Source organism: Zingiber officinale, chromosome 7B, assembly GCF_018446385.1.
Source record: "Zingiber officinale cultivar Zhangliang chromosome 7B, Zo_v1.1, whole genome shotgun sequence".
In the NCBI taxonomy this organism is placed as follows: domain Eukaryota; kingdom Viridiplantae; phylum Streptophyta; class Magnoliopsida; order Zingiberales; family Zingiberaceae; genus Zingiber; species Zingiber officinale.
In genome coordinates, this window is record NC_055999.1 from 3,175,639 (window position 1) to 3,246,475 (window position 70,837).

The following is a 70,837-nucleotide window of genomic DNA, read 5'->3' on the forward strand; positions in this document are numbered from 1 at the left end:
ATAATGACATGACATTGTCCACTTTGGGCCTAGACTCTCATAATTTTGCTCTTGGGTTCTACCCAAAAGGTCTCATACTAATGAATATATCATACATCCTTTTAAACCCATGATCTTTTCTATATCTTTCGAGTATGAGACTTTGATTGAATCCCCAACAATCCTACCCTCAAACATATATAGGACCATCATTACTCTCATGGTCTGGACTTCCCCATGAGTATCCGGTCACTCTTGACCTGCTTCGGGCCTCCCTACGAGCATCTGGTCACCTTGACCTATTCCGGGCCTTCCCTTGAGCAATTGGTCACCCTGACCTTCTCCAGCCTCCCCTCAAGCATATGGATCAGGTCAATCCTGATTTATTTCGGGTCTCCCTGTGAGCATCCGATCACCTTGAGCTGCTTCGGGCCTTCCCCGTAAGCATTCGGTCATCCTGACATGCTCCGGGGCTCTCCACGAGCATCTGATCATTTTAACCTGCTCGAGCCTTCCCGTGAGCATTTGATCATCCTGACCTACTCCAGGCCCACTCTCAACTTCATTCAAGATCACCCCATATGACATCTGGTCTGAATCATAACTCTGATGTCATTTGTTATGTTTAAAGGATATTCACATATCTCTACAATGACATGATATTGATCACTTTGAGCCTAAGTTCTCATGGCTTTGCTCTTAAACTTTACCTAAAAAGTTTCTTGTCAATGGAGATATCTTGCATCGTTTTAAATCCATGATCTTTCTCAAATATTTCCAATATGAAACTTTAATTGTACCCCAACATTCCTCCTTCCACGGTGACTGACTTAAATGTCGGAGGTGTTGTGTCAGTATGTCGGCCTAAGATCTAATCTGTGTTACATTTTAGGATGCTAGATCTCACAAGTTGAAAGGTGAATCTAAGCTTATGGAGAGGAAGAGTCTGAGCGAGCGGAAAAAGAAGTCATCATGAACCAACCTCTTTTTTTTCTCTTTCCTTTTTCTTATTTCCTTGGACGATTATATAGGAAGAGGAGTGAGAGTTACTTTCCCACTCTCTCGGTAACGTGTGCAGTAACTACACACGCCCAACATGGTATCCTACACTTACTAACGAATAACATGCTACATGGATAATAATACTACACAAGCTACTTTAAGCATATTCTATAAGAGATCTTTTGATATGAGATGGGCATAATCATCTTTTGTTATAGTACAAGAGATCTTTTGAGGCTCGTAGATACGATGCAGTGGAAAGAGGCACTCGACAGTGATAGTTTGATTTTCACACTAGGCACTTTGGAATGTCCATTGAGCTCAAACTTGTCGTGTAGTCATGCGCAGAGTTGTCAGACGGGTCAACCCATAGCGGGGTGATTCAAACCGTGGTGAGCTAGCCATTTGGCAGGGTGGGGTACAGCAGGTCGACCCGTCATCTTGGCGGGTTGGGAAATCCCCAGTCCAATTCAATCCAAGCGGGTTGTGGTTTTGGCAGTCCAACTCACGGGCCCATTAAAATTTAAAAAAAAAATTAAAAAAAAATCATATCTTCCACGTTTTACTTCGAAAAGATTTCATCAATCAAATATTTCCAGAAATATATTTTTTAAATTAAATAGACACAAACAAAAAATATAGATCCGCTACATTAACAGTCTCTCTAGTGTTGGCCCCATAAATATGGAGAGTGGTAAATACAAGTATACAAGTGTTAGGCGTATGGTGGAATAAATTTTAAGTTGTCAGTTTCTAAGAATTGACCTCTGACCATTACGCCATAAATATCATGTGTCCACCGTTTGTACTACCAATGGCACTTAAATGGATACAAACAAATACACATGTTTGATAAAAAATATTATTTTTATTTTAAAATTATAATAAAAAATAATAAATTAACATAAAATTTAACTTACACATATTTCTTAACCCGTGGGTAAATCCAAACCTATTGCGGGTTACCTACATGGGTCACGGGCTGTCCGTGCAGATCGTGGACCTAGATAGGCCAACTTATAATGGGCTTCAATGGATAAAATTTTAACTTAATTTATTTAAATTATTTAGTAGGATGAATTTATCTGACGGATCCAATTGAAATTTACGGTTCTAACACTACAGCATATCAGGACCCGCTCATACGTCTCGGATTTACAAAATGATGTTTCCATGGGCCGGGCATCCACACAAGGATTAACTGGATAATGTTTCTATGCAAAATCAACCGAAGCAAAAGATCTATATATTGGAAAACACATAAAAAGTCAGAATTACTCTTCCTCCCTCAGAATTAAATGACATTATAGGTTGACGTCAGTCACATATATGGCTCTAACCGGTGGCAAAAAGGTGCGGGCATCATCTTAACTAGCGATCTCTCAAGGAGGATCTATACACAGTAAATCACGAGTGTATTTATATAGATGGAGGGAGAGGGGCTATATATGATACTTTAATTTTATTAGGAGTTTTAAGACGCATCGATTAAGTTATATTATTTATAAATATTATAATTATGAATAAATATATAAAAAGAGATTTTCTTTTACGTGTATAGGTACGAAAGAGATATAAATTCACGATTTACATTTATACTAAATTCAGTTGACTCATATGTGAATATGATTTACGCACATCGAATGTCAGACTGATTGAGATAAAATTTATCCAAACAAACGTTTGAACTAGATGAGTTAATAGGCAATAAAAACCAGTGCTAGTAGTAAAATATTTTCTTCCACTTTCATTTCTTTCAAATTTTCTTTTCATCATGGTGGCAAAAGACGAATAAGCTCATCCCCAGTGCCCCAGTCAATTCGTCCCAGAGCCAATAAAGAGGAGGTAAATCACAGGCGGCTACTAACTTTTGAAATAATGATTAGCACACAAGAGAAGTATTTACCTCAGCTTTATCAAAATTCAAATCCCAAATCTTATAGTGGCAACATCTTATGTGTTACAGTGCTAGTCACTAGATCGTCCCGAAAGGACCAAATTTACTTATGATAATAATAAAATATTTTTTTAATTTATCATGAATAATCAATATTTAGTTGCGTATACAATTCTATCGTTATATCCTAAGAAGTAGTACAATCAAAATAGATCAATCTATTTAAAAAAAAAAATTGTATCATATATGTCTTGATAACTCTTACTTCTATCTCGGCCTCGTGTCTCAGTATCTAAGTCTCAACTGGAACATTTCAGTTTCGACGGGATATCTAGCGGATGAATATGAATGATGATAAATAAGGTTTTCCTAATATTGGCTTTGGTAAAAAAAGAAAAGAAAAAAAGCGACCAACGGGCTTTCAAATCTTTATCCCGTGGAGCATCCGGACTCCAACTCCAATCCAAACAATTAACATTTAATTAACCGGGTCCTCGTGGTTAGGTGAAGCCGACACATCAAGCAAGCATCGCATCAACATTATGACTTCACGAGCTCCTACGGACTGGTACGTTGTTTTACATAAGAACGTCATTGTAAATATATTTGGATGGATTGTCAATTGGTGTGAAATATCCGATTGATTGTTTTAATTTTTTCTTATATGTGTTGTTATTGCTGTTGTTGAATGAAGTCCTCATAATTTTATCTATCTTCCTTTGCCTTTGAAATAATAAGAGCAGTGATCTGCTGAGATGAGATTTTTTTTTTTTTTTTTTTTGTTGCGCCGACGTTACGACTTCACGAGCTCGTAAGCGTGGACATTAATCTCTAGTTACTCGGTCGTTGTGGTTAGGTGAAGCCAAGTCATCAAAGATCACATCAGCATCAAGACTTCAGAGCTGAGTGGAGGGCATTAATGGCAAGGCCGGGGGCTCGCATAAGAAAGAGTGAAAGAGGATGAGGAATAGAATGGTCAACCCAGCGATGAAGCCTCCCTTCTTCCTCCTCTTCCTCCTTTGCTCCTCCCACCTCGTCTCCTCCCAGCGCTACAATGCCCTGTTCAACTTTGGCGATTCCCTCTCCGACACCGGCAACGTCGTCCTCGGCGGTCTCCCCTACGGCATGACCTACTTCGGCCACCACACCGGACGATGCTCCGACGGCCGTCTCGTCATTGATTTCATCGGTAAAAATTAAAAACCTCGCCTTTAATTACCCTTTTATCTTTCAGTTAATTTCTGCGCTGATATGGCTCTGCCGTTGAAAAAATCTGGTTGCTGTAGCTGAGGGAATCGGTCTGCCGCACCTCCCGCCCAATACCGCCAAGAACGCGAATTTTAACAAGGGCGCAAACTTCGCCTTCATCGCCGCACCGGCGCTTCCCTTCGACTTCTACCACGAGCGCGGCCTCAGCAAGGGGCTCTGGGTGAATGCTTCGGTTCACGAGCAGGTGGATCGGTTCGAGAAGTTGCTTCCTTCCATATGCGGCTCGCCCCAAGGTCGCGATTTCGTTCCATATTCTTATCCCCCGATCGAATTGCTCGACGAACTCTCTTTAATTTTGAATCTGCGAAACTCTGCAGATTGCAAGGATTTCTTGAGCAAATCCCTTGTGGTGGTCGGTGAGTTCGGGGGGAACGACTACAGCACCGGGATCTTCGGCGGGTGGCCGTTGACTAAAGTGAGCTCCTTCGCGCCCCACGTCGCCCGAGCTGTGGCAGAGGGCATCGAGGTAGGCAGAATTTTGAGTTTTAGCTCGATCGAATTGGCGGATCTAATTAAATTAAAGCTCCCTCTGTTAATTAACTACTTCAGAGATTGATCGGCCTAGGCGCGGTCGATCTCATCGTTCCTTCTGTGTTACCGACGGGATGCTTGCCTCTCTACCTCACTCTCTACAGCGCCAAAGACGCGGCCGAGTACGGCTCCCGGAGCGGCTGCCTGAGGAGGCTCAACACCTTATCCTGGTACCACAACGCGGGGCTCCGGCGGCAGATCGATCGGCTCCAGAAGAAGTATCCTTCCGTCGCGATCCGATACGCTGACATGTACGCCCAGATCTTCGACTTCGCCATAGATCCTCTCAAATACGGTGACTACCCTACTCCAATTTACTCATTTATTATCATTGCGTTTGATAATAGTATCGATTATTTCCACCAGCCATAAATATTATTATTATTATTATTATTATTATTATCTATCAAAAGAATTCTTTAATAATCAACAATTCTCATTTAATTGCGTTCTTTTGGCTTCAGAATATAATCAAACTTTGCCGGCCTCTTGACGGTTTTGAATTCCACAGGATTTAAAGCTGGAGCCCTGAGGACATGTTGTGGAGCTCCAGGGATGCATAGCTACAACTTCAATCTGCATGCCAAATGCGACCAAAATGGTTCGACGGTGTGCTCAGACATATCGGCCCATGTGAGCTGGGATGGTCTTCACATGACTGAGGCCGCCCATCGGATCATTGCCCAGGGCTGGCTCAATGGCCCCTACGTCAATCCTCCCATTTTGAGCTCCTCCTCCAGCTAAACCACAAGCCAAATCTATCAAAATGAATACAAATCTAAAGAGATTATTGTGCTAATTAAAGCTTATATATAGTTGTATAATTCATGGCCACAGCTTGCTTTCAGAAATGTTGCCAATTTTTAGTTGATTGCTTCCTCTCAATGTGCTTGGCTAGTGGGGGGAGATTCATTAAATATTGATCATATTTGGAATATAAGTCAGATTCGGAATATGAGTCAGATGAAGGTCAACTGAGATATCGTTGATGTTGATGGAGAGGCGACTTGGACACTCTTATTGTATGTGCACAGGAAAATGGCCCCCCACGTGGAACTGAAGGATGGTAATGACGAAATCGGTTGTACTTAGGCTCTGCGCACACTCAGACAAGCACCCGAAATATTAGAGACAAAAAATCAAGGAAAAAATCCCCTGCGCAGGCCTTCCGATGCTCAAGTCATGTACTTTTTCCCCAGAAGAACAGTGTACGAAGAAAAAAGAACGGTAGAAAACGAGTGCAAATGCGCGCGTACCTGACTAAAGGAGAGGACCTCTCTTTTTATATGACATGACAATGTGTACCTCTGGAACTTGACCGATGTCAGAGAATGTCAAGTGTCAGAGCTTGTCGGGTGATGGAGGACACGAAGGGCCCTCTCATTGGTTGAAAGAATGTTCCATTCGCAGATGATAGCAGACCATTGGAATATTCCATGACGGATGACAGGTACTCCCTGACAGGAGGTTATAATTCCCTAACATTATTATCGTCTATTGCTTTCTGTCCCGCCTAGGTTTAGCTACGAACAACTCGGGATGACTGTTCGGGTGTGGCACCTGGCTCGAATCTTGATGAGGGAGACGAGCTGCATGCAACGAGGGAACTATCTTTCATGCTTAGATCGTTGAAGGGTTGACCAAGAGTTGTCTTACTAAAAATATCAGGCCTGGCTACGCGGCCCGAGCCTCAAACCTGACTAGTCGGGGCAGGTTAGGCACTATTCTAGGTTGCGTCTTATGTCTCAGATCTGGGACCCTGACCAGTCTATACTCGATCGAGAATTATACAGTCGATGATGTCATACGATCTAACTCCTTTTCCCTCATAACTGCTGCCTGCTGTAGAAATTAAGAGAAGGAAAAAATTAACCATCTTATTGGATCTTAAAATTGATACAAAGTATAAGGTCTTATATAGTTAAGTTAAGAAACCCTAAACTCTATAAAAAAAAGGAAAAAAAAAAATCCAAATTTCCCTAAAAGCTATAAACAAATAAATATATAATCTAACATCCCTCCTCAAACTCACGATGCTACAGTTAGAAGCATTGAGAGTTTGTCAGATAAGAAACGAAAACGTGAAGCAAAATGTGCCTTCGTAAATATATCAACAATCTATAGCTTTGAAGGAACAAAAGGTAATGTGATGGTGTCAATCTGAAGATGGTGACGAGTAATGTGATAATCAATTTCAATATGTTTCGTCCGCTCATGAAAAATTGAATTGCGTGTAATTTGCAGAGCACTATGATTATTACAATATAACAGAATAGGTTGATGAAGAGAGACATCTATATCCGCAAGCAACCAACGCAACCAAACTATCTCACAAGTAGTTGAGACCATGACATGATACTCAGCTTCTATGGAAGATCTAGAAATAACATCTTGCTTTTTACTCTTCCAAGAAATGAGGGAATCATTAAGAAAAATATAGAAGCCAGTGGTAGATTTGTGATCTGTAAGATCGCCAGCCCAATCCGCATCAGAGTATGCACGCATCTCAAGAGATGAAGTAGAAGGAAATAAAAGGCTTTGAAATTGAGTGCCCCGAAGATATCTGAGAATATGAAGAATAACAGCCTAATGAACTATAGTTGGTGCAGTGACAAATTGACTAACCACATGAACGAGTCACGGTGAGATAAACCAAGTTTCCAACAATAGTTCTGTACAAACTAGGATACGACAAAGATGAGCCATCATATGGAGAATATCGAGCATTAGTCTCAATAGGAGTATCGACAACACTATTATCAGTAAGACGAGCACGCTCAAACAGATTAGATATATACTTTGACTAAGATAAAAGATAACCTTTCAGGGAATAATCAACCTCAATGCCCAGAAAGTAGCGTAGTATACCCAAGTCTTTTATAGCAAAATAATGAGCCAACTCAGACTTCAAGGAACAATTCCATCAGAATCATCACCAGTAATAATCATGTCATCAACATATAATGATAAAAGAATAAGACCTGCACTCGTACATCTGATAAACAATGTTGAATCATGATTACTAGGATGAAAACTAAACGAAGTAATCACTGTAGAGAATTTCTCAAACCAAGCACGAGGTCCTTATTTGAGACCATAAAGCGTTTTACGAAGCCTGCAAACTTCACCAGGTTTGTATGAAATACCAAGAGGAGGTATCATATAAACTTCTTCATGAAGATCATCATTTAGAAATTCATTCTTGACATCTATCTGAGATATTCTGCATCAACAAATAGAAACAACAGCAATAAGAGTACGAACAGTTATCATTTTTGCAACAGGAGCAAACGTTTCTTCATAATCCATGTCATACTCCTGAGAATAACCTTTAGCAATAAGACAAGCTTTGTATCGTTCGATAGATCCATCAGATTTAGTCTTGATCTTATATATCCAACGAGAACCAATAGTATGTTTTCCTGGTGGCAATGGAACCAAATCTCATGTATGACTCTGATGCAAAGCAGTTAGTTCCTCAGCCATAACACTCTGCCAAAGTGGGTTAGAAACAACTTCTCTATAGGATTCAAGCTTAGAAAGACAATGAATAGATGCAACAAATGAAGCAAAAGAACAAGAATAACAAGAGTAAGCAAAATCTGATAGTTTAGTAGACTTACGAACACGAGTGGATTGACAACAGTGGAAAGAAGGATCATCCGTAACCTCAGGAGATTATTGGGTAGTGGCAGAAAGAGGAACATGTGGAGCAGATATCTCGGGAACTAAAGTACCAGATTCAATTGAACTACCAGTAGGATTTATGGGTGAATCTTCCTCAGTATCAGTATTGAAAGGATCAATGCAAAGCAGATCTGACTTTGTCATATTATGCGAACTAGCCGAAATAGAAAAGAATGTAATATGCTCAAGAAACACAACATAACGAGAGACATAAAATTTTTGACTAACAAGATCAAATCAACGATACCCTTTTTTACTAACACCATAATTCAGAAAGACACAAAGAGCATACCGAGAGGCTAACTTATTATGGATTGCATGTGAACGAAGGACAAAGTAAGTACAAGCAAAAACACGCAAAGAGGAATAGACAGGAGCATACCCATACAATTTTTTAAAAGGTGACAAATCTGAATTGTGTGAGGTTGGAATTCTATTAATGACATGAGCAGCAGTAAGGATTGCTTCCCCCTAAAAAGGCACTAAGAACACCGGCAGACAATAAAAATAAACGGGATGTTTCAACAAGATGTCTATGTTTTCGTTCGGCCACGCCATTTTATTCAAGAGTATCTATGCACGAGGTTTGATGAATAGTACCATCAGAAGCAAATAAATGTAAAAATTGATTCGAAGTGTTTCACCCCCTAAATCACAACGAAAATACTTTATGACACTAGAATGTTGAGTTCTCACAAGAGCTCTAAAGTTGTGGAAAATTATAAGATAATCAGACCTGTGTTCCATAAGATAGAGCCAAGAGTAACGAGTGCAATCATCAATAAATGAAACATAATACCTTGACCCCCCCCCCTTTTGTAGGAATAGGAGAGGGTCCCCACACATCATAATGGATAAAATCAAATAGAGCAGAAGAAAAAGAAAGACTTTTAGAAAATGATAAGACAGAAAATTTGGCCAATTTACTACCACTACAATCAGAAATATTAGAACTTTTTAAAGGCCCTAATGCTCCTGTTGAGGCTAAAAACTACAAACGAGACGCTGAAACATGACCTAAGCGAGAGTACCACAAATAAAAGTCAGAATATGAATGACTCAGATGAAAAGACGATAAATCCACACTCGAAGCTACAACTTTTGGTAATTTAAGTTGATCTAAAACATAGAATCCTCCTTGCTTATAGTCTGTCCCAATCATCCTCTGAAATTGCGGGTCCTGAACATAATAATTGGATGAAGAAAAAGAAACTAGGTATCCAGACTCACATAATTGACTAACTGAAATAAGATTTAAAGTAAGACTCGAAATATAATAAACATTAGTAAGAGATAAAGAAGATGTAACAATTGAACCAACACCTATTAATGATATAGGAGTACCATCAGCAGTCACAATAGATATAGATGAACTGGGAGAAAAAGAAACAAAAGATGACAAATTGGATGACATATGATGGGAGGCACCAGAGTCCAAAATCTACAAGAATGAAGATATACCTGAAATATCAGACGACGACAAACCTATATGAGAGGAAGCTGACATGGCAGAGGGCTGTGAAGCAAGGAACTGTTGAAACTACTCAAACATATATGAATTAGATTTCCATGAAGCATCTGCACGACCAAGCATGATGACAGAATGAATAATTCTCATAATAACTAAACTGTAAAGATACATATTTGTATGATCCACAAAAAACTGATGTTAGGATGACCCGTGGTCACACAAAGAATCTGAGGCAGAAAAGGATATCAAATGTAGAAATCAATAGCACAGAGCGTTGGTGTCAAAATCAATAGAAAAGGACGTCGGTGCCGAAATCGACAACTTAGGGCTTTGGCATCGAAATCAGTAGAAAAGAGCGTTGACACCGAAATTGACAGCACAGGACATTGGTGCCAAAATCGGCAAAAAATAGTGTCGACGCCAATCGGCAGAAAATAATGTCGACGCCGAAATTAATAGCAGCAGGACAGAAAATAGATGCCGATGCCGAAATCAATAGCAGCAGTAGGAGACGGCAGCGGCAACAGGAAGGAATAACAGAGGGCGGTAAAAAAAATTAGGTTAGAGAAGGAGAATCACTCTGATACCATGTAGAAATTAAGAGAAGAAAATAACTAACCATCTTATTAGATCTTAAAATTGATACAAATTATAAGGTCTTATATAGTTAAGTTAAGAAACCCTAAACTCTGTAAAAAAAAAAAAAGCCCAAATTTCCTTAAAAGTTATAAACAAATAAATATATAATCTAACATCTGTCATGCCCCTTTAACTTTTGACTGTCACATCCCCTTGACTTCTGACAGTCACATTTCCTTGACTTTGGACTATCATTGACTGTTACATCCCCTTGACTTCTGACTGCAACGTGTCTTTGATTTTGTACTATCATTGACTGTCACGTCTTCTTGACTTCTGACTGTCACATCCTTTGACTTATGATTACTTGACCTCATCACGCCCCCTTTATGCATCGTATCATGAATTAAGCACATAAATATTGTACATTAATTCTAATTGTGACTCACCTCCAATACGATGCATTAGTGACTGACTGAGGAATTTGAGTTTAAGTTGATGGGCAGTCTTTTCTTTTTCGTGAATAAAAAGGATTAAAAAAATAATTTGAGGAAGGGGAAGTTGATGAGTAAATGCAAATCTATCCACGCATGAAATTTCGATTTGCCACTGGCATGGTCCAAAGGCTAGCTAGGGAACCAACCTTTCATCCATTAATGATTGTTTTACCGTGCCAAGGCCTCCATAATTCCCTCCATATATCCTTCAGTTCCTCTCCTCTCATGATCTCCATAATGACTCCATTTCCCTCGATCCTTCACTGCAGTACGCTGCTTTTGCTATCTTGATGCATACTTCATAATAATTAATGTCATCTTCTTCAACAAGTAAAGTTCAACTCCAAATCGGAGACCTCATTAGCTCTGCTTCAATGTGCATGAATTAATGCAGGTGGCATTGTGGTGCCGACAATTCAAATGAAAACTTCTCCATCATCAGCTAGCTAGAATTGTAGCCCTCAAGTAGAATAATGCTGGGGAGCAAGTTTCTTGGATTAAAAGATTTCTCTAGTGAGAAAAAGGCCAGCTCGTTTAACATAAACTGATTAATGTGGTCGTGATTCGAGGTGGCGCAGGCAAAATAATAATTGTACGATTTCAGAGTTTGCAGATCCCTGCTCCGTTGATTAATTTCATTTAAATTCATAAAATAATAATTTTATAACGTCTCCATTTCGGTCTCGGCGAGTGGAGGAAACATGTTAATGAGGGTAAACGACCCGGTTCTACCTGCTGTGTTCCTCCCAAAACCGGCAACAGAGTTTCTCTCGATTCACAAATGTTTATTTGTTGCGGGCCCTCTTTTGCGGCTGGCTAATAAACCTGAGTCTGTGCGTGCTGTTTGGACCAACACAGGCGATTGAAGTTATCTGCATCGTGGCGGTGGCAGGCGATGAATAATGGACATGTAAATCAAGAAGGGAATTGAATGGGATTCCTCCTGATTCGCCTGCCTCTGCAGGTCTTCGTTTACTTGCTGTTTTCAAATTTGTTTGTTGGTTTTGGGTCAAGTAACATTTTTTTTTATGTTTAACATAAACAAATTTTTTTATTTCAAACTTAATATACACTATTTTTTTTGTAAAAAAATATATTATATAAAAATTTAAAATTATACAAATTGAAATGATGCTTAAATATTATCCAGAATTAGTTAATTAATCAAGATGCAAGATTGTATTAAATTAATTAATTTATTTATGTATCAAGATACAAATTGAGCTGAAATTAAAATAAAAGTGTAATTATCAATTTTTCTAATCAAAATACTTGACGCTTAGTAAATTAGATGTTATTTTAATAGATTAATTATTATGAAAAAAAATTAGTTAAAAGTGTTTGATGATCATAAATCCTTTTAATTTATGTCAATTTGTTATTATTGCATTTAAGAGTGTTTTTCAATTTGTTATTGTTAGTTTCCATATTTTAACCACTAAACACTTTATTGTGCTTTTATTTTTATTTTTAAGTATAACTTTATTCCGCTTCTACAGTCGTCGAACAGCAGACGACCACCACCTCCTCCTCTTCACTCTCTCTCACTTTTTTTAAACTTTGGACGCAGAAATCGACCGTTCCTCGTCCGCCGTGCGTTAAAAACCCAAACATCACCGACTCACTTCTCTCTTTCCTTCCGCCTCCCACTGCCATTCCAATCCAATCTAATCCAAGCTTTGGATTGAAGAGAAGCACGCAGCACAAGGGCAAGATGGTCGCCGGGAAGGTCAAGGCCGCAATGGGCTTCCAGCGGAGCCCTGCTACACCCAAGGCCGAGACACCCCGCCGCTCCACCTCCTCCCCTGCTTTTCTTAAGCCGCCACCGCCGACGGCACCGAGCCACCCGACGCCCCCTTCCTCCAACGGCAAGAACGTCTTCGTTCGCTCCTTCGGCACCTACTTCCCCCGATCCTCTTCCCAGGTTCAGCCTCGACCGCCCGATGTCGCCGAGATGGTCCGGCTCTTGGAGGAACTCCAAGAGAGGGAGTCCCGCCTCCGCACTCAGCTCGTGGAGCAGAAGCTCCTCCAGGAGACCGTCGCCATTGTGCCGTTTCTCGAGAAGGAGATTGCCGCTAAAGGCGATGATCTCGCCCGGGCAAGCCAGAAGATCGAACGGCTGGAGGCGGAGAACCAGCTGCTGAGGGATGAAATCGAGGCGTTGAGATCGAAGATTTGGAGCTGGGAAGAGGTCGACCAGCGGAAGGAGAAAAGGATCAGGGACCTCGAAATCGAGTTGGAGGAGGCGAAGAAGAGGGCATATGAGAGGGGCAACGGGGGCACGCAGAGGCACTCCGTGCGCACGTTGGACGGCGATGAGTGCTCCTCATCGCAGAGGTTCCATGGCCTAAACGATTCTTCCATGAGATTAACACTTTCACGGTGCTTCAGGAAAGTCTCAAAATCCGTCGAGCTTGGTTCAAATCAAGACGATGCAAAACCGAATGCAATAAATCTGAAAGCGGAAACAGGGGAAGCCGAAGCGGCGCATCAACCACTCCGAGGCGGCGAAAAAGAAGAAGTTTCGAGACACCGCACTCCTAGGGTTCCAAGACCACCTCCCACGCCTTTATCATCCGGCAACTCTTCCACTTCATCTTCTTCAACCTCGTCGGCTTCCTACTCTGAGACTGCATCCAGCGTTATGAAAAGCAAAGGCCCAAACTCAGAAACCATACCGCCGATCCCACCGCTACCAGCACCGATCGGATCGCGTCCTCCTCCACCCCCTCCTCCTCCTCCTCCTCCTCCTCCACCGTCCTCGAAGGGGTCGAGGACGTCGACAGCCACCGTCAGACGAGTGCCGGAAGTAGTGGAGTTCTACCACTCATTAATGAGGAGGGACTCCAAGAAGGAATCCGTCAGCGGAATATCGGATGCATCCCCTGCAGCCTCCGCCGCTTCCAATGCCCGCGACATGATCGGCGAAATCGAGAACCGCTCCTCTCATCTTCTCGCGGTGAGTCTCCTCGTCCTTCCTTCTCGTTTCGTCAACTTACCAAATTACCCCTCTAAATGTAACCGTTGGCATCTATTATTTCTGAGCTGATACGCTTTTTGATTCTTCTGAAAATCGCCGACCGCTACTGCTACTGTCATTATGACTATTTTTTTTTGTAACTTCAATTTCATTCTTAACTCTTGATCTCTTCGTTAACACAGATAAAGATGGATGTGGAGACGCAGGGCGATTTCATAAGGTTCTTAATTAAGGCGGTGCAGCATGCGACCTTCACCAACATCGAAGATGTCGTTGCCTTCGTCAAATGGCTCGACGACGAGCTCTCCTACCTGGTATTCTTTCCTTAATCTCTCCGGTTTCCGAAACCCGACCTCCCGAGCTATTAAAATTTGGCGTTGTCCGTTCTGTGGAACTCAGGTAGATGAGAGAGCTGTGTTGAAGCACTTCGAGTGGCCAGAGAAGAAGGCCGATGCCATGCGTGAGGCGGCCTTCGGGTATTGCGACCTAAAGAAGCTGGAGGCCGAGGCCTCGTCATTCCGTGATGATCCTCGCCAGCCATGCTCGTCCGCTCTCAAGAAGTTGAAGGCGCTACTTGAGAAGTACGCACCTTTTCCCTCTTTCCCTCTGTTTCACTAGCAAGCAAGGGTGTTTGATCCAATGTTGTTCTCAGATTGGAGCAGGTGGTTTACAATTTGTCGCGAGCGAGAGAGAGCGCGATGAAGAGGTACAGGGGCTTCGGCATTCCTTGGGAGTGGATGCAGGAGAGTGGATACGCTGCCAAGGTACCCTCTCATTTCATTTTCTTTTTGTTTTGGAGCTTAGTAGAAGCCATGATACTATTTCTTCCAGTAAAGATTTAAGAGAAGCTCTGTGATGAATACTATCATAGATCTTCGATCAATCGATGATATCTTTCATGGCTATTTTTACGTGGAATCAGAATCAAGTTAGTCATCCTTCTCATTCCCGAGTCCCTAGTGTTTCATCAGTGATTGCCTTTATTACTAGTCTCTACATCAGCGTGATTTTGCTACTTTTATATCCTTCTTCACTATGAGAAATTGTCACAACACATGTATATATAAAAGTTCCAAGGATTTGATTTGTAAACGACATAAAACTTGAATTCAGAATTGGTCTTCTAAGATTTATCTGTTAGCACATCTTTAGCTTATTTCTCTTTTTATTGAGAAGATGGCTACCTTCTGTTATTCATAACTGTATGTTCCTCATAGATGCAATTCACTTTTAAAGAGGTTAATTAGTTTTGAATAAAAAATAAAACAAAGATGTCCTTGGAGTAGTTGAGGCATGGAACATTATGACACTGGGATGAGAAGATTGAGATATAGATGAGACGGTACGAAATCTTTTCCTCGTCCCAGTGCCAATCAGGAAAGATTGGTCATCAAAGCTATCGAGCGATTATGGTGAATTAAATTTATCACCCCTTGCTCGAATCTCAGTAATTAATAATGAGATGAACACCCAGCCAATAAATGAAAGGTTTGGATCTTAATTTTTGAGAAACTGGCCCTTCGATCTTCAACCTTTCTACCACCATCAAGGCCATGATTGGATTATCCTTTGCGCATTTTATTAACTGATGCTACCTCCTAAATTACTTTAACACCTTCACTTTGCAGATCAAGTTGGCATCAGTGAAATTGGCAATGAAATTTATGCAAAGAGTCTCCTCCGAACTTAAGCTTATAGCAGGAAGCCCTGAAGAAGAGGAGCTCATGCTTCAAGGGGTCAGATTTGCTTTCCGAGTACACCAGGTATTTATCATACCCCGCATAGATCCAACTGTTCGATAAGCATCAACTCTTAAGTACTTGTCTCCGCCTCAACGCAGTTTGCCGGAGGTTTCGATGTGGAAACAATGCGAGCATTTCAAGATCTCAAGGACAAAGCAAGCAACCTCATGCTACAAAACCAGCATCAAACCGCCAAGCAGCAGCAGCAGCAGCAGCAGCAGTAGCACTGTTGCTGGTCTACATCTTGCGAGGCAAGCAACCAAGCGTCATCTACTTCAGTAGTGTAAAGATGGCATGTAGCCATTTGATTTAAAAAGCTCTCACCATTTTTATTCACATCACCAGAAACAGAACACAACTAGTATAAAAACCATCATTCTTGATTCTTCATATCATAGCCTCCTCTTCTGTTGGGTCTAATCCCATGATCATATCAGCTGTAGACATGGCAATTTCTATCACAGCCATACCAATAACTTCGAGTATTCCAGCACTAGCTACAGCAGAGACTTCTGCTTCCTTTGTTTTTCCATGTTCTTCTCCTTCCTCCTCTTGCTTCCGATCCACTTTTCCCTAGCAAAAAGTTGTGCAAGCATTAGCAAGTGCAAGGTATTCGATCTATAGTAGAGCAAGACGTGTGCCTATGCTTCAAAGAAATGATACCTCGACTTGGGTTGATGTCTGGACAGCATACTCTTTAGCTTGCTTGAGATCTTCTTTTGCCTTCTCCCTTGCCTCTTCTCCCTTAATACCTGCATACTCCAGGGATCTCTTCGCGGCCTCTATTGCCTCCTCTGCCTTCTCTCTGGCTCTCTTCACGGCCTCTTCCCCTTTGCCTTTCGCTGCTTCCCTTGCTTCCTGTGCTTTCTCCATGGCCTTCTGCGACATGGCTCTGGCTGCCTCTTTTATTTCCTCTGTTTTCTCACTCGTATATTCCTTGGTTGCTTCCCTGGCCTCTTCTGCCTTCTCCATGGCTTTTTCACTTATGCTCTTCGCCGTCTCCTTCGCCTCTTCTGTCTTCTCCCCAGAGTATTCCACAGTCTTCTGTGTCGCCTCAACGGCGGTCTCCTTGGACCCGGCCGTCTTTCCCTGTGCGTAGTCGGCGGCACTCAACGTCGCTTCCTTAGCTTTATCCGCTGCCAGCTTTGTTGACTCCACGGCCTTCTTTCCTCCGCTTACCGTGGCATCCTTCATCTTAATGGAGATCGCCTTAGCGTACTCTGCTGCGGTCTGCCCTGTGCCCACCACGACGTCCTTCGTCTTCACGACTGCCTGCTTCCCGTACTCTACCGCACTCTCACCGGAAGCAACAGTAGCTTCCTTTGCTTGCACAGCAGCTCGCTTCACATGCCCCGCAGCAGACTCCCCTGCGCTCACTGCGGTGTCCTTCGTCTTGGCTGCCGCCTGGACGGCAGTGTCCTTGGCCACCTCGAGCCCCTGCTGGCCCTTCTCGAGCGCTAAGTCTTTTACGGCCACTGCCTTCTGTGCAGCAGCCTCAGCCGCGGCGTGTGCCTTTTCGGCCGCGTAATCTTTAGCCTCGGAGCCCTTCTCCGACGCCACATGGACCCCCTGTGAGGCTACACCCTTGGCCTCGGCGCCCTTAGCGGAGGCGTAAGCACCGGCGGCGCCGAGGCCATGCATGACGGCCTCTTTGGTGTCGTCGAGCGCTGCAGCGCTGGCGTTCTTGGTCTTGTCGTAGCGCTCCTCCGCGGCTCTGAGGGACTCGATAGAGTTCTGCTGCGCGGTGGCGCGGTGCTGCCCGATCTCTTCTAGCGACATGCCCTCCTTCCCGTGCTCCGCTTCTTGCGAATTGGATTCTCGCTTGACCTCTTGATGCGAAGCCATTCTGACGTGCGAAAGAATTGTTTGAGAACGGCAGAATAGAATGTGTTAATAGAGGAGTGGAAGCGGTGGTTTATGTCGTATCGATGATTACACGATCGACGCGTGTAACGGTCTTGATAAGCAGAAGATCAGGAGATGGCACGTACCTAGTTTGTGTCATTTGAAAGAGTTGTTTTACATTTGAAAGAGATCCTGTTTTTTTTATAAGTTATAAAGGACAAAGACGCTCAAACATAAATTTAACAAATTCTAAAAAAAAATGACATAAAAGTGAACTAAAATGAAACACGTGGAAAAAATAAATAAAAAGTTTATAATTTATTCATGTGGAACAAATTAAAGTATTATGTTATGACCAATTAATTAATGATTATATTATTTCGAAGATACATGGGTCAAAACCTAATAGCTTAGACTATTAAGAAATCTGGCAATAAGATACGTGTAACTCTCCCATTTTCTATTTGTTGTTGCCTAATTGCCTAAACTCATCCTGAATTTTACTATTAATTATCTATCATGATGGTTAGTTGTCAAATTACTAAATATAATTGTTAATTTTATACGTGGAGGATTTTTAGGAATGGGTAAGAAGAATGTATCTTCTAAAGTTGCATGAAAATAGAAATAATATGATCCTTCATATACATGTCAAGAAAAGCGAATTGCAAATAGAAATGAGAATGACCATAACAAAAGTGATTTCTATGAACAATTCTTTCATAAGTAGGTGCAGGACCGATTTCAACTATAAATCCTAAATGAGAGTGGAAAAATCTAACATTAAGTGGAAAATATTAAGTAGATATAAGAGTCTCATATAGAGGGGTTGCGACGGCTAGAAGTTGATAGAAAACCCAATATGCTGGGAGACCACGGGAGCACTGAGGGGAGACGACGATGAGCACAGGCGAGAGGAACAATGAGGGAGAAACTTTGCTGCCCAAGCCTCGCTACCCTAGCTTTGCTGCGAAGCTTCCCCGTCGAGGGAAGAGGACACCGCACAGATGCGGTAAGACGGGGAAAACGGCGAGCGTCGCGGTGAGGAAGGGAACTCGCCACAGCGAGGGAAAGCTTCGCTGCCGAGGGAAGAGGACACTTCCCTACCCTAGCCTCACTGCCCTAGCTTGGCTGCCGAGCACAGAGGACGCCTACAGTGACGAAGGGAACTCGTTGCGGTGAGAGGATGCTAAGCACAGAGAGCGTCGCGGTGAGGGGAGAGGATGACGAGCACAAAGGGAACTTGTCGCACCGTCTTGCTCCCCTTTTCGTGGAATGCTTCGCGACCGAGAGAACTTATCGAAGCCGAGGGACGGTGAGGGTCGTGAGGAGTTGAGAGCGAGGAGGAACACCGAGGGAAGGTGCACGGCGAGGACGGTGTCACGGCGACGAGTTCGGGTCTACCCTAGTTTCGCTTCGAAGGTTTAAACGAGAGAGAACATGTGTTCTGTGAAGTGGAAAGCCAAAGAAAAGGAAAAAAAACAAATGAAGCCACGTTTGCAGTGCCAACTCTGTAGTCGCGCACAAGCACATTTTCTAAGACCCACAAGATAACAACATTGTGTGTGTGTGTGTATATATATCCGCTCGGATCTGTAACACAAATTACGTCAGTGCCGAGCTAGGGAAGGGGTTCTAGGATTGACCTTTAAACACTCAAGTCAGTCACCGGCGGTGAAGTATAAAGGCGGAGCAATAAGAAGACTGTAGCACAAACAATGAATATCGCATATCTCCACTGATGCTTAGACCCCCCCCCTCCCTTTATATAGAGCTCATGTAGTGCGCGTGCACGCTTTCCAAGGCGAGCACACTTCTCAAAGTTTTCTCTGAAAAGACTTGTCAGTAAAGTGTCCCTGACACAGTACCTTAACGAACCGAGCATATATCTGAAGTGACAGTGGAAGTTTCCGTCATATGATCTTCTGGTTGTCCATGCCCGATGTCGACAACACTAACTCCCAAAAGGATGTCGTTGGATATCAGAGGGAGTGTACTGCAAGGCCGAGCGGGTTGGCCGCTCAACCAGGATCTCGCCGCTCTGGTGCCCCCACCGGTCGGCTAGAACCTCGCTACTTCTACGCTTGTGTTCGCTCGACCAAAGTTCCACTTTGTCACTGTCGAGCCTTGCTGCTAGACCAAGCGGAGTAGCCGTTCGGCCGAAGTTGAACTATGCCAGTCAAGCTCTACTATTTAACCGAGTGAGGTAGCCGCTTGGCTCGGCTTCTGCACCTCGTCTCCTCCTCCGTTCGGCGTCCAATAATCCCTTGAACGTCGATCGTTTGACTCCTTCCCGTGTCGAAGGAAGCAACGGATCGGAACCTTCTCCTCGGTCAAGACATGCTTCGCCCGACCCGCCGATGCTACCTACGTGTTGACCCCCTTGACTTTGACCTCCACCGTGGTTGCAGGATGGAGCCCCTCATCATCACCGCATCAATATAAATTGATGAATTAGATAACATCAAAGGATCCGCACAATGAATTACCATGAGTTAATCACAACATCTCAATCCAAATTGATAAAACAAATGATTGTGAGATTAAACCTTTAGGGCGTGTTTGGTTCAAGTTATCATATATAACCTTGGTTATGTGATTACCAGATAATTACATAACTAAGGTTATAGGAAATAAAATATAACCAAATATTGTTTGGTTCAACGTAGGTAATGTAACAAAAACTTATTTGTTTGAAGGTTTTAATAAATAACTTACTTTAATATTTTACTGTATTACCCTCTTTTACAAAATCAACCATACATAATAATAATAATAATAATAATAATAATGTTGTCCTCTCGGATGGATCTAGTGGCTAACGCATGAGGTATTGTTACAATGAGGTTTGGGGTTCGAATCTCGACAAAGTCGAGGTAAATACCTCCTTATGTGCTGACGGATTGGCGGAGGTGCTGGGAGCGAACGTATTCGCCTTTTTTACCACAATAATAATTTTAGCCTAATAAAAAATCATTATTATTATTTAAACTCTACTTTTTTTTTTACTTTTTCTTTTTCCTCTTTTTCTTCATTTTTATGTTTTTTTATTATTTTTTCTTTTTTACCATTTTATTTTTTCATTTTTTTACTTTTTATTTTTTACTATTTTTTTTTTTAATATTTTACATTTTTTCATTTTTTTTATTTTTTCCATTTTTCATTTTTTTAATTTTTTTATCTTTTTATTTTTTTACTTTTATTATTATTATTTTATTATTATTTTTATGTTTATTATTATTTTTTATTTTTTTATGCCTTTTTCCTTTTTTTAAGTTATTTTATTTTATTTTTTATATTTTCCATTTTTTACTTTATGTTTTTAAAATTTTGCTCTTATATGAGGATATTTTGCGTAAAAAAAATTCGTTAACCCGGGAATAAAAAAAAATCTTAATTTTTTAAATTTTTTCGATTCCGGATTGCATGCTCCTTTTACTGACATGTTGGACGTGGAACATTACCCGGGAATCATCGATTATCTAAATCAAACATGATTTTCATTGATAATTTTAGATGGATAATCAAAGCCTAAGATTATCAAGGATAACCCTCAACCAAACACACCCTTAAGATAATCATAATTAAAGCATCCGCAGAAGCTTTGAACTATGAAGAAGACGAGAACCACTCTCACCTATAAATTTAAGTAGTGGCTGTGTCCTCACATCCATAAAATTTTTGAAGTTACAATCCAAAAGAGACCTAGAAGTATTACTCCCTTATAAGCGTTCTTCTTTACCAGTAAACTAGTACTAATGATTTTGAAAGAATGATATGGATGCCTCGAATCAAATTGTACACAAGAACTAATGCCAGCAAACAGATTACATATGCTGGTCACAGAAGCTCACTTTCTTCTTAATTCTGGTTGCCAGTTGGATACTTTTCTATCCCTTTCCATGTTTCTAGCTTTCTCATTCATCAGATGATGTAGGAGTTCCTAAACATATCTCATTTTTGTGGAGTTGTAGCATCTTCCTCTCTGGGTTGCAGAGGCCTGAAAGAAGAAAGAGAACACTGATGCCACCGTGACATATTTTACCAAGTTTGAAAACATAAGTGAACAGGTGATTAATCGAAGCTACCAAGATTATCTGACTCGTCTAATTTACCTAATTGGTTTAACGATCCACTTGAAGTTTCGAGCCTATCAACCCAATCTGTTTGGCATACCTAAACCTAAAACTCATCTTGCTCATTCAAATTAATTATTTCTTGAAGAATTGAATGATATAAGCATGATTTAAAATCTCATACCAAGCCAGCCAGACAAAACAGTCGAAATGTATCGCTCTAATAAATACCAGAAACTAGAAACCACTCAGTACCAAAACAAGGTATCATATGTTATTGGGTTGGGTTACTTATGTCAATGAGTATCATTTCATCAACACTTTGACACCCCTTGACATACAAAAATTGTGATAATGTTATTATTTTTTTATTTAGCAGTTTGTTTTCACATAAAATAATATGATAAAATCGTAGCATTCTAGATACAAAACAAACAGTGAACTCTAGTTGTTATCTTTTTCTTTGAATGTAAGCAAGATACCAAAACACTATCATTTCGGTCAAAGGCCAAAACAATGATCTTAATGTTATTTCTGGTCTTGTGCAAACAATGATTTTTTCATGGTATGTGTTGCAAACGTGACAATAAGATGAAGTTATATTAGACATATTATACATAAATGGTTGAATTAATTGGGTAGAATGAGATTTATGGTTTTGTTTTATACAGAACTTGATCCCTTTATCCAACATCTTGCATTATTTTATAATTATGACATTTTTTTTGTTGAGATAATCAATTGAACATGCAATAACAAATACTAGACAGTCAAATCATATGACAATAGGAAGATAAGGGTGGGGAAAGTTAAAGAGTAGAAAGGCTAGGAAACACAAATTTTCCTTTCCAAAACTTCCACCTATCTTATCATTTGCTTGCCACGTGGAGGAACAATGTCTTTTGTGTTTATGGAGGTGATATTTTGTTTCAATTTTATAAATTATGGAGGTAAGAGACAATAATTTTTACTATTGGGGACCAAATGAAAAAGTAGGTGAACTATGAGGGGGGAAATGATCTTCTCTAAATTAAAGATAGGATGCATAGTCAGACTAACAAAAGAAGACGACTTAAGTGATCTTCCTGCATTAGTAGTGATGTAACTTAGAGCTCAAAGGAGTAAGATGGACCAAATAGTTGAGGAGCATCTGCTTCTCTTCCTTCTTATTCACACATTTGGCCTCACAAACATATAATCAACGTTCAAGCACAGATCTGGAAAGATACGGTTTGCTCATTTTAAATCCCGAAGAAATATAAAGAACTTTATTGAAACAAACCTGAGCATCTTGGAATATCCCAAACAGCGATTGATGATGATGAGCAATCAGGCTCACAAAGAGCAAGGTTGTTCTCATGGTTGACATTCATAGCAAGCATCCAGGAACCTATTGTGACATCCTCATTGCTGAACATTCGGAAACTGGAAATCCACATGTTACATATGCTTAAAGAAGTTGTTGGCAATCTAAAAAATACAAGGTGCTGACCAATAATTTAAAAAACAGTACATTAGGACCAGAAATAAAACGAGACTTAATCATCAGCACAGACCATACTGTTAAGCAATCAAAAAAAGCAAGGGATATTGGTGCTCCAAGGTACAAATACTTCAAAATGAGAACCAAATTGGCTAAGTCAATCATGGAAACACCCATGTGAACTTTTTACCAATTGTCATTATATAGCCAATGAATTCACTTGAATGGGAAATGAAAAGAAATATCAAACAATACCAGGTTTGACTATGCAATGTGTAATAGTCAATGTGATAGATAAAAATGTATTCCTGCTAAAAAGCAGCAACTACATTATCCCAGACCTAAAATCACGGGCACAAGTCATTGGAACAAAATAATGAGAATAATGACTAGCAAATGGAAGGGTAGAAAACCCTACAATGGATGAACCAAAGTTTTCAAGTCTTGTAACTTGCCTGTTGTTTCTCAGTGCAACCAAGCTTGAAACTACATCTGTTGAAAGCGCATATATGGGACCATAAGCATGAAGAAAATATTCTATCCCAAGCAGGTGTGCTAGTGGCTCATACCTATATAAATTACAAGACAAACACAAATATTAGCTATATCTATTGTATATAAAAATAATAGAGTGGATCATGATGTGCATTGCAAGAAAAACTTAAATTAGAAATTAACAAGTGGGCATTAAATGATGTAGGTAGAGAACCAGGGTCAATCTCAAACTAGAGAAAGATACATGAGGAGTATCATGTGTAAGATGTAAAAAAAGAATCAAATTTTAGTACAAAATAAAGTACTTTGAAGTGCATGTATGAGGACAACTATCAGCTTCAGGGGAACAGAAAACTCAAAATACACATTTCTAATATTCATTCAGGAACCTCAACAAAAAGTCTGAATATAAATGCATATACAGGTAATGCAACATAATGAATCCACAATGGAGAAATACTAAAACAACATTCAATTTTCTTTAATACAATCTGATTACTTCCTTTCCCAGAAAAAAAAAACAAAAGCAGAATTGCAAATCAAATTATCACATCCTTGTGTGTCATGAATTTTGCAGATAGTAGCTGAATACCAACCACTTGAGGTTAGGGTCAGTGTAAACAGGGCCCTTCTTCATGCATCCGAGATATGTTTGAGTAGTTGGTCGCTCTTTTGCCAAAAGCAAGGAAAGGCGATCTAAAAAAGATGCAATTAATTTGTAAAGTGAAGAAATTCTGGAGAAAGAAATGACAATATTCCAAAGATCAATTACCTGGCCTCAAATATATATCATCATCTGCTTTCACATAGAAATCGGAATCATAAAGGGCAAACGCTGCTTTAAAGAAAGCCAACCTACAAGACAAAATTAGGTGAAGACTTGAAGATACCAACAACAGAACACTCCGAAGCATTTATGCAACAAGGTCATTTCATACGTTTTGTATGGAAGATTGCTGTACTCTTCCACAATATCTATAAGCATGAAATCATCATACTCATTCACCTCCGTTTGAAGCGCTGCCATTTTTGATTTATCATTGGTCTTTCCTATAACAAATCTGAAAGCCAAGCCAGTCGCCTCTTCCAAGCTGCAACATCAATTAAGATTCTGAACTAGCGCAAGGATGCAATTTCATAATCGAATGATTACAGATTCATTTAATTTTATTAAAACTGGATCTTTCTGATACGAAAACCACCGAACCTACTCGGATCTACAGAAAACCGGATAATCGTTTAGACGGTAAAAATGACCAAATCGAGCCAATACAACGAGAATCAAGACTAACCGAAGAAGACCTTGGCGACTGGAGGGCAACCAGGTCTGCCTGATAGCCCTCCGCCGGCCGACAGATCCAAACCCTGTCTGGATCCCGACGAAAGCCATCACCTTGTGGCGCTCCAGCACTCCACCACCAGCTCCGTCGCCGCCATTACGGTCCCACACAACAGAGACCGACCTGGGTTCGCCATCCTGACACTTTCTAGAGGGACTCGTGATGGAGAAAACGCCGAACAGCACACCGGCGAGGCCGAGGCTTAGGCAAAGGATGGGGAAGGCGGAGGAGGAGAAGCGGCGGAAGCGGGACGCTGGGCGGTAGTAGAAGATCTTGGGTGACATCGGCATCGCTCGATTCGACTCATAACACTGGTAGAACTTGATCTTTTTTAGTATCTAAAGACGAGGATTGATGGTGTTCTGTTCCTCTAACAACAAAGAAAGAAAGGGTGGTTTGGGAGAATTGGGGACGACCCTGCTCAATCTGCGTCAGGAGATACAAAGTTCGTTCGACTTGTTTAGGTCGGGAGATGAACCTGCTTAGGGCTCCAAACAAGCAGAGCCGAGTTTTTTTTATGGTTAAATTGTTTAAGTTTGGGTTAATTTATTTTTTATGTAATAATTTAAATTTATTTATTTTATTTTATTATTGATTTAATATCTTAAAAAAATTTATTAATAAATATAATTCATAAATATTATTTATAAATATTTTCTATAAATATTATTTAATAAATTGAACATGTATATATATTTAAGTTTATTTGTTTAAATTAATGGACTGTTTAAATTTATTTATTTAATTAATTTGATGTATATTTAACAAATATAAATAAATTTGTTCATGTACACCCTTATAGGACATGGCCGATGTGGAATGAACGCGGTGACTCAGCACGAAAATATCAGAATGACTTTCCATACCCTCTGAATTAAAAGTTTATACGTTTAAAATACATTTAATAAGCTTATAGGCATGTGGAATTGCATAATCTTTGTTTGAGGATATTGAGCCAAACAACTAGTTACAATTAGCATAATTTGGATTGAAAATCTCATTCTCATACCTTGTGGTGAAGGCATGGCCATCTACTCTTTGTAGAGCAGATCACCAGAGCTCTTCCCTCAAGTGAAGTTAGCCAATCCAACATATATTCCCAGAAGGAATCAGATTGCTCATGTTCGAACAAAGAACAAAACCATTTGAAAAGGAAAAATAAAGCATGGGCGATTGAAGAAAGCAAAAAACTTTCAAGGGTTTGAACTGAGAAAAAACACACAAGGTGCAAGCACTGACGAGTAATAAGAGCAATCGACAAACCCAAGTCGTAGACTCGTAGTCTGGGCGTTTGTCAAATTGCCAAGCCATCAAACTTGATTGAGCAAGGATAACGCACTTAAGAGCATCCACATCGATGTTAATGCTTCAGCATTAATGTCTACGTGGATGCACGGTGAGAACACCTACAATACTTTTAACATGTGCAAATGTTAATACTTATTTTTTATTTTTTTAATTGAATCTGTAGCATTAACGTGTTCAAAAATTTGAACGCGTTAATGCTACAGTAGCAAAAAAAGATGTCCACATTCACGTTAATATCTCAAGTATTAACGTTGTTGTAGATGCCCTAAATACATTGTAACATTAACGTGTTCAAAAAATTAAACGCATTAAATATCTATAAATTTTAAAAATCATATATATATATATATATATATATATATATATATATATATATGAGAAATGATATTCGGAAAATTCTTAAGGATAGACACATAAATGATGGGATGAGTCCCATAGCTCGGAAAATCCTTAAAAATTTTCCTTATGAGTATCATAGCTCAAAAAAAATATATATATATTACCATTAACGCGTCACGCATCAATGGGCGTAGATAATTATGCAAAGTCAGTCTGGCAACTCCCTTAAGCTATGTTTGGTTCGGTGTAATGTAATCTAGCTTGTAATGTAATCAAATTTGTAATGTAATGTAATCTTGATTACATTACTACGTTTGGAAATGTAATGTATGTAATATTTGATTACAAGGATGATTACATTCTTTTGTTTTGTATCTATTATTTTTTATCAGGAATGTAATTTGTATTATTACAAAATGACAAAAATGTCCTATGACCTCTACTGACGGTCGCCGCACTTCTGCCGGAGCTTGCGGCAGCTATCGGCGGGCTGCGGCCAGCGACGGTGGTCGCCGGCCGCCGCCGGCGGTCGACGGCGGTGGGGGTCGGGGGGCGACGGTGGACTAAAGGTATATTTGGTATTTAAATTTTGGTGGGACGATGACCTCGTAATGTAATCGGATTACATAGCATTTGTTTTGTAATCCAGATTACAAAACTTCACTACATTTTGTAATCTAGATTACATTACATTACAAGTTTAAAAGTGAAACAAACAAAATAATCTGCCTTTAATGTAATCAAAATTACATTACAAGACAGATTACGCCCTACCAAACGCAGCCTTAAAGACCTCCACTATTTTGTTTGTTTATAATAATAATATTCTTAATTTGTTGAAATTTTGAATCAAATAGTTGCTGTAAGCAAAAATTACTAAATGTACAACATTAGACAAGAAGATTTAGCATGTACAAAACAAATACTCCAGGCAGTTAATATACTCAGTTTGTAAGTTAGAAAAAAATCCACACGTAAAATCTACTGATCCATAGGACAAGTTCATGCTTTTCGTTTATTACCTTTTGTCCCTATGAGACAGTCTAATAATTAGCACATAAGATATTGCAATTATAAGATCAACGTTCAAATCTCAACCTAATCAAGATAAATACTCACCTCATGCGCTAGTCACTAATCCAACGACTAGTAACCACTGATGATTTATCTCGTCAATATTAACTCAAGGATTGACGAGATCACTGAGGACAAACGTAGTCATCTTTTACCATCAAGATCATATGCTACCTAAAACATTCGAAACTTTGGGAGAAAAGTGTAGCATGGAATGAATGCAACTCTAAGTTGTCACAAGCAAAATCATCCAATAAATCATTAAGGAATATTTACAGACTGGTCATGCCAATACATCACAAGAAAATATATAACATTATCAAGGGCAGACCGGCAGAACCATAAATTGGATTACTTATATGATATGGTGATACCACAGAAAATCAAGCAATATCATTAAGAAATCATAGTACATTTCATGGTAAAAATTTCCTCAAAATATCAAAATTCAAGCCTGACAATACATATTCCTCTGTATGCATTAAAGAAAATGCAAGCATATTCATTACAGAAATTCCATACAATGCCTTGCATCATACATCCGGATCCTTGCACATTGTGGAATGATACCCCGCAACTGGTTGTAGCAACATCAAACGAGAGAGGGCTTCAGGGGCACAGAATAAAATGTTATAGATATTAATAGAATAAGCTCTTGCAAGTATGTATCTACATATAACAGAATTGTCTCAAACAGAAGCCAGTCTGCATAAATTACACTAACCATGATTTCAATAACTTTTATTCCCGACAATAATCAACAAAAGCATGCATGGGTAAGAAGCGTCCTCTTTTACTTTCACAATGAAGCACAAATACATGTGGACAATAAATACCATTAAATGCCGTATCTACAAACAAGAATCTAAGGAGACAGATGGAAGAGTTTTAAATGGCCTCCTGAATATAAACTAGATCCCCTTGTAATCTTGAGGGAAACAGAACCCTCCAGGTGAAACAAACAATTAAAGTGAAACATACTAAACTGCAGCTTCCTCTTTCATGTTGAAAAACAAGAAACAAATTATTTATGTCACTGCATATAGTCCATGACTAATAATTAAAATAGAAAGCAACATGTTTTTCCTAAGTTGTTTTTATATTGTTCATGTGATGCAGCAAGTTAACACAGTATTATCAAAAGGTGCTCAAGTGAGTGGCTAGACAGGCAAAACATTGCTTGGGAACGACAAACTTCTTCATTCAAAATTTTGCAACTGTGTTCGCCAGCTTTTGGTTCAAACAAATGCAAAAGAGACTCACAAATCAAACCAAAGTATCAGGAGAATAATTATGCAACTCCTTGACCAATAAAGACAGCTCTTACATCTCTCATTACATTATAAGAGACGCAAACATGACGAGGATGGTATCTAACAATTATGATAACTTTATTTTGTAGATGGCACGTATATCCTGTTCAGTTCCTTATTTTTATAACCTACCTCATGTGTGCTCCTTGTTCTCCCTGTGACAACTCTCCTTTACCAACCTAGAAATTTTAACTTCACCCCTTGGTTAGTCTGCTTTGAATATATACCCTCATATAGATCCATGAACTTCTTATGCTTTGTTTACTCGAAACGATGGAAAGGAGAGGGAAAATAATTTATTGAGGAAAAAAATCCCTAGGGAAAAGCAAAGAAAGGGAAAGAGAAAAGAAACATATTCCTAGGGAAGCAGGGAAGGGAAGAGAAGGGGAAGACCAACAAACGATGCAGAAAAAGAAACCTTTCATCCACATATAACCAAAAGGCGCTAACAGGTGAGTGATGTCCCAGGCTGGATAGGCTGATCAACGTTCATAAGCCAGAGCTTTGTGTGCTGAAGGCAGGCATGGAGAGCGTCCTTATGCAAGACACCTAAATAGATTACCCGCGAAGTGACAAAGGATACATCGAGATCCTGCTCACCAAGCAGGTCGGTGGCATCGTCCGTCACATAGTCATAGGTCAAACAGCAGTCATGCTCATGAGTCCTGGTCAACATCATTGCCGCAAACTCGCTCAGCGGCTTGACATCGAACAAACACCCGAAATAGGCCAGAGTCAAAATGCCAATCACGGCCCGATCCGTCTCCTCCTTGTCATCAACGGGGATAGGGGTTTCTTCTTGAGGGGTAGAGATAGGAGGAGGAGGATATACGGCAGGGGTGGTGCCGGAAGAGGCGGGGTTGAGCTCCTCTTGGACAGTGACGGAGAGGGAACACTGGAGCTTCTTGTAGTAGTCGATGAGAGTGAGCATTATGGGCTTGGAACGAAGAACCTGTTTCTGCTCCTTGTTGAGCGGCTTCCCTTGCGCGAGGCTCTCCTTCGACTGCAAGATGTGCTTGTGCTTCTTGCGCATGGCTGAGGCCTGCGGCCAAGGTGCTTTTGCACGATCAGACTTCCGTGCGGCTTATGACCAAGGTGCTTCTCGCGCTGCTTTTGCGAGATCACAATCGAAGGGTCACAGTGGACACCGGGGCTTAGTTCACGATAATGGAGGTCGTGGTAGCGTCGAGATCAATGGGTGTGACCTCGAAGCGAGTGCTAGCAGTGCTGGACTTTGCACGGTCCCAGATGGCGGTGTGCTAGGCCATCGCTCGTGGGGCCACTGCCCCCGATCACCGACGGTCGAGTGAGGCATTCACGATGGGGAGAAAAATTCAATTTTGAAGTTCAGCATAGGGAGGAAATTGCTTTCCTCCCAATTTGGACGGAAGAAAAAATAATCGAAAATCCATTTTTTATTAGGTAAACAAAAAGGATGGACAAAAGAAAGGAAAATAATTTCTTCTTTTTTTGGAATTAAATAACTCCGCTCATGACGAACTAGTCATGACCCGTCCCAAGCCCAGTAAAAGAGGATTGGGTTAGATTGTCAGCCAGTGTTAAACTATGATAAATGTTCAATGAATGAATCCATTAAACTATTGTGTTATGTCAGATTGTTCCCGAAAGAAACACATTGCAAGGTTCTCGACAAAGACCGCTACATCTCCATAACTCAGGTATAGTGCTAAATATGCAAGGGTTCGCGTTGCAGGTTCAATTGTAACATATCAACAAAGATTGCTACATCTCCATGAGAACTTGAATGTAGTGTTAAATAGACAAGAGTTTTCACACAATAGGTTGGATAAGAACAAATATTATAGGAAAATTAACAATCTAAGATTTAAAACATGGAATATAGGAACCTCACTAGTAAATCAATGAAGGTAGTAGATGCCATGATTCAAAGAAGAATTAGTATTTTGTGTGTACAAGATAAAATGGGTAGGCGAAAATACAAAGATAATAGAGAACTCGAGTTTTAAATTATAGTACACAAGAAATAGTAAAATAAGAAATGGAGTGAGTATTATTGTAAATAGTTCGGTAAAGGATGAAGTTGTTAGAGTAGTTAGATTTTTGAATAGAATTATAACCTTTAAGATAATAATGGCACAAAGAAACTATGAACGTAATTAGTATATATGAACCGCAAGGTTTTAAGATGACCTAGATGAAGTATTTCAAAACATTCCGCTAAATAAAATGATTTTAATAAGAGGTGATCTAAATGGGCACATAAAGTGAAAAATGAGAAAAGATAATAACACTTGGTAACGTTCAAAAGTGGAAATAATAAATCGCAAATTGACTTTCTTATAGTTAGGAAGAATGATAGAAAGATTTCTAAAAATTGCAAGATCATCTTTGCAGAAAGCTTATATAGAAAATTCTAGAAAAGAGAGATGTTAGTGGAACATATATTGAATTAATTAAGGATATGTATAAAAATGTAACGACCTAAAAACTTTAGGTGGAGTAATTGAAACATTTCTAATAAAAATAGGATTACATCAAGAATCAGCTCTAATTCCCTATTTTTTTATACTAATTATGGACAAACTCACTGCACATTCAAGACACAGTACTATAGTCATATTGTTTGCAGATGATATTATTTTGGTAGATGAAACACGTGAAGGAGTAAATGTTAAATTAGAATCTTGACGGGAAACAATAGAAGGAAAATATTTTAGGCTTAGTAAAATAAAGACAAATTATATGGAATTTAAGTTTAGCAATATTAGACGTAATAAGACAATTATTAAGATAGAAGATGGTAAGTTGCTCGAAACAGAGAGCTTTAAACATTTAGGATCATTTTTGCAAAACGATGAAGGGATTGAGAGATGTCTTACATAGAATACAAGTAGGATGATTGAAATAGTGGAGAGTATCGGGTGTTTTATGTGATCATAAAATACCTCTAAAACTTAAAGGAAAGTTCTACCAAATATGTTATATAGAGCTGAATATTAGGCTATGACTCGAGTACATAAGATAAGAGTTACAGAGATGAGGATGTTAAGGTGAATGTGTGGGCATACAAGGATAGACATAATAAAAAATGAGAGCATTAGAGATAAAGTTGAATTTGCATCTATTGAAGAAAAATTCCAAGAGACGCGTTTAAGATAGTACAAGCATGTACTTAGACGACCAATAAATGCTCCAGTTAAGCAATGTGAAACTATAACAAACACGTACATCAAACAAGGAAGAGGAAGACATAAAAAGGCTTGATTAGCAATAATAAAACAAGATAAAATTTATTTATGTATAGATGATGATATAGTAGGAAATAGAGCTCAACGTAAGGATTCATATAGCTGACCCCACGTAGTGGGATAAGGCTTGGTTGGTGTTATTATTGTTTTTTTTGGAAGTAAATAAGAGATTTTTCCACCATGAAAATCTTTCCATGGTTTTTGTTTCCATCCTCCCAACTAAACAAAGCCTTGGTGTGATATGGAATTCCAAAATTGATCTATTTACTTTTATAGAAAAATTAATCAATTTAATCACACAAAACTTTCCATTTTAAGGAAACTATTGTCCTATCCATAGTACTTACATTACAGAATTAGAAATAGCATTTTAATGAAACAAATTTAAACATAATTGTAACATTTTAAGCTGTAAGTATCTTGCTTCAGTTAAATGTGCTCCCAAAAATTCCAACAGTTAATTGCTAAATAACTAAGGACAATCGTGTCAAAACCAATGGCAGTTATTCCAATATCGCACTTTCTGATACTTTAAAACCACCTAACACATAATTGCTAAGATTAACAGCATACTGATCATTTGGACAAAGTAACAATTTTATACCATCTACTTGAATGGATGAATAAAGGAATTGATAGAGTAAATTGAAAGAATCAATAAGATGGATACATGAGATATTATCATTTAAGAACTAAATCATCATAAAACAACCACTCCTTGATCTACACAAATTGGCAGAACAAAAACAAAGGTTGAGACTCTCTATCATTCCCAGTCCATCCACACAAGTATACCAAATATAGAGCAGAAACGATCAAAAACTCAAGCGATACATCCACTGCCTATCCACCCAATAAATGTATCCACATGGACTTATGAAATTACATAGGCATAACCCCTAATGAATAAAGAGGAGTTGCTCCAGCATGATCATGAGTCATGACTTTAGTCAAATCACCAGTTTAAATAATACAGTTGATAGATTTGAGTTAGAGTCTGGATAATGGCTAATCCAATGGTATTTTATCATTGTGTTAATTGTACAAAAGATCTCGCTCTTTGATTGTGAATTCCACTATGTTTTTGCAACTAAATCTAAATACAAAATAAAACTGTCAAATTCTGAATTAGCTGCAAATACTTAAAAGCATCTAGTTTTCACATAAGTCCATATGCTTCTACTTAACAAAGATGCAGGTTATAAAGCTAGTTTAACTAAAACTTTAGAACATGGATACTTCAAATCCTACAAAATAGACGAGCCAAGACAAATACCTCTGTCAGGTATATAAATCTGAATCGTACCGAGAAGAACCTGAGTACCCAGCAACGAAGTCATCATTGCCGTCAGACTCACTCATAGGAAATCCCAAATCCTTCAACAACGACCCAAACATTGTCATTTCAGCAGATCGAGCACTAGCGGGCCATGTCGCCACCAAAGTGCCCTTTGCCCTCCTCATCTGGCATTCCGCGATGATGGCAGCCCCTAGGCCATCCATCACGCTCCCGGACGGAAAGTAATCCAATCCTCGCACCAGATGCTGCTCGGCATTTCTCTCCTCTACCGTCTCCAGCTTAAAAGCCAGGGTTTCGTCCACGGCTAACCTCTCCCTGTAGTTCTGGCTCCGGATCGAGTCTAAGATCAAAACCCTCTCCGCCTGGATCCCCCCGAGCAGCGATTTTGCAACAGCACGGGCCCTTTCGGCCGCAACAGGGAGCTGAACAGAGACGAGGACTTGACTTTCTCCGGCGTAGACATAGCAAGAGCGATCGCGTGCGGAGGGCTCAAGGGAGTTGCCAGCGAGGGGAATCTCCGGAAGGATTAGGGCACCGATGAGGACCTTGTGGGGGATCCGATGGAGGACGGCCAAGGAGGGGGAGGAAAGAGCGATGATGAGGAGGGGAGGACGGAGGTGGTCTGAACTGGAGTTGGGGTTCAGGAGGAGAAGAGGTGGCGGGAGAGACGGAGGCGGAGAGGCGAAGTTGTCAAGGTCTTCTCGGAAGAATCGAGAGGGCGGCGGCGTCTCCGTGAGAACGTCCTCCATCTCCGCTTCGATCGCCGCTGCTTTGCGTAATTGTGTTTGCAGTAATGCCTCAAAGACGCCATAGCGGTTCTATACGGATTACGGTCTTTGTTTGCGCAGCAAGCAAAGAAAATAATAAAATAAAATATTTTTGTGTGTAAATAACACTAACGATTATGGTAACTTAGTTGCAAATAAACTTCGACAGTTTTTCAAAAGGTGTAGTTAGATTTCTGAATTTATCAAAAAGATCATACTATTTTAGCATTTATCAAATGATGCATCTTTTTATCGTAATTTTCCTATACTACTTTAATATTTAACTGATTTTTTTTTTTCTTTTTTTATTATTTTTCTCTCTTCTCTTTCCTATATACATGTAATGTATCTTCTCTTTCCTTCTTCTTTTTTATCTTCTCTTTGTTTTTTTTTTTTCAATTTTTTTCTCAAACATGTTATAAGAGGTCAAATCCACGTTGGGCATGATATCTCTCCATATCAGACCCACTATCATGCCCAATGTGGGCATGATATAGAGAGATATCAGACCTAACAACAAGGAAAAAAAGAGAGAGATTTAGATTTTTCAACACCTTTAGTCCACTACTAGAAATGTCGAAAATAACAATGAAAAGCATATTTAGACTCCTTGCAATTTTAGAAATCTACAGGACCTGAAATAATTACAATCTGAGGTCTCTAAGTCGATCAATGAGTTTTAACCGAAACTCACTGATGGACCTAGAGAGCTCCGATTGCACCTATTTCAGTTCCTCCATTCTTATTTTTGACATTCCTAGTGGTGGACCAGAGGTTTTGAAAAACCTAAATCTCTCTTTTTTTTTTTGTTATTAGGCCTGATATCTCCCCATATCAGGCCCAATGTGGACCTGATATGGAAGATATCAGGCCTAATAACAAAAATAAAAAAAGGAAAAAAAAATAAAGAAAGAAAGAAAAAGAGATTTAGGTTTTTCAAAATCTCTAGTCCACCACTAGGAATATCGAAAATAATAATGAAGAGCATATTTGGGCTCCTTACAATTTTAGAAATCCACAGGAACTGAAATGTGTGCAATCGGAGCTCTCTAGGTCCATCAGTGGGTTTCGATCAAAACCCACTGATGGACTTAGAGAGCTCTGATTGCACCCATTTCAGTTTTTATGGATTTCTAATATTGCAAGGAGTTAAAATATGCTATCTATTATTTATTTCAACTTCTAAAAGATGTTAAAATATAATAAGAAAGAATCAACAAAACAATCCCTATATATTTTAGGTTTTTAAAATCTCTGGTCCACCACTAGGAATGCCAAAAATAACAATGGAGAACATATTTGAACTCCTTTAATTGCAAAATAAGAAATCCACAGAAACTGAAATGGGTGCAATCGGAGCTCTCTAGGTCCGTTGGGCCTGATATCTGTTCATATCATACCCAATTTGGGCCTAATATCTCCCCATATCAGGCCCAACGTGGACTTGATATGGGAGATATCAGGCCTAATAATAATAAAAAAATAAATAAATAAAAAAGAAAGAAAGAGATATTTAGGTTTTTCAAAACCTCTGGTCTACCACTAGGAATGCCAAAAATAACAATGGAGAGTATATTTGGACTCCTTTCAATTTTAGAAATCCGTAGAACCTGAAATGGCTGCAATATGAGGTTTCTAGGTCGATCAGTGGGTTTCGGTCAAAACCCACTGATGGACCTAGAGAGCTCCGATTGCACCCATTTCAGTTTATGTGGAATTCTAATGTTGCAAGGAGTTAAAATATGCTATCTATTATTTATTTTAACTTCTAAAAGATGTTAAAATATAATAAGAAAGAATCAGTAAAACATTCCCCATACGTTTTAGGTTTTTCAAAACTTCTAGTCCACCACTAGGAATGTCAAAAATAACAATGGAGAGCATATTTAAACTTCTTGCAATTTTAGAAATCCACAGGAACTGAAATGGGTGCAATCGGAGCTCTCTAGGTCCATCAGTGAGTTTTGATTGAAACCCACTGATGGATCTAGAGAGCTTCGATTGCACTTGTTTCAGTTCCAGTGGATTTCTAAAATTGCAAGGAGTGCAAATATATTTTTCATTATTATTTTCGGCATTCCTAGTGGTAGACAAGAGATTTTGAAAAACCTAAATCTCTCTCTCTTTCTTTTTTTATTTTATTATTTTTTTATTATTAGGCCTGATATCTCCCCATATCAGGCCCACGTTGGGCCTGATATGGGGAGATATCAAGCCCACGTTGGGCCTGATATGAAGAGATATCAGGCCCAACGTGGGCCTGATATCTCTTCATATTAAGCCTAATAACAAAAAAAAAGAAAAAAAAAGAGATATAGGTTTTCTAAAACATCTGGTCTACCACTAGAAATGTTGAAAATAATATAAATTACATATTTGGATTTCTTGCAATTTTAGAAATCCACAAGAACTGAAATGACTGCAATCTGAGGTCTCTAGGTCGATCAGTGGGTTTCGGTCAAAACCCACTGATGGACCTAGAAAGCTCCGATTGCACCCATTTCAGTTTATGTGGAATTCTAATGTTGCAAGGAGTTAAAATATGCTATCTATTATTTATTTTAACTTCTAAAAGATGTTAAAATATAATAAGAAAGAATCAGTAAAACATTTCCCATACGTTTTAGGTTTTTCAAAACCTCTGGTCCACCACTAGGAATGTCAAAAATAATAATGGAGAGCATATTTGAACTCCTTACAACATTAGAAATCCACAGGAACTGAAATGGGTGCAATCGGAGCTCTCTAGGTCCATCAGTGGGGTTTCGACCGAAACCTTACTAATGGACCTAGAGAGCTCCAATTGCTAGTGCGGTTTCGACCGAAACCCCACTAATGGACCTAGAGAGCTCCAATTGCACTTATTTCAGTTCTTATGGATTTCTAAAATTGCAAGAAGTCCAAATATGCTCTTTATATTATTTTCAACATTTCTAGTGGTGAACCAGCGGTTTTGAAAAACCTAAATCTCTCTTTCTTTTTTTTCTTTTTTTTTATTAGGCCTGATATGAAGAGATATCAGGCCCACGTCCCAATATGGGCCTGATATCTCCCCATGATATGGGAGATATCAGGCCTAATGTGGGCATGATATGGGAGATATCAGGCCTAATAACAAATAAAAATAAAAATAATAAAAAAAGAAAGAAAGAGAGATTTAGATTTTTTAAAACCTCTGGTCCACCACTAGGAATGCCAAAAATAATAATGGAGAGCATATTTGGACTCCTTTCAATTTTAGAAATCCATATGATCTGAAATGACTGTAATCTGAGGTCTCTAGGTCGATCAGTGAGTTTCGGTCAAAACCCACTTATGGGCCTAGAGAGCTCTAATTGCACCCATTTCAGTTTATGTGGATTTCTAATGTTGAAAGGAGTTAAAATATGCTATCTATTATTTATTTCAACTTATAAAAGATATTAAAATATAATAAGAAAGAATCAGTAAAATAATTCTCATACGTTGGGCCTCATATGATTCATAACAGGCCCACACATGAGGATTTTTGCCAATTCATCATTAATACAATTTTACACCTTCGTAGAAGGGGAAATAAATAATGGATCAGTTTCTGTTGATTTATAGGTTGCAAAGAATTCAAATATGTCATCTATTGATTATTTCGCATTCTCCAAATATATTAAAATGTTATCAAAAAAATCAATTAAACTCTAAACGTTGTGGGCCTAATATGATTTGTATATTAAGCCTATGTTATGCATGCACGCATTGAAAAAAAAAAGAGAAGAAAGAGAAGAGCGGAGATGAAAAATTAGATTGGTTGCATGCATAGAAGAAAATAAATAGAAGAGAGTGAGAAACGACAGTGAAAAAAAAATCAGATTTGTCAGAAGGATAAAATAGGAAATGCACTTAAAAAGGTACGTTCTTTGGTAAATACCAAAGTAGCGTACGCTTTTTGATAAATTTAAATCTCTCTCTGCGCCTTTTGGTAAATTGTCGAAAAAATTTCCTCCATTTCCGTAGTACCGATTCTAGGGAGACTGTTGATATGATAATTTCATATTTTTTTAGTTGCAAATAAATTTCATGTGAATAACCAACATAACTTATGTTGTTTCAAATGCATGAATAATCAAAACGGTAAATCTTACCGTGAAATAATTACAAGATTGAACAGTCCATTTATCCCCAAACCAAATTCCTCACTAGAGAATGTTCTTCACTTGCGAAGCATCAAGTCGAACCACATTCTTGTTGCTTGGACGTTTATATAAAGGGAATGGTGGGAAGTTGTGCCCACTATCATTGCACACGTTGCATGTCTACTATCAATATCTTTCACTCATTCAAATCAAGCCATAAAAATCATATAAAAATATACAATTCATGCTTAAATAAAAAATAGTTCATGCAACAATAAACATACTAAGTGATTAAAATTAACAAAATTATTATATTTTACATAGTTGCTCATTAAAATAAATTAAAAATATTAATATTTTATATTGATCCTAATTAAATTATTTATATCTATATAAAAATTTTAATCTCTCATAATGACTATTATATCAAAAGCATATTCAATATTTTCAATCAATATAATTATTTACAATCATATTTTATGTACTTAAAAAAAATTGATCGACTAGTGAATAAATATCAAAAATATAAATCTATTTTAATTTTACTTTTTAGCTAGAATTTATTTATTTTAGTCACTCACTTTCCTAGTCATATTTCATACATTGAATCATCTATAGTCATTAGGATAAATGCTAAAGTAACATACTCTAGCTAAAATTTCAAGTAGACAGCTAAATAGTCATTCAGGGTACAATTAAGATTAACTTATAATCTCAATGGTCTCATATAGTAAAAAAAATAAGGATAAATTGTCCTACTACCCTCATTGTTGTTATAACACATATGGTATGCATCACATGTTACAATGTTATTATCTTTACTAATAAAAAGTGCATTTTTTTAAAAAAAAATTAAAGTCATACTAATTTTGATCTAAATATTCCCAATGTCTAATCCTGAATTTAACTTACGAATTTCAATGAGGTTTAATAAACGGTGGATTTATTTACTCCGATTATTATCAATTTTACAAATGATCTCATCTTGATATTACTGTCAAGGTGACCTTAGCTTATAGGAGTCTTCATTCACAACTTCATTAGTTGTCTCATAAGCAATGATTTTACCTATATTTATACTTAACAAATAGAGATGATTGTCCATTTGAGATGTCCAACTCAATCAACCAACATGCTCACCGAGACTTATCCAAATGTAACATTAACATATACACTAAATATATCATGACATTTCACAATTAAACATATTACAATATTTGATTGTCATTACAATATATTACATTATATGAAGTCACAAAGATTTCACATGTCATTGAAATGACTCTTTAGTCAATGACTTAATAAAAGGATATGTAGGAATATATTCAAGAACTACTTTTTTCTTGTCAATTATATCTCTTACAAAATTATACTTAATAGATATATACTTATTTTTACTGTGATATTTGGATTTCTTAGAAAAAGCTATGACAGCTTTATTATCATAGTAAACTTTCCAACAATCCCCCCCTCAAACAAAGGACCATAGGCTTCCCACGTCCGATCCTCGACCCACCAGGTCTTCCTGCCCCTCGGTCCACCCGACCTACTAGGACTTCATTGCCTAGTCGCAACTAGGATTTCCTGCCTGGTGTCTGGTCCTCTTGATCCCAACATAGGAGCCCTCACTTTCTTTGTTCGAGGTCAATATTGTACCCACATGGCTCAATCAGACCATAGCTCTTGTGCACAGTCAGTGGTTAAATCTTCTGACAGTTCGGGCCTGATACCAATTGTACGATCGAAAATAATTTAGATATCTCCACAATAGCATAATATTGTCCACTTTGGCCCTAGACCCTCATGACTTTGCTCTTGGGCTCTCCCTAAAAGGCCTCATGCCAATATAGATATCTTTTCTCTTATAAACCCATGATATTTCCCATGTGTTTTCAATATAGGACTATGTTTGCAACCTTGCAACCCCAATAGTTTCAAGAGCATTTTTAACCAGACAGCTTCTTGCACAGCCACATACTCAACTTTAATTATTGATGGCGCTACACAAACTTATTTCTTGTTGTTCCATGAGATGACACCACCATTTAACAAGAAGATATTGTTAGATGTGGATTTTCTATCATCAAGGTTCCCTACCTAATTTGTATCTATGTAGCCCTTTAAATTCATATTATATCCTTAGAAATAGAGACAATAATGTATTGTCTTTTTAAGATATTTGCATATCTTCTTCACCTCTTTCTAGTGTCTCGATCTTGGGATTGACCGAAAACGGTTAACTAAACCAACAGCATAGCTGATATAAGGACATGTACATAACATAGTATACATTAAACTATCAATAACACTTATATATGGTTTTTTTTTCATCTCGACTATTTTCTGGGGAGTCTTGGGACACAAACTTTTACTCAAAATAGTACTTCTCACTACAAGTGTTTGTTCAATATTGTAATTTGATATATAAAGTGTTGTAGCATCTTAGTAATATAAGTCTCTTGAGACAAATTCAAAAGTCTTTTTTGATCAATATCTCAAGACCTTTACTCCTAAAATATACTCAGCTTTTCTCATATCTATTATGTCAAATTGTTATGAAAGTCATAATTAAACTTCTATCACAAACTTTATACATGTATGACTATTAACATATCATCAACATATAATGATAAGATAACAAACTTTCTTTTTTCCTTTCTTATATAAATACAATGATCCTCATTAATCATTTCAAAATTATAAGATAAAATAATTTCATTAAATTGTATGTTCCATTGTCTTGATGTTTACTTTATACTATATATAGACTTTTTAAACTTACATATGTTATTCTTTTGGCTTTTAGTAATGTAACCTTCTAGTTATGTCATATATATTTTCTCAACAAGCTTACCATTAAGAAAAGTTGATTTTGTTGGTGTAGGGGTACCCTAGAATTGAACCTATGTTTTGATATTGTAAAAAGTTCAAATTAAGTTATGTTGTGATCTAATATATTGATCAAGTGTGTAGGTTGCTCAACTTGAAAAGTTTTAGTAGGTCAGTTAGACCAGATACTAAGCAATGGAAGTCTCGACAGATTATGGAAACTATACAGGAAGTCCAAATGGGTCAAGTGCACCAGACATCTAGCAGATAGATTTGATATGTCAAAGAGGATTAGATATTGAATCAGGAGAAAGCTCTGACAGGCCGATTAGATGTTGAACAGATGAAGTCCAAACATGTCTAGAGGACCAGATGTTTGGCGGATAAGTTGAGGTAAACTCTTAGAGTTGAGTGGTTCTTCTAAGAAGAAGAATAGTGAGGTTGTGTCCCAGTCAAAACAAACCTTAGGCGTTGATCCGACTCAAGAAACCAACGTAGGTTTTTAAGTTAAAATTAACATAGTCCTTTCTATCTATCTTATTCATGCATTTCTATATATGTTTCTAATTCTGTTTACAGGATTATTATTTGTATTATATCTGTACTAACTTTGTTTTACAGAAAAGTAAAATTTTCATCGACTGAGGGGTTCAGTGACTAAACAAAATCCAAGTGAATAAGCACAAGCATATCGATCTGAATCTCCTCAAAGAAGGAAAGACTGGTTTAGTCAACTAGTCAAAGGGATCAGTCGACCAAACCCCATATGAAAAGAAAAATCAGATATGATCGGATCACGTAGGGAAGAAAACCCTTGGGGACCAATTGACTGAACGGAGTTCAATCGATCGAAAACTTGAATTTCGTGGAATCGATCAAATTGGATCCAAGCAAGTAAGGAAAGGAGTGAGGACCAATCGCCTAATAGATGTTTAGTCGACTGAATGATTTTCAATCGACTGGAAGAGGCTTATAAAAGAAGCCTCAAAATCTGAGGCTCAATATCCATTCTCTCTATGCTCCATCTCATTTTTTGTTGCTTCTATTCATGTAAGATCTACTATTACGACATCATGAGGAACACTAACAACCTACGCTTGATCTATAATCTCCACGTTGTCAGTATACTTTTCTTATTTGCATTTAATTAAGGAAATAATAGTATTGTTAGTATTATTTTCCTTGATTGTACAAGCTTGCTTCTTCTCCAAAAGTTTTCAGAAAAAAGAGCTATAGTGGATTTTCCATCTTAAAGCGATTAAGAATCACAGATCTTGGAGTAGTAGTTGTTGGACTACGAACCAAGTAAAAAAGAACTTCTTCTTCTATATTTGTATTTACTTATTCCACTGCTATTTTGTTTTAAGAAAAGAAGAGTTTTTAAATGAACAAGATTCACCCCCCTCTTATCTCATCTATTTCAATCCAACAATTGATATCAGAGGAATGTTGCTCTAAAAAGACTTGACAGTTTTTAAAGATTATATTTTTTAAAATATTATTTTTTCTCTTAAAAAAATTCATTCTTTACAACATTCTTTTTATCTTATTAATTTTTCTTCCTATTGTACTATTTATCCCAAGATAAAGTTTTGAAAATTTTTAGTATGTATTATTTCGCAAGTATGACAAGTTTTCATCAAGAATAACATAGCACTGTTTGCCCACCGCTCTTTAACGGAGAAGACTTTAACTACTAGAAATAGAGGATGGAGTGTTTTCTTAAATCCAACATCAACGTGTGGTCTAGTACCAAGAGAGAGTACAGCACCAAGCAAACTTGGAAAACTACTAAATTCTGATAAATGGAATCCAAAAAAAAAGAAGAAGGTCTAAGTTGACTACAAAGCAATGAATACACTTTAATATGTGCTTACAAAAGAAGAACTCAACTGGGTTGATCCCTTTAAAAGCCCAAAGAACTATGGGACAAACAAGTCAAGTTTCATGAAGGAACAAATGACTCTAAGGTAATGAAGCGTGATTCACTATTGAATCAATTATTTCATTGTAAAGTGCTAGATGGAGAAACCGATAATCAACTACAGTTGAGGATAAAGGACATCCTAAATAGACTTCACCTGATTGGATATAAAATTTGAAAAGCATGACATCATAAGCTATGCCCTAAAAGCCTTCTCTCAAAACTCTTTATGGGCATTTATGGTAAATACGTATAAAGTTTCCAAAGATCTTTTTTTTAATTAAATTAGATAAAATATTTTATGAATTAGAATTACATGAGTAGGCAACTCGAATCAAACCGAGAAAGGTATTAGCTTATTTGTAAAACAAAATAGAAGCAAAGAAACCAAGTCTAAATCCTAGCTGGAACAAGAGTTCGAAAGTGAGTCAGACTCAAATTCAAATAATAAAGAAGAAATAGTAAATATGGACCAAAAGATGTTCATTAAGAAGAAAAAGTTTTCTAAAAGTGGTTTGAAAAAGGTTGTACAAAACAATTCGAATAAACCTAAATCGGAGGTAACATGCTATGGTTGCAATGCAAAAGATCATTACAAGTACGAATGCCCTAACCTAAACGAGGAGAACCCTAAGAAATCAAGAAGGAAGAAAGCACGCAAGGCTACTTGAGACAAGTCATCTTTGGAGGAGTCGGATGCGAAAAACCGAAGCAGTTGAGCTTCATGGCAGTTATGGCAAGAAATGATACATCCAAGTTTGAGTCTGAGTCAAGCCAAGGAACTGAGTCCCAATCTGAGTCAAGACACGGATTTGTATCCGTTTTAAAAGGACGAGATGAGGAATCCAAAGGCATGGACCAATAGATACTGGACAGTGGATGTTCTAAATATATGACCGGAGATAAATAAAAATTTATAAATATAAAATTTAAGAATCTAGGATTAATAGATTTTGAGAACAATGATAAACTTAAGATAATTGGAATAGATAATATTTAATTAAAGTCAAATTTATTAATTAAAAAATTTATTTGTTGAAAGTTTTGACTTTAATCTTCTTATTATAAGTCAACTTAATACTGTTTTGTAATTAAGTTTTTGTCTTTTGAATGTTTAATAAATCACGTTGAATGTCTCCCTATATTGCTTAAGGGATTTAGGAAAAATAGTATTTACTCAATAAACTTACTTTGGCCCTCACTAAAGTGTCATTTGACACAAAAAGAGGAAACATGATTTTAGCATAGAAGACTAGCCTATATCTATGTTAGAAATATATTAAAATCAAGTAAAATTATATTAGTTAGAGGATTACCCAAACTAGAAGTTCTAGAAAACAAAATTTATAATACTTGTCAATAAGAAAGATAAACTAAGTCAACATATTAATTAGCTAACCAGAACTAATATTATACTTGAACTACTGCATCTAGATTTATGTGACTTTCATGGAATTAAGTCAATTAATGGAAACTTATATTGCTTAGTTATAATCGATTATTACTTTAGATATATTTGGATAAAATTATTAACACATAAAAGTGAAACATTTGAGATATTTAATAATTTTTGTAAACAAATAGAAAATGATAAAAACTTAAAACTTAAAAAATTAGAAGTGATAATGATGGTGAATTTAAAAAATCAAAAATTAACAAACTTATATATAGAAAATGGATATCATCACGAATTCTCATGCCCTAAAACACCTCAACAAAATGGAATATAGTATAAAGAAAAAAATAGAACTTTACAAGAGACGGCTAGATCTATGTTAAATGAATACAATCTACCAAACTACTTTTTGGTTGAAGCCGTTAATACAATATGTTACATTCAAAATTCAAAATTCAAAATAGAATTATAATAAATAAATTATAAAATAAAACACTCTATGAAATCTATTTCAATAAAATACCCAATATAAAATATTTAAGAGTATCTGGATGTAATATACATATTTTAAATACCAAAGACTATCTTGGAAAATTTATATCAAAAACTCAAAAAGAAATCTTCCTAGGATACTCATCTAATAGTAGGGCTTATAGTGTATATAATAAGTTAATTAACATAAAAAGTTGGAAAAAAAATCACTAATGCAACATTTGATGAAAATTATTTCTCTAAGGAATCCAACTTAAATCAAGAAAAAGAAGACCTATTAAATTTCGAGAAAACAAATAATGAATTAATAGAAGTTAGTCAAAATATAAATCAACAAGAAGAAGAAACACAAAATCAACAAGAATGACAAAATGAACAAGAAAAAGAACTTAACCCAAGAACATTGAGAACAAATTCAAACCATCCAATTGAATAAATTTGTGGTGACCTAGATTTAAGAGTTAAAACTCGATCAACCTTTAGAATATAAGTTAAATAGCCCTAATTTCTAAAATTAAACCTAAAATCATAGATAAAGCACTGTTTAATCTTAACTAGGTGATTGCAATACAAGAAGAGTTAAACCAATTTGAAAGAAATGAAACATGAGACTTAGTGCCTCTACCTAAAAATAAATCATTATAGACACTAAATGGGTAAGGCTCTTTCTACTAGGTGCATACTTATTGATAAAATTAATCCATTTAATTTCAAATATTGATGGTATTGGTAAAACTTTAAAGTTCAAACTGTTAACCATATGATATTCAAGTAACTTCTGCATATCCCTGCTGTAAATTCTTTGTTTGCAAGTACAAGGAGCTTTGAGGACAGAGGAATTGTTAAACTATTTTGTTTTGGATTTTCAATTGTCCTCTTCTTCAGTCTCCACATTGACTTTCATATAGACTAGTTCATGTTCTTTTATGTGAAGTGGATAGTTGCAGGAATTGCATTATCGAAAAAATGATAGCTATGTGAAGTTAGAAAAATTGTATGTACAAAATTTCGTAGAACTCTAAACAACAGTTCATTATGTTGATGGTAACAAGTATAGTTAAAGAGAAATGAAAATAAATCTACTGGCTATGTAACAAACTAAATGATCATCTCATTCTCATGACTGTACAGTTTGATTAGTATCTTTTGTTTTTGCCAATTTGAGAAGGGATGAACTGTAACACTACAATTGTAAAATATCAAATTATTACCTTGATTCACGTTCCTTATATATGTATCAGGCTAAGTTTGTCACTTCAAAATTTCTTTTAGAAGTAACAAAAACTCTTAACGGTGAATATTTCAGAAGTTGTTAACCTATGTCAAAGTAATTTGCATCACTTAGAGAGCAAGCAGAAAGAGTAACTTAAAAAATAGATTTTAAACTGATAGACACGTTGAGCTTACAACATTTTTTAGTTTAAATGTTGTTTGGTATTATCCAAACTCATCCTACTGGATGTCTTAGTCAACATGAAAGTCAGTCTTTGCCATAAGGCCACTTGTTTTCAACATACTATTCTATTTGTTAGATTTGGCCAATCTGGATTCCTCATGTAAGATGTTAGATCCTGTTGTTTCTAATAAAGCCGAGAAGTATAACAAAAGCAAAAGTACTAAATTATCACATTTGAATTATCGTGATATTCTAAAATTTTGATTAAACTATTACTGCTATTATATTTTCAATTTAATATGCCTGACTATTTTCAGTATTGTGCTTGATGAACTTATCTTAATGATTTGTTTGTTTCCTAAAACAAATTGCACCGGTAACTTGCAGGCAAGACATCAAGGACGTCCCAGTTCATAAGATAATATTTTCATCAATTGACAAGCCCAAGCTCCTTAGATAGGTAGAGTGGCTTCTTATGAGAATTAGAATATTTCTTTCTTTTATCTTTCTAGTTCATGCTGCCAATAGATTAGTCATTCAGACAAGTAGCAGTTTGTTCTCAGATAATCCTCTTTTAAGTAGAAATCTCAAGTTATTTCCCATGTGATGACCAATTTTCTTATCATGCGCTTAGCAAAAACATCAATAATTTACTCAAGTTTGATATGTTATTAATACAAACTTGATTTCTACAAACATAGTTTAGTTATAATGTATTGGATTGTTAATTGGGTTTAATGTATTGATTATATGAGCTGTTTCATCTTAATTATAATATAATAATTTTCTTCCTCGTAGATGAATGTGGAAAGAAATTGAAAGTGGAGATTTTTTTTTGCCAAGAAGGATACTCATATTTTTTGAGAAAATACAATATTACCAGAAAAATTCAATCCAAGAAATAAGATATGTTAGAACTAATACATATGTCTAGTATGTAGGGTTTTTTTACTTTTGTGATCCTATCCAGGAGTCGAGTCAACGGAAGCTGGGGAGATTGCGCTCACATTGACTGGATGTAGACCGAAGGTGACGTGGGCTTCCGACAAGTTAAGCCTGCAACCACAAGTCGTTAGTGCCGAGCCAGGGAGGTTCCCCGACGATAGCCCTTCGACGCTCAAGTCAGTCACCGGCGGCAAGTGGATGAAGTAGAGAAGAGAAAAGAGCAGCAGCGTAACTGTAGTTATAGTATTGAAAAACATACCTCCGTCAAATTTTAGAGGTCCTTATATAGGGCTCCCGAGAGGCCCGTGCATGCTTCCCAAGGCGTGCACGATTCTCAGAGCATACCTGGAGAGGATGTGCCAGAAAAGTGTGCATGACGCCATACCTTAACAGCCCGATCATATCCCTGATGTGACAGTGGAAGCTTCCACCGTACAATTCTCTGTCTGACCATGTCACCGACCACGTTGTTTGCCAGTAGAACAAGTTCCCAGAAGGATATCACCAGCTACTCCTTTTGTCTATTACTGGGTCGAGCAGGGGAGCCGCTCGGCCAATCTGTCATCCGGCTGATATCGCGACCGGGCCGAGCGGGATGTCCACTCGGCCAATGGTGATCTGTTATCTTGACTCCGTCCTGTTGAGCGAGGGAGCCATGCCTGCCTGGTCGGGGATGTGTCCACTGTTCGGCCAAGCGGGACGGTCGCTTGACCCCCGTTCCTCCATACTTGAGCCTTTTGAGCATCAGAAGCTCGGTATCTGGCCGAGCTGTTGTATTGTCGGGTCGGGTATTCCCCATGTCGATCTGGCAGATGGATCGCCCGATCGGATGGACTCCTAGGGCGCTGACCACCTTGACCATTTGCCAGGCGGGCCCCACCTTACCACCGGATCACGCGCCTCCCCCTCAAGTCTAGTCGAAGGAGGATACAAGTCCGACTAACTGGACAAGTAGTCTGGTGACCAATCGGCCGATTGGCTAATGGGTTGGTTGCGTCCCGATCGGTTCATGTAAGGCTGATCTCTTAGGCCGTTCGACACACTAAGGACTTATACTTGGGAAATTTCTCCTTCGGCGTCTTCGGATGGATGCGACCTGCGCAGTTAATGCTGTCATCACTTGAATCTCCTCGGAATTCATGCAAATCACCCCCATTAAGGCCGAACACGCACCCACACCCATTAAATGCTGCCTTGTGGGAGGGTGCCACGTGTCGTCACCGCAGCCGCCACACGTCCAAGATGACAGTTGTAGATGTGACCTTTGGCGGTTTGAATTCAACGGCTGGATGTGCGCTCTGATTCCCATGCCCTAGATCGGACGGCTCCAGTCGACCGAGCCATTCTTTATAAAGTCACCGCATACCCTTCTTTTCACCTTGCGTCTTCTTCCCCGATTGCAGCAAGCATTTCCAGTGTGATCAGTATTCCGGCGATCCAGTGCTCCCTGGCGGCGATCTTCTTTCCCTTGTAAGCTTCACCCGTCCCTTCTGTTCTTCAATCCTTCTCGACTCTATTCAATGGATTTTCGGTATTCAGTGGCTTTTTGTACCATGTCGTCTTTGCTTGCTGAAACTTTTATCCCCGTCAATCTTGTTCTTTGATTTTTCTGGCAATGGCGAGTTCATCGCGGTCGTCCGACCCTGCTTCCGATCTCTGGTACAACACCATGGAGACTCGGTTCGACGCGAGCGACGTTGCGAGACTCGTCAACGCCTTTGACATTCCTTCTAACCACGAGATAGTCTTAGCCTCCCCGTCCGATCGGCCCAATGACCCGTTGATTGACACTGTCTGTTTTTTCTGCGAACAATTCATGGTCAGTCTGTGCTTCCCAATCCATCCGTTTATAACCGAAGTCTGCAACTATTTTTGTGTCCCTTTGGCGCAGCTCGCCCCCAACTCTTTTCGCCTCCTATGTGGGGTGGTCGTACTGTTCAAAGTACACGGTATTCCCCTCACGCCTCAGGTATTCCATTACTTCTATTACCCCAAGCAGTCCAAGCTGGATACCTATCTCTTCCAGTCTCGGGTCAACTTGGTTTTCTTCGAAAAAATGTCATCTTCCAATAAACATTGGAAAGATTATTTTTTCTATATGCGTCTCCCTGAGCGGCCGAGCTTCCGTACCAAGTGATAGGTCGGGCTCCCGTCTCAACCGGAGCTGCCGAAATATAAGAGTCGCCTGGACTATCTCCATGCGGCCAACCTGCTGACCGACCAGAAATTCAACATCCATAAGCTGCTTCCAAAGGGGGTGTTGTATACGTTCGGGCTGAGTCTGATCCAGACGAAGCTCCCAAGCAACCTAGGTATGGAATTTTCTCTGCTTTCTTCTTTTGAGTCTAACTGATTCTTTTTTCCTTTTGCATCCGACATCATGATGCGCTCCTTAGCCGTTGGGATTATGAAGGCCAAGCAAGTTGAGATTGAGGCCGCAGCAACAAAGGAGATGGCGAGCCTTGGTCTGACTCCGGTCGACTCTCACGAAGGTGAGAGCTAGGCAACGCTACCTGAAGGAGAGGGAGCTGCCGGTCAGACTCCCCACACAAAACTAGTCGGGGGTTCACTTCCCTCTGAGTCCCAGCCTGCCACCCAAGTCGAGGGCTCGGGATCTTCTGGTGAAGTTCCCTTACTCCAGCGCAAGAGACGCCGCACGACCACCCCATCCCGCTCGGTTACTTCGGTGGTGCACTCTCCCGAGCGGGGTGACACCTCCTCTCCGGTCATTCCTGAGATAGTCGAAGCCATTTCGTCCGATCGGACCCCCTTATTGTCTGATCCGTCGCGGGATCCCATTGTTGCATTGCCTAGCCGCTCTCGACTTTACCTCCGGCTCGGCGACATGTCATGCGGTCTGCGGTTCTCCTTGTCCCGCCTACACAAACCTCCAGCCCTGCAGCTTCTTCTCAATCGGCGTCGAGCGGGCGACGGTCCATCACCGCCATTCTGCACTTGCCCACCAATGACTTACTCGCGTCGAGTGACCATCCTAATACCCATGAGCATCATGTCTACTTTCACGGTCGACTAGCCAAGGTTTAGGAGGAGGCCAGAGGGTGTGCTGCGACGAAGCCCCCCGGGCTGCTCGCCAACAACCACATGCAAATGGCCACCGGCGTAAGTTTTTCATCAATTCATGATTTACCTTCATTCAGCACTAATACTCTTCCGTTCGGATGCAGTATTGGGTGGAGAACATGGTGGTGTGCAACCGCCTGACGCTGGTGGAGGAAGGGCTTAAGAAGCTCAAGATTTCTTGTGGAGCTTCCTCCTCCCAAGGGCTTTCACTTGCCGAGCTGCAAGCCGATCTGGCCAAAATCGAGAAGCTTCTAGAGGCCGAGCAAAAGAAGTCGGTCGATCAGGCCATCATGCTAGGTCGGCTCGAGACTCAGGTGAAAACCTATGACCACAAGATTGAACTGGCCACCAATAGGAAGAACCGGGCCATAGCTGACAGGAGCTGAAGAACCAGGAGGCTCGAAATCTGTCCAAGAAACTCAAGAAGGCGGAGGATTTTCTGGTCACCGAGTGGGACTGTTGTTCAGCTAAGGAGGTTGAGCTTCAAGGTCAGGTGAAGTGCCTTGAAGGGGCTCTGGAGGCCTCTCGTTGTAGGTGCAGCGGAGGCCGGCAAGAGGGGGTGAATTGCTAAAAACAAAAATAAACTATAACCTCCTCGGATTTTAACTCAGAAAAGCAATAGTAAAATAATAACAAAGAAAGAAATAGAAATTAAGCAGAAGATAGGAATTTAACCTGGTTACAACCAAGAGGGTTGTTAATCTAGGGCAGTGACAAAAGCGCAGTAGAAGATCTCCTTTTGCTAAAGGCGGAGAAGCCTTTTACACTTTGAAGCTTAGAACTATTGCTAGGAACGACTATACAATGATTGCTTGAGTTGTATTGAATTCTTAGCTCCAGGGGCCTTTAAATAGCCTCTGGAAATCTGATCTCGAGGGTCCAAGGTGCCTCCAATAGGGGTCCAAGGCGCCTCCAAGTGGTGAGCGGATAAAACTTTATCCGCAGCTCGAAACGGTCAGTTTGACCTGTTGAAGGCGCCTTCAAGCTGGAGGCGTCTTCAACAAGCCTGAAGGCGCCTCCAAGTTGGCAGCTCAAATTCCAGCTTGCACCGGAATAGGGCTCACCCGAACCCAATTCCCGGCCTTCTCCTCGAGCAGTCTTCCTCCCCGGCTTAACGTCCCTCCAAAGCCGCGCACGTTCTTCTCGCCCACCGGTGTACTCTTCCGCAGCTCTCTCGTCCTTCGGACGCACCAAGCCCGTCGGCTCCCTTCCCGTGCCGTCCTTCTCGCTAGCTGCGTCTTCCGCTCAACTTCCTGCGCTCCTAAGCTCCTGCACACTTAGACACAGGGATCAAACACAAAACATGACCTAACCAACTTGGTTGATCACATCAAAACTACCACAGGGTCCAACAATCTCCCCCTTTTTGATGTGCATCAACCCAAGTTCAAGTTAGGGTAAAAACAGACACAAAAAGTAATTTTAAAGAAAAATTACTAAACTAGCATGTTAAGCATAAGTTTTGCAATAAATAAAATTGTAACACATTTTAGAAAAATATTAAAATTTTAAACTTTCTAACTCCCCCTTAACTTTTCCCTATCTCCTTAACTTGTAACCTTTCTCTCCCCTTTTGATCACAGCAAAAAACGGGGTGATAACTCAAAAAATAATTTAGAAAAATTTCTAAGTAAGAATGAGGTTTTTGAAAAAAATTTCTAAGTCAAATAAATTTTTGAATTTAAAAAAAAAATTCAAGTCAAATGAATTTTTGAATTTTGCAAGGAAAAATTAATTTTTAAAAATAATTCTTAGTAAAAATAATTGAGATTTAAAAAAATTCCTAAGAGAGAAAAAAAATCTATGACTTTTTCACAATAATTTCTAAGTCAAAATCGATTCTTTTTTAGAATTTTTCAAAAATATTTGAAAAACTTTCAAAGCATTATTTAATTTCAATTTTAATGCTTTTATCAAAAAATTAATTAAACATTTTCATTTCGATATTTCGGCTTCCAGGTCGTGGTGAGGCACTAGGTCTTCTTGGTTATTGGAGCAACAACCATTTCCTTAGACAAAGCTTCCATAAAAAAAATTCAAAGTTTAATTTTCTTACTGTAAGCTTTAAATGAATTAATTTAGTACAGATTTCGGAACCCAATAGAGGTTCCTTCCTACATGGTTATTCAAAAATTTAGGGGGTACATGATTTTTGGGCACTTTTCTAAGTTGACCCTGGTGTTTTCTAATGTACCAATTTAATTTTCCATAAATTCTTAATTTTGATTTAGGAAATTTATTTAAGCATGCATCATGATATTTCAATTTCTCAATTTCAACTTTTAATTTTTCATTTTCTAACTTTAAATTATCATACTTTTCTACTGGGCATGCTTTTTCAAGGATCAATTTCAATTCAGTATTTTCTTTTTCTAATTGATCTAATTCTTTTGACAGAGACTTGATAAATTTAAAAGACTGAGTCGGGGTTAGATTGCGTACCTTACTTACCTGATCTGGTGACGCTTCCCCTTCACTGCTGCTCTCTTCTTCTGATTTTCCTCCCCTTTCATCGATGCTCATATCTGAGCTAGACGTTTCTTCTAGCTGATGGTTGGCCATCAGTGCTATTCCCGAGAATTCTTCGACTTCTGATTCGGAGGACGACGAATCATCCCACGTGGCCTTTAGGTTGTGTTTGGGTCAAGCTGAATTCTTGCTCCTTTCCTTATCCTTCTGTTTGCTCTTCAATTTTGGGCAGTCCTCCTTGATGTACTCTTCTTCGTTGCAGTTGTAGCAACGAATCGTCATTTTGTTTCGTTGATGCCTCTGCGATCTAAACTTATTAGTATTAAAAAATTTATTAAAGCGTCTTACCAGTAGTGCCGCTTCGAATTCGTCGACCGAGACTTCTGAGTCAGAACCGTTTATTTTTGCCTTTAAGGCAATGTTCTGACTGGTCTTCTCCACTCCATTGGGCTCTGCAACTCGAGATTCGTGAAGTTCAAAGGTAGAAAACAATTGTTCTAAAGTACTTACCTCGAAGTCCTTAGAGATGTAGTACGCATCTACTAAGGAGGCCCAATCGGGAGTTCTCAGGAAAGCGTTGAGCGCGTACCGGATCGAGTCTCGGTTCGTTACTTCTTCTCCAAGGTTATTGAGTTGAGTTATCAGCTCTTTGATCCTCGCTTGGAGTTGCGCTACCTTCTCGCCTTGGTTCATCCGGAGGTTCGTCAACTGGGTCCGGAGGATGTCGCGCCTTGCTAGCTTTGCTTCGGAGGTACCTTCATGAAGCTCCAGCAATTTTTCCCAGAGATCTTTCGCAAAGTCGTAGCTTCCGATCCGATTTACCTCCTGAGGCGGTAGAACGCTGAGTAGGTGGAACTCAGCCTTTCCGTTGGCGACGAAATCTGCTTGCTCCTTTTTCATCCAAGTGTTTTCCTCCTTATCTTTCGGAACTGCATAGTCATATTTCATTATTAAAAGAATGTCAAATTCAGTTTTAAAAAATACCTCCATTTTGCGCTTCCATGTGGCGAAGTCTCCGTCGAACTTCGGGGGATGGACGCTCTGGCCATCGTCTTGATCGTAGTGCTTCAGTTGGCGGTTAGTCCTTCTGAGGCGATTAGGTTCTGATACCAATTGTAGGTGCAACGGAGGCCGACAAGAGGGGGTGAATTGCTGAAAACAAAAATAAACTATACCCTCCTCAGATTTCAACTCAGAAAAGCAATAGTAAAATAATAACAAAGAAAGAAATAGAAATTAAGCAGAAGACAAGAATTTAACCTAGCTACAACCAAGAGGGTTGTAATCCAGGACAGTGACAAAAGCACAGTAGAAGATCTCCTTTTACTGAAGGTGGAGAAGCCTTTTACACTTTGAAGCTTAGAACTATTGCTAGGAACGACTATACAATTGATTGCTTGAGTTGTATTGAATTCCTAGCTCCAGGGGCCTTTAAATAGCCTCTGGAAATCTGATCTCGAGGGTCCAAGGTGCCTCCAATAGGGGTCCAAGGCGCCTTCAAGTGGTGAGCGGATAAAACTTTATCCGCAGCTCGAAACAGTTAGTTTGACTTGTTGAAGGCGCCTTCAACAAGGTTGAAGGAGCCTTTAAGCTGGAGGCGCCTTCAACAAGCCTGAAGGCACCTCCAAGCTGGCAGCTCAAATTCCAGCTTGCTTTCTTCAGCTTCCGACGCTCCGATCTTTTGGGTGATTGCGGCCAATCGAAATAGGGCTCACCCGAATCCAATTTCCGGCCTTCTCCTCGAGCAGTCTTCCTCGCCGGCTTAAAGTCCCTCGAACGCCGCGCACGTTCTTCTCGCCCACCGGTGTACTCTTCCGCTACTCTCTCGTCCTTCGGACGCACCGAGCTCGTCGACTCCCTTCCCGTGCCGTCCTTCTCGCTAGCTGTGTCTTCCGCTCGACTTCCTGCGCTCCTAAGCTCCTACACACTTAGACACAGGGATCAAACACAAAGCAGGACCTAACCAACTTGGTTGATCACATCAAAAGTACCACGGGGTCCAACACTCGTGCTGCGCTGACGGCCTACCAGGAGGCTAAACCGGGCCGCTTCGTGGTCCTGAAGCAACAATACCTCTGCTCGGACCAATTCCTTGTCAAGGCGCCCAATCGGATCATCTAGTTGTTTTAGTTGGCCATCGACGCGACGGTCAACCACCTGAAGGCGAATGGCCATATCCCTGAGGCTTTGCCTGCCAACACCGTCGACCGCGTCCAACTCCTCGACTCTATACCTAACGAAGCCTTTGACTACATTGAGTGAGCGAGGAGTTTGTAGAGAGAAATTTTGGAAAGTCGTGAATGTATCCCTGTCGCTCAGCAGTGTTTGACTTGTTATCAATGAAGTCCTTTTGTAGTTTTTCTTCATATGTTTTTTTGTCTTTGTCTTTTTGCTAGTATCTAACTGTATAGTCCCGAACGGTCGCTATGACCGTATCTTCATTATTGATAAATTCGCTAGGATCATACCTCCTGGGTTTAAGGTCGTCGCTCGACCCTGGGGTTTATAATTGCCGCTCGACTTTGGGGTTTAACGTCGCCGCTCGACGGTCTTTATCCTCTAGGTAGTAGGCGCCCGAGCGGAGCATTTCCACGACCCAGGGAGCCTCCAACTTGGTGACATCGCCAACCGGCTTTACCTTCTTCCACACGAGGTCCCCGACCTGGAACGACCTCGGAATCACCCTCTGATTGTAGCTTTGCCACATTCTTTGCCTGTAGGCCATCAGCCGAATGGCGACCTTGTCACGCGCCTCATCTACCAAGTTTAGCTCCAATAGCCTCCGCTCGGCATTGTCCTCGCTGTAGTTCTGTATCCGATCGGACTCGACTCCGATCCCGATGAGGACGACTGCTTCGCCTCCATACACCAAGTGAAATGGGGTTACTCCCGTGCCTTCCTTAAGGGTCGTACGGATTTTCCATAACACGCCGGGGAACTCATCCACCCAGCTCCCTCCGATGTGGTCGAGCCGAACCCGTAAAATCTGCAAGATCTCTCGATTGACGACTTCAGCATGTCCGTTGCTCCGAGGGTATGCTACGGAGGTGAAGGCCTGCTGAATGTTGTACCCCTCTACCATTCTTTGAGTTTCTGCCCGGCGAACTGTCGACCATTGTCTGAGACGAGTCGACGTGGAATTCTGAACCGACAGATGATATGTTGCCATATGAACTTCTGGACAATCTGTTCGGTTATTCTTGCCAACGGCTTGACTTCGACCCACTTGGAGAAGTAATCCACTGCGACAAGCAAGAACTTCCGCTGACTTGTCGCTATGGGGAAGGGCCCTACGATGTTCATACCCCATTGGTCGAACGGGCATGATATTGTGGAAGCCTTCATTTCTTCAATGGGTCGGTGCGGAAGGTTATGGTACCTCTGGCAGGACAGGCAAGTGGCCACCGTCCGAGCGGCGTCTTCCTGTAAGGTACGTTAAAAATATCCAGCCACCAGAATCTTCCCCGCTAGCGATCGGCCGCCTGGATGTCGTCCGCAGGAGCCTTGATGTACTTCTCACAAAATGTAGTCGATGTTCTCCAAGATGACGCACTTAAGTAGAGGCCGGGAGAAAGCCTTCTTGTAGAGCTGATCTCCGATCATGGTGAAACGACCAGCTCTTCTTCTCAATAAATGGGCTTCTTCCCGATCGAACAGAGTGGCTCCTGATCGAAAAAACTCTGTTATCGCTACCCTCCAATCGATAGGGAAGGTGAGTCCTTCCATCCGATCGATGTGCGCCACCAAAGATACTTGCTCGTCCAGCCGTGCAATGACGGTTGGAGAGAGTGAGCTTGATAGTTTGGCCAGCTCATCCGTCGCTTGGTTCTCTGTTCGGGGGATCTTCTGGATGATTACCTCTTAAAAGTTGGCCTTCAGCTTTTCGAAGGCTTCGGCGTATAGCTTGAGCCACTCGCTGATGATCCCGAATGCTCCAGTTAGCTGCTGAGTGGCTAATTGAGAATTAGAGTGGATCATAACCTTGCTGGCGCCGACATGCCAAGCGGCTTACAGGCAGGCCATAAGTGCTTCGTACTCAGCTTCGTTATTAGTGGCGCGGTATTCTAGCCGGACAGACAACTGCATCCGATCTTCTTGCAGGGAGATAAGAAGTACGCCAATCTCACTCCCTTGCCGAGTGGATGACCCATCCACATATATTTTCCAAATAGAGTTGGCCTCAGGATTTTGTATCTCCATGACGAAATCCGCCAAGGACTGTGCCTTGATGGCCGTTCGGGGTTGGTACTGGATGTCGAATTCATTGAGCTCTGTTATCCACTTGATCAGCCGACCGGATGCCTCCGAGTTAAGAAGAACTCTTCCCAGAGGACTATTAGTCATCACAATAATTATGTGTACTAGGAAGTATGGGTGGAGTCTCCGAGCAGTGAGTACTAATGTGAAAGCAAGCTTCTCAAGACCAGTGTAGCGGGACTCAACGTCTTTTAATATATGGCTTAGAAAATACACTGGTTGTTCTTCGCCATTCTGCCGAACAAGCATCGAGCCGATAGCGTGCTCGGTCGAAGACAGATAGATTCAGAGCGGCTCACCAACAATCGGCTTAGCAGCACAGGCAACGAGTTCAGATACACCTTGAGTTCTTCGAATGCCCGTTCACACTCTGAGTCCCACTGAAATTTGGTGGCTCGGCGCAATATCTTGAAGAATGGCAAGCTCCGGTGGGATGATTTGGAGATGAACCGAGACAATGCAGTTATCTGACCGGTGAGACGCTGGGCTTCCTTCTTGTTTATGGGGGGCGGCATGTCCTGTAGCGTCTTCACCTTGTTAGGATTTGCTTCAATTCCCCGTTCAGTAACGATGTAGCCTAGGAATCACCCACTCTTTGTGCCGAACAGATACTTGTTCGGGTTCAGCTTAATTCTGTACACCCTCAATGTCTAGCATGTCTCTGTGACATCTACGCATAGATCAGTAGCTTGGAGGGATTTGATAAGAATGTCGTCTACATACACCTCCATATTGCGGTTGATCTGTCATCGGAAGACCTTATTCATCAATCTTTAATAGGTAACGTCAGCGTTCTTCAGTTCGAACGACATCACCTTGTAACAGTAGGTTCCATCAGCCGTAATAAAGCTAACCTTCTCCTGATCCTCCTTGGCGAGCGGCACTTGATGATACCTCTGATATGCATCCAACATGCATATCAGCTCGCACCCAGCCGTGGAGTCTACCATTTGATCAATCCGGGGCAGCGGGTAGAAGTCCTTTGGGCACGCTTTGTTTAAGTCCCGGAAATCGATGCAGACCTGCCATTTGTTGCCTGGCTTGGAAACGAGCACCACGTTCGTGAGCCAGCTTGGGAACTGAACCTCCCGTATGTGGTCGGCCTCCAAAAGCTTCTCGACTTCCGCCCGGATGATTAAATTCTGTTCGACGCTGAAATCCCTTTTCCTCTGCTTCACTAGTCGAGCATCTAGTTGGACATGGAGCTCATGCTGCGCGACGCCCGGGGAAATGCCGGGCAGCTCATGCGTGGACCATGCAAATACGTCATGGTTCTACTCTAGGCACTTGATCAGTTCGGCCCTCTGCTCAGCTTCCAGGTCAGCCACTATAAAAGTTGTTGCCTCTGCTCGGCTCGGATGTATCTGCACCTCCTCCTTGTCCTCATAAACTAAACTAGGAGGTTTTTCGGTTATAGCGCTAACCTCTAGTCGGGGGCGTCTTTCATGCGGACTTGGCTTCTGATTTGATCATTTCGACGTAGCATCGCCGAGCGGCCAACTGATCGCCCTTGACTTCTCCTACCCGATCTTCCACCGGGAACTTGATCTTCTGATAGAAGGTTAAGACGACCTCTCGGAATTCATTGAGGGTCGGTCGGCCCAGAATGACGTTGTAAGCGGAGGCGGTGTTTACCACAATGAAGTTCATGGTCCTCGTCCTTCTGAGGGATTCCTCCCCAAGTGATATGGCCAACTTGATTTGATCGATCGACTGGACTTTATTGTCGGTAAACCCGTACAGTGGGGTTGTCATCAGTAGCAGTTCGCCTCGATCAATTTGGAGTTGGTCAAACGCCCCCTTGAAGATGATGTTTACTGAGATGTTAGTGTCAATGAATACACGGTGAATGATATAGTTTGCAATTATAACTCGGATAATGAGGATGTCGTCGTGCGATATTTCGACTCCTTTGAGATCCCAGGGGCCGAAGCTGATCTCAGGCCTGCTCGCCTTCTCTTTGCTGCAGCCTACAGCGTGGATCTCTAGTCGTCGGGCGTATGACTTCCGAGCTCGGTTGGAGTCTCCGCCGGTCGGTCCTCCGGCGATAATGTTGATCTCGCCCCGCGCGGCGTTGCTTCTATTCTCCTCCTCCCGAGCGGTCGGTCAGCTCCGCTCATTCGAAGCTCGGATATGGTCGTCACTCCTCGGCTGTCGATGGTGCTGCCGCTCGGGTGATCGCTTGGTCTCCCCTCGCCGTCTGATGCTCTGACGCCTATGTCGCCGGTCAGGGGAAGGCGATCGGCGGTGATAACTTCTAGGGGTCGCTTGAGCGACCGAGGGGAATATGCGACAATTGCGGGTGTTGTGGGTTGTCGACTGATGGAAAGCACAAAACATACGGGTCCATACCTTTCCTCTTGGCTTTGGTCGCTCGGAGGCCACATGTTGGACGGCGTGTGGCCTTGCATCCTGATGTGGTCGTGCTCCTTCGGCTCGGGACACAAAACATAGGGCTCCCGAGAGGCGCACGCACGCTTCCCAAGGCGTGCACGCTTCTCAGAGCATACCTGGAGAGGTTGTGTCAGAAAAGCGTGTCTGACGCTATACCTTAAGAGCCCGAGCATATCCCTAACGTGACAGTGGAAGCTTCCACCGTATGATTCTCTGTCTGACCATGCCGCCGACCACGCCATTTGCCAGTAGCATGAGTTCCCAGAAGGATATCACCAGCTACTCCTTTTGTCTGTTACTGGGCCGAGAGGGGGAGTCGCTCGGCCAATCTGTTATCCGACTAATATCGCGACCGGGCCAAGCGGGATGTCCACTAGGCCAATGGTCTGCTATCTTGACTCCGTCCTGTTGAGCGAGGGAGCCATGCTTGCCTGGTCGGGGATGTGTCCGCTGTTCGGCCGAGCGGGACTGTCGCTCGGCCCCTGTTCCTCCATACTTGAGCCTTTTGAGCGTCAGAAGCTCGGTATCTGACCGAGCTGTCATATTGTCGGGTCGGGTATTCCTCACGCCGATCTGGCAGATGGATCGCCCGATCAAACGGAAGCCTGGGGCGCTGACCACCTTGACCGTCTACCGGGCGAGCCCCACCTTACCACCGGATCATTTTGTATAGACTTAACATGGACCCAAAGTTTATGGATTATGTGTATATATTTTTTGTTTGAATTATATGATACATTTCTGGTTCAATAATAAGAACGATCCGTTGTACTTTCATGATATTTTAATTGATGTTATTTATAATGGTTTAATTAAGCAATTCGTTGTATAAATAGATTTATCATTTGTTAAAAAATTATATTTTAAAAAAGATAATGTTTTTATCCATTAAAAAAATTATTATCTTTGCTAAAAAAGATAAAACCGTTGTCTTTAGAAAAACGACAACGCTTTTTAAGCGTGGCAAAAACATTGTCTTTGTAAAAATGACAATACTTTTTTATGTGTTAGTCTTTAAGCGGACTTTTAACAACGGTGCTTTTAATAACACTTTTTTAGCCACATAGACAATGCATAAAAAATGTTGTCTTTTAGCTTTTTTCCTTGTAGTGCCAAGTCTTTAGATTAAATTGTAACTTGCTATTGGTACTCTCAAAACAACTCATAATTACTTTCATCTACCATATAACTCGCTTTCTTTTGAGCCGAGGTATTATGCACATGATACTTTATTTATGAGTTTCCTTAATTAGCTTATGTTTTCAATTATCACTCACAATACTTCTAATCAACCACATATTGCTCCTTCCTTTGGGTCAACACATTATGCGCATGACTTAGAAATTTAACTTAATTTGTTAGCTTCTTTAAACATATATCCATCATAAGAATGACTTTCCTTTGGGACAATCACCCTCTATACTAATAATCCTACCCTCCCCATTAGTTCTCGCTTTGACGATAGTATAGGTTCAACTAAGCAGTAAAGCAAAGAAGAATACAGGAAAAAAGCTAAGTTAAATTTAGTTATCAATCAATTGATATCAGACACCAATCAATTGACACCCTTCTCAATCAATTGACAATGGGTGAAAGTAACCAATCAATTGATACACATGTCAATCAATTACACATGTCAATCAATTGCCCACCATTGACAATCAATTAGTACATAGCAATCAAGTTCCCTAATCGATTTTGAAGGCTACTATTCGCGAGCTCATCCACTCTAATCAATTAGTGTAATCGATTGGTGAATGTCAATCAATCCACCAATCAATTCAAAAATCCTCTATGACAATCCAATGAATTATAGTTGATTGACTCCTTATGATAATTGATTGGTGAAAATCAATCGATCCACCAATCTATTCAAAAACCCTCTGTAGACAATCTAATGAACTATAATTGATTAACTCCTTATAGTAATTGATTGGTGAAAATCAATCGATCCACCGATCTATTCAGAAACCCTCTGTGCTCAAAATAAGTTTTAGTAATCAATTAGCCCTCATGGTAATCAATTGGTGCCTCTATGCACGGTTTTAAATTCAACAATCGATTGATCTTATGGTAATCGATTGGTGATAACCAATCGATCATCCAATTGATTTCAGAGCTTATTGTTCCAAAATTCGTGATTATCAATCTATTTGTGACTTTCACAAATCAATTGATAAACTAAAAATTTGATTTCTAATCACGATTTTAGCCCAAAGAACCCTAAATTGTGTTGTCAATTGCGTTCTTCGTGGATAATAGAAAAACTCGATTCATATGTTAAATCCTAACTTATCCATGCTACATTCAACGAATATACATTAATTTCGCTCATCCATATGGAATCTAATACAAAAATGATGTATATTTGCCAAATCGTTGAAAATAATCCTTACGCATTAAAAACTAACAATAAATTAATCCTTAGCTTTGATACCAATTATTAGGATTGTGATACATCAATAATGAACTAAATGATACATCTACAATAGGATCTAGTTATCATCAATTTCTAAAGTAATATTCAAACTAAAACAATAGCTAGCGAAGAGCTGACCTTAATCCATCCCTAGCTATTGCTTCTTACTTGTTGTCATATGTCCCGCAAACGCAACGAATGTCTTCCATAGGATTTAACTGACAACCCTAGGACCTTCTCAACCGGGGGGGGGAGAAGAATCAAGAAGAAGATAACACAATTCAGTATGCCCTAAATGAATCATATCTTTTCCTTTATGTATCCGACCCAACTTATGGAGGACTATCCACCATAAATCTCATCCATCAATATTAATAAATCGGGTTAATGAATTTATACATTTAATTTAAACCCCCTTTATATGTAATCATCAAGAATTAGATCACTTAATTAGGATTAAGTTTCCTTAATAACAATTAGTTATATGTGTTAATCAAATGTAAGTCCTTCGAGATTCAGCCCATTCATATAGACTTAATGAGATTTACTCTATCCGTACGGACTTAATCCTATACTCGGGTCCATTAACAAGAAGAGCAAGATCTTTAGTCATTTTCCCAGATTCTGCAACTCCAATGAAGAGTTCTCAAAGTTGTTTGAGTGAAGACGATCCATGCAGGTATGAATCATTGTGTTGGTTTCTCCACCTCTTAGGTACTCAAGAGTCTCGAGTGCCAGTGCCATTTGCATTCTACAATTTGAGTATCGATAATTTCCTCATCTGGGCACATTTAAATAATACAAAATTTACCAGATGAAATTCAATTCTTCTTGACTAAAAGTTGCACATCTTCGTGTTTCTAAATCCCCAATTTGCATTAATATTTTTTTAATTCAGCTATCGAGTTTTTTGAATTAATTAATTTTAAAAATGATTGATCTTGACTCCACAAAAGTACAAAACATAATCCATGTGTTCATATTGATGCGGCAAAAACCTATCTCAATTCTCACGTCACCGTGGAGTGATGACATACACCAGAAATCAACCTCGCATCAAGGAGCGATCGATGACGTCGAAGTTTTCTCCTCATGACATAGCTAATTTTATAAAACATAGCACGCTTCAAAAACAAAGGTAGATTCGTTATTTCAGTGATCATTGTAATATCGATTTCATGGATATAGAAGGAGATATAAATATGTATATAAATCATAAACATATGATAGAATAATTTTAGATCATCAACCCTTGAAAATCGACCCATACATCCACCGTCTACATTACGTACCGTCTACATTACGTACCTCTCTGTAATACTTAGGTCATCATGAAACTCTAAAAATAATATAATAGGAAAACGAAGTGATTAAAAATAAAATAACAGCAGGTGAGATAGTAGTGCCTCCCTTATACAAATAATATCATCTCCATTTGAAATATGAAATGTTCGTAAACATCTTTTATAATGTGGCGATAAAGAAGAGTTCATCTGCCACAGATTAATTGATATAATATCAGTTAAAATTAAGGTGGTTAGCACTGTGACTTACGGAAAGAGCCTCGGCCAAAGGTGGTTGTCTAATTATTCTGGTCAACAAAGGAGTGGCCGAATAGATCACCCAGCCGTCAAACTAATGAACATCATGGGTCGGTCAGACGAAGGGACAAATCCGTAACCGGTTGTTTCAATCGGCAGGAAAACGAGTCACTCAGACCGCCCGTCTAGCGCAAGGAATGACATTACACAGGAGGGGACTAGAAAACAAAAGATAATACTCTGTCTATCATTAAATATGAAGAAGTCAAGACAAAGAAAAATACTCTATCTATCATTAATGGACCAAAGTCAAGACAAAGAAGTTTTCCTCTGACAATTAATATCATTAAATAAGAGCAGATGAACGATCACAAAGAAAGGTATAAAAGGATACGTCAGGTATGAGGAAAGGTAAGATTTATCTATTTCTTGATTACTCATTCTCTCTTCTTAATTCTAACTTAAGCATCCGAGGGCCAACGCTAGGGACTCCTTCCCTTGTTTGGTTTTGTTTTACAGGATTAAGGTCTTCCTCCCGTCAGTAGTCACCCCATCCCCGACTTTTCAGCTTCCCTCATTCGGACAAGATCATTTTGGCGCCGTCTGTGGGAAATAGCCTACATCCGAATAAGAAGATGGAAGACGTTAGACGACTCACAATAGTGACACTGACTCAAGAGGATCTCGATGCACTAATACAAGCTCGAGTTGCAAAGATATTGGAGCAACAACCACAGGCATTGGTCGATTGGCCAACGCATGAGCCTGTTGCCTCTGCAGCAGGTCGACAGGCTGAAAGAGGAGATCAAGCGGAACAACTTTCCACTCGGGAGCCAAATAGAAGACCGATCGGCTCCTATGGGGGCGCCCGTAATACACCAATCCCCTTTAACCGAGCGTTATCATGGGGCTCCGATCCCCCAGAAGAAAGGGGCCGAGCGGATAGAGACCGGAGATCTTCCTCGGATGAAGCGCCCGTACGGGAATAACGAAAGAGAAAAGCGCCGAGGGAAGACAAGTCGCCCGAGCGGGTCAATCAACAGTTTTTGGAGGGGATCATAACTAACCCTCTGCCAAAGCATTACACTCCGCTGACGATCGGGGAGTATAATGGAACAACCGACCCAACAACTATTTGGCAAAGTTTGACAATGCGGCCACCCTTCACCAGTAGACGGACGGGATGAAATGCCGAGTCTTCCTTACCACTCTATCTGAATCGGCGCAACGATGGTTCAAATGGTTGCCGAACAGCTCAATTCATAGTTTCAAGGACTTCTGAGCGGCATTCGTACATCACTTTGCTAGTAGTCATCACTACCAGAAGACGAGCGTGAATCTATTCTCGCTGAAGCAAGGGCCTCGAGAGGCCCTGAGGGCAGATATCCAGAGCTTCAATCAGGTGGCGATGGGCATTCCAGCAGTCTCCTCAGATGTGTTGGTGAACACCTTCACCCAAGGCTCACTGAGGGAGAGTTCTTCCGATTGCTCATTCGGCGGCCGCCGAAGGACTTTGGTCATCTCCAAAAGAAGGTCAATAAATACATTAATGTGGAAGAAGCCCAAGTGGTAAGGAAGAAGGAAATGGCCGCCGAGCCCACTGGAGCATCCGAGCGGCATCAACCGAGCAGTCATCGACCACCTAAAGGGCCTCGGTCGGGAGTCTGTTCACACCAGGAGACTAGGCCACATGACGTACAGCAAGTGGCGGTCGCTCGTCTTAGAGGCAAGAGGTGGGGACTGATGTTTTGCACCTTCTACCAGTCGACGACGCACAACACCAGGGACTGCTACAGCCTGACAGCTAGTAGGTCGGTTCCACGCGGATACCGCCGTCGATCGCCACTTCCAGACCGGCGTCACTGAAGCTGATATGCAGAACGAAGAAAAGAGGAAAGGACGACCGAGACACGCCACCACCAACTACAAAGGGACTGAATCCCTACCCGAGCCTCTTCCGAACAGACTAGACCATCCATAAGGGAAGAAGAGAACTGGAGTAACGTCGCTCGGGGGGATATAGGAATGATAGTCGGTGGGCCGACCGGTGGAGATTCTAACCGAGCAAGGAAGTTGCATGCGCGGTGGCTCAAGATCCACGCGGTTGGCTGTAGCAAGGAGAAAGCTCAGGGACCCGAGATTAGCTTCGGTCCTAAGAATTTGGAGGGAGTGGAGGTCCCCCATGATGATGCATTAATCATTTGAATGGTAATTGCCAATTATATAGTCCATCGAACTTTTATTGACACAGGGAGCTCGGTAAATATCATATACAGGAAGGCATTCGATCAATTGCAAATTGATCGGAATGAAATGCTGCCAATGACGACTCCACTCTACGGCTTCACGGGCAACGAAGTGTTGCCGATCGGCCAGATCAAGTTGGCCGTCTCACTAGGAGAAGAACCCCTGAAGCAGACAATGACCACAAATTTCATAGTGGTAGATGCGCCCTCGGCCTACAACGTCATTTTGGGTCGAACGATAGTCAATGAATTCCTAGTGGTGGTGTCCACCTACTGCCAGAAGATCAAATTCTCGGTGGACAGTAAGGTAGGAGAAGTCAAAGGAGACCAGTTAGTCTCTCGGCAATGCTACGTTGAGATAGTCAAGTCTGAAGCAAAAGCTGCTTGGAAAAACCGCGTTTGGAGGTAAATGCCATCATTGAAAAATCCCCCATGCTGGTTTAAGAAGAAAAAGAATAAGTTCAGATCCACCCTAACCGCCTGGAAGCAACTACCTTCATCGCTACCGATCTAGAGGTCGAGAAAAAGACAGAGTTGGTAGCCTGTCTAAGACAAAATCATGATGTGTTCGCTTGGGCGACACATGAGTTTTTTGACATTTCGCCAAGTGTGGCTCAGCACGAGCTACACGTCCAACCGGGCGCTCGGCCAGTAAAACAAAAGAAAAGGGACTTCAGTACAGAACAGAACTTGGTCATCCGATTGGAGATAGAGAAATTGCTAGAGGCCGACCACATATGGGAGGTACAATTTACGAGATGGCTTGCTAATAGTGTACTGGTCCCCAAGCCGAGCAACAAATGGAGGGCCTGCATAGACTTCCGCGACTTGAATAAAGCTTGCCTGAAGGATTTCTATCCGCTGCCCCGGATAGACTAGATGGTGGACTCTATGGCAGGTTGCGAGCTGATTTACATGCTCGACGCATATCAAGGTTATCACCAAGTGCCACTTCCTCGAGAAGATCAAGAAAAAGTCAGGTTTATCACGGCCGACGGAACATTCTGCTACAACGACATGTCATTTGGACTAAAGAATGCCAGCGCCACCTACCAGAGGCTCATGAACAAGGTGTTTCGGTGGCAGATCGGCCACAACATAGAGATATATGTCGACGATATATTAATAAAATCTCCAAGAGCTATTGATCTATGCACAGACATCAAGGAGACCTATCAAACTCTGAGGGCTTATAGAATAAAGCTAAACCCGAACAAGTACCTGTTCGGTGCCAAGAGCGGTCGATTCCTGGGATATATCGTCACTAAGCGGGAGATCGAGGTGAATCCGAACAAGATCAAGGCTCTGCAAGATATGCCACCACTACACAACTTGACCGTTCTTCAAGGTACTACGCCGGGCGACAAAATTATAGTGGGATACAAATTGCGGCCAGGCGTTCGAAGAGCTCAAAGATTATCTCAACTCCTTCCCTATATTAGCTAAGCTGAGCGCAGGAGAACCGCTCTGGATCTATCTGTTGTCCGCTAAAAATGCAGTCGGTTCAACATTAGTTAAGAAGAATGGGCAAAAACAACAACCCATGTATTTTTAAAGTCATATATTGAAAGATGCCGAATCTCGCTACATTGGTCTAGAAAAGTTAGCTTACGCTTTGTACTAGTCACTTGAAGACTCCGCCCATGCTTCCTCTCCCATCCAATCGTCGTGATGACTAACAGTACCTTGCGAAGAGTCCTCCTTAACCCAAAAGCATCCGGTCGGCTGATCAAGTGGACAAATGAACTAAGTGAGTTCGACATTCAATATCAGCCCCGAACGGCGATAAAGCTCAGACCTTGGCTGATTTCATCGGAGAAATCCTGAACGACAAGTAGAAACAACTTGGAGAATATAAGTTGATGGCTCTTTCACCCGACAAGGCAGTGGTATCAGCATCTTGCTTATTTCCCCAAGGGAAGACCAAATGCAACTTTCCGTTCAGCTGGATTATCACGCCACCAACAATGAGTTTAAGTATGAAGCCTTGATAGCCGGCTTGCAAGCAACATGGCATGTCGGAGTCACAAATGTCCTCATTCACTCGGACTCCCAGTTGGCCACCCAGTAGCTGGCGGGGGCGTTCGAGATTAGTAGCCCCCGACTTAAGTTATATGCAGAAGTCTTCGAGAAGCTAAAGATAAATTTTCAAGAAGTCACTGTACAAAAGATCCCTCGATCGGACAATCAAGCAGCAGATGAACTGGCTAAGTTAGCTAGTTCATTATCACCGGTCATGATCAGCCAACTGATCGAGCAGATTTCTTTGGTGGCGCATATTGATCGGATGGAGGGAGTTACCTTTCCAAGCAACTGGAGAACACCATTAATCGAATTTCTCTGATCGGGTAGTACGCTGGCAGACCAGGAGGTGGCACATCTAGTAAAGAAGAGGGTCAGACGATTCACCTTGGTCGGAGATCAGCTGTACAAAAGAGTCTTCTCTAGACCCTTGCTCAAGTGTGTTGGACAAGAGGACGCGGCGTACATCTTGCAAGAAGTGCACCAAGGCTCCTGTGGAAGTCATCTAGGCGGTTGTTCGCTAGCTCAAAAGATTCTCCTGGCCGGATACTTCTGGCCAACTTTCCAAGAGGATGCCGCTCGGATGACAGCCACATGCATGTCCTGCCAAAAGTATCACAATATTTTACACGATGACCGAAGAGATGTAGTCATCCACAGTATCTTGCTCATTCGACCAATGAGGCATGGACATTGTGGGACCATTTCGCATAGCGACTGGTCAGCGAAGGTTCCTGCTCGTTGCTGTGGACTACTTTTCAAAATGGGTGGAGGCTAAGCCCCTGACAAAGATAAGTGAGCAGATGATCATCAAGTTCATATGGAAAAACATCCTCTATTGGTTCGGCATCCCCCGCCAGCTCATCTCGGATAACAGGAGGCAGTTCGTGGGTCAGAAGCTCATGGAGTGGTGCAAAGGCTATGAGATCCAGGAAGCCTTCACCTCAGTCGCCTACCCCCAGAGCAACGACCAGGCGGAAGTCACAAACAGGGAGATCCTTAGAGCCTTACGAACTCGGCTCAACCACGTAGGAGGTAGCTGGGTCGACAAGCTCTCAAGTGTCTTGTGGGCACTTCTCATGACTCCAAAGGAGGCGACTGACGTAACACCATTACAGTTGGTATACGAAGGAGAAGTGGTGGTTCCTGTAGAGGTTAGAGTAGAATCCGACCAGGTGCGACTCTACGACAAGGGAAATGGCAAGCGAAGGTTAATGGAGCTCGACTTGGTGAATGAAGTGCGGGATAAAGCGGTCGTTCGGCTAATGGCTTACAGACAGCGGATGAGGTAGAACTACAACATGAGGGTGATCTCGAGTTCCTTCCAGGTCGGTGATTTGGTGTGGAAGAAAATCAAGCCAGTCGGCGACGTCACCAAACTCGAGGCACCATGGGTGAAACCTTATAAGGTCGTACAGAAACTCTGCTCGGGGGCATATTACTTAAAAGACGAAAGCGGGAGATGACTCGAGCAGCCGTGGAGCTCGAATAATCTCCAATCCTATAGGCCTGGATGAGAGGTGTGTGAGCAAATATAAATGTACTTGTGTATATCCCTTCTGGATGTAGGGCTGACATGAATAAAAATCAAATCTTTCCAGACTCTTGGGTCGATCGGGCCAAGTTAAAAGTCGAGTGGCGACTATAGACCCGTATCTCCATCAACGGTCGAGCGGCGAAGTTAAACCCTTGTCTCTATCAACGATCGAGCGACGATCTTAAATCCTTGTCTCCATCGACGGTCGAGCGATGACCTTAAACCCTTATCTCCATCAGCGGTCAAGCGGCGACCTTGTCTCCATCAACGGTCGAGCGGCGACCTTAAACTCTTGTCTCCATCAACAGTTGAGCGGCGACCTTAAACCCTTGTCTCGATAAGCAATCAAGCATCAATCTTAAACGCAGGCCCGATAAGGAACAATATCGACTAAAAACGGCCGACAGGGAACACACGCTACTCAAAAGCTCCAAGTTTTCAAAATACGGTAACCGTTCAGTAATCAAGAGTGGATAAATCTGCTATGACTGCTCGTTACCGATCGGAGGGTCATAGAGCCACACTTAAAAAGTATAAACAACTGGCAGTTTCACTTGGGTTTGCACGGCAACACGTGAACGACTAAAATGCAAGTCAAACAGAAAAATGTCGAATGGCAATGAGGGGACGAATGAACAAGAAAAGATCGTCGGACGAGCGATAATTCATTAACACTTGCATGAGAATTACAAACATGAATGAAGGGCAATACAAAATTATTTGCTCGAGCAAGATCACTCCAGATAATCCAAGGCATCGTCAGGTAGCGACTCAGTTAGATTGTTTCAACTGATAACCTTGCTTGACAGAGCGGTGGGGAGGTAGCAACCTTCCTTGAGTTGGTCGAGCGTCCCGTCGATCGCAAGGTCGAACAGACGAAGTGCCCGATCGGCGACATTATCATTAAAAGCATCCGAGCAGAGGTAGGATTGCTTCATGAGCTCAAACCTACTTAGCTCGGCCTCCTGATAAGTCTCTAAGGCCATTCGAGAGGCGTCCAACTCTGCCTTCAGTGCCGCCCGCGCCTCATCTTTTGCAGCGAGTTGGGTTTTCACGATAGTTTGCTCGGTCGACCGTACATCCCGCTCTGCCTTTAGGGTAGCCTCAGCTTCCTTCAAATTCTGGGTCAACACTCGAAACTCTTTATTTTTGATCTCGAGATCTTTAATAGCCCAGAGTTTCCTAGTGTTGGCCGAATTGAATGAATTTTGGATTCAAAGGTGTTGGCCTATTTATTAAGCCGAGCTAATTGGGTGGTCTGCTCGCCGTTCTTTCCCTTCTCCACCTCCAGCCGCTCGGCACTCTTAGCCATATCGGCTCTTAGTTGAGTCATCTCAGTATTCATCTGCTCCATCTGCTTGAGAAGCAGATGATTGGTCACTCGGTGCTCTCAGCTACTTAACTTTCTACTCCAAAAAAGTAAGCATTTGACACATGGCCAAGCTCTTCACCCAATACTGTGAGGAACCAAGAAATTATAAGAGTCGATCGGAGATAAATTAAGAACATACAAAAACTTACCCCAGTGGGCATCTGGGTATGGCTGTCCGTGAGCGCCCCCGGAGGCATGACCGCT

At 40.5% G+C, this 70,837-nt stretch overlaps 7 protein-coding genes across 9 annotated transcripts; 2 read left to right on the top strand and 5 right to left on the bottom strand.

Moving 5' to 3' along the window:
• The first annotated feature begins 3,796 nt into the window (after nt 1-3,796).
• Nucleotides 3,797-5,563, top strand: LOC122005055 (GDSL esterase/lipase At1g28600-like). Its single transcript, XM_042559961.1, has 5 exons — nt 3,797-4,067; nt 4,165-4,380; nt 4,465-4,613; nt 4,697-4,973; nt 5,190-5,563. The coding sequence occupies exons 1-5, from the start codon at nt 3,839-3,841 to the stop codon at nt 5,420-5,422; spliced, it is 1,104 nt and encodes a 367-aa protein (XP_042415895.1). The 5' UTR covers nt 3,797-3,838; the 3' UTR covers nt 5,423-5,563.
• A 6,945-nt stretch (nt 5,564-12,508) lies between these two features.
• LOC122005057 (protein CHUP1, chloroplastic-like) lies at nt 12,509-16,024 on the top strand. Its single transcript, XM_042559962.1, has 6 exons — nt 12,509-13,871; nt 14,075-14,206; nt 14,292-14,473; nt 14,545-14,656; nt 15,521-15,655; nt 15,733-16,024. Exons 1-6 carry the CDS (start codon nt 12,627-12,629, stop codon nt 15,856-15,858), a joined length of 1,932 nt encoding a protein of 643 aa, XP_042415896.1. The 5' UTR covers nt 12,509-12,626; the 3' UTR covers nt 15,859-16,024.
• Nucleotides 15,914-17,685, bottom strand: LOC122005058 (embryonic protein DC-8-like). Its single transcript, XM_042559963.1, has 2 exons — nt 16,298-17,685; nt 15,914-16,207 (listed from the first exon to the last, which is right to left on the bottom strand). Exons 1-2 carry the CDS (start codon nt 17,477-17,479, stop codon nt 16,022-16,024), a joined length of 1,368 nt encoding a protein of 455 aa, XP_042415897.1. The 5' UTR covers nt 17,480-17,685; the 3' UTR covers nt 15,914-16,021.
• A 3,331-nt stretch (nt 17,686-21,016) lies between these two features.
• LOC122005059 (probable beta-1,3-galactosyltransferase 14) lies at nt 21,017-25,372 on the bottom strand. 2 transcript variants are annotated; one of them, XR_006118311.1, is made up of 8 exons: nt 24,826-25,372; nt 24,472-24,624; nt 24,306-24,388; nt 24,130-24,229; nt 23,494-23,607; nt 22,838-22,980; nt 21,595-22,772; nt 21,017-21,479 (listed from the first exon to the last, which is right to left on the bottom strand). XR_006118311.1 is itself a non-coding variant. In XM_042559964.1 (7 exons), exons 1-7 carry the CDS (start codon nt 25,161-25,163, stop codon nt 21,397-21,399), a joined length of 1,014 nt encoding a protein of 337 aa, XP_042415898.1. In that variant the 5' UTR covers nt 25,164-25,371; the 3' UTR covers nt 21,017-21,396. The 2 variants fall into 2 exon arrangements, 1 of the variants encoding a protein (XP_042415898.1); XM_042559964.1 differs by lacking the exon at nt 21,595-22,772 and having other exon boundaries at nt 24,826-25,371.
• A 2,585-nt stretch (nt 25,373-27,957) lies between these two features.
• On the bottom strand, nt 27,958-34,254 carry LOC122005060. Of its 2 annotated transcripts, none has more exons than XM_042559966.1 (2): nt 33,414-34,254; nt 27,958-28,171 (listed from the first exon to the last, which is right to left on the bottom strand). In XM_042559966.1, the coding sequence occupies exon 1, from the start codon at nt 34,184-34,186 to the stop codon at nt 33,419-33,421; it is 768 nt and encodes a 255-aa protein (XP_042415900.1). In that variant the 5' UTR covers nt 34,187-34,254; the 3' UTR covers nt 27,958-28,171; nt 33,414-33,418. The 2 variants fall into 2 exon arrangements, with proteins under 2 accessions (XP_042415900.1, XP_042415899.1); XM_042559965.1 differs by having other exon boundaries at nt 27,958-28,201.
• On the bottom strand, nt 29,353-29,940 carry LOC122007407. The gene has a single exon (XM_042563273.1). The coding sequence runs from the start codon at nt 29,938-29,940 to the stop codon at nt 29,353-29,355; it is 588 nt and encodes a 195-aa protein (XP_042419207.1).
• A 20,717-nt stretch (nt 34,255-54,971) lies between the features above and the next one.
• LOC122007408 lies at nt 54,972-55,927 on the bottom strand. The gene is made up of 2 exons (XM_042563275.1): nt 55,484-55,927; nt 54,972-55,094 (listed from the first exon to the last, which is right to left on the bottom strand). Exons 1-2 carry the CDS (start codon nt 55,925-55,927, stop codon nt 54,972-54,974), a joined length of 567 nt encoding a protein of 188 aa, XP_042419209.1.
• Between the last annotated feature and the right edge of the window lie 14,910 nt (nt 55,928-70,837).

Excerpts from the sequence above, each read along its gene's own strand:
- LOC122005057 (XM_042559962.1), top strand. The coding sequence starts at position 12,627 with ATGGTCGCCGGGAAGGTCAAGGCCGCAATGGGCTTCCAGCGGAGCCCT. Across the intron at positions 14,207-14,291 it reads ACGACGAGCTCTCCTACCTG|GTAGATGAGAGAGCTGTGTT; the intron begins GTATTCTTTCCT and ends TGTGGAACTCAG. Across the intron at positions 14,657-15,520 it reads AGAGTGGATACGCTGCCAAG|ATCAAGTTGGCATCAGTGAA; the intron begins GTACCCTCTCAT and ends TTCACTTTGCAG.
- LOC122007407 (XM_042563273.1), bottom strand. The coding sequence starts at position 29,940 with ATGCGCAAGAAGCACAAGCACATCTTGCAGTCGAAGGAGAGCCTCGCG.
- LOC122005060 (XM_042559966.1), bottom strand. The coding sequence starts at position 34,186 with ATGGAGGACGTTCTCACGGAGACGCCGCCGCCCTCTCGATTCTTCCGA.
- LOC122007408 (XM_042563275.1), bottom strand. The coding sequence starts at position 55,927 with ATGGTAGAGGGGTACAACATTCAGCAGGCCTTCACCTCCGTAGCATAC. Across the intron at positions 55,095-55,483 it reads GGGACCTCGTGTGGAAGAAG|TCAAAGGCTTCGTTAGGTAT; the intron begins GTAAAGCCGGTT and ends CACTCAATGTAG.
- LOC122005059 (XM_042559964.1), bottom strand. The coding sequence starts at position 25,163 with ATGCCGATGTCACCCAAGATCTTCTACTACCGCCCAGCGTCCCGCTTC. Across the intron at positions 24,230-24,305 it reads TGATATATATTTGAGGCCAG|ATCGCCTTTCCTTGCTTTTG; the intron begins GTAATTGATCTT and ends CATCTTTTTTAG. Across the intron at positions 22,981-23,493 it reads GTTGCACTGAGAAACAACAG|TTTCCGAATGTTCAGCAATG; the intron begins GCAAGTTACAAG and ends GTGGATTTCCAG.
- LOC122005058 (XM_042559963.1), bottom strand. The coding sequence starts at position 17,479 with ATGGCTTCGCATCAAGAGGTCAAGCGAGAATCCAATTCGCAAGAAGCG. Across the intron at positions 16,208-16,297 it reads AGACATCAACCCAAGTCGAG|GGAAAAGTGGATCGGAAGCA; the intron begins GTATCATTTCTT and ends ACTTTTTGCTAG.
- LOC122005055 (XM_042559961.1), top strand. The coding sequence starts at position 3,839 with ATGAGGAATAGAATGGTCAACCCAGCGATGAAGCCTCCCTTCTTCCTC. Across the intron at positions 4,381-4,464 it reads CATATGCGGCTCGCCCCAAG|ATTGCAAGGATTTCTTGAGC; the intron begins GTCGCGATTTCG and ends GAAACTCTGCAG. Across the intron at positions 4,614-4,696 it reads CTGTGGCAGAGGGCATCGAG|AGATTGATCGGCCTAGGCGC; the intron begins GTAGGCAGAATT and ends TAACTACTTCAG.